A 72,089-nucleotide genomic window follows, 5' to 3' on the forward strand; every position below is an offset into this window, starting at 1 on the left:
ATCGCAAGTTACGAAGTTCACAAACAGGCCAGCCCTTTCTGCTAAAATTGTGGACTCAAGCACAATTTTGGCCAACAGGTCCCCTCTCATACTCTCGTTGCTTCCGAAAACACCAATAACCTGAGTCCAGCTGCCAACCAGTGGCACAAACATCACTACGAGGCCATGATTGCATGGCAATGTTTTTTCTTTTTCGGGTGTGTACGGGCCCAGGTCCACAAAACCTTCAATCTTCGCTCCTGTGGTCACTGACAAATGTTCAGCTAGCTTCATTTCATCCACGACTATTCCACCATGTCGGTGGAACACATCCAGGTGGGCAACCTTCTTTTCCAACACACTCAGCATTTTCTCATTGAACCCGTAGCCGTTTCTGTACTGAGCAATGTATTTACGCAGGGTTGTTTCACTTGGGAGTACCAAAATGTTCTGCCTCCGCATATATTGATACAGCTTTGGGCTTCTCATTTTGAGCAAGATGCATTCGAGGATCCATTCTTTGTCGTACTTGATGCCCCGCGGACTCTTCCTTCTTTATGCCTCGAAGCACTGCCTGACAGCGAGCTGCTGCTTTGGTGACAAAAAGCTTAACTTTTCAGCAAGTACATCTTCAGCTGTTGCAACACATTCGCTTTTGATTTTCTTGAGGTCCAAGGCGAGCTTGTCTACCTTCGATAAAAGCCGCTTGTTTTTACGGGTACATGCTTGCAGCTTCTTCAAAACACTGCCGTGCCACCGCGAGCTAGCATTATTGCAACTTTGGTTTTGACCTTGACGCCTTTCGAGACGCCACTGCCGCCTAACAAGGGCTTTTCTTAGATACTTGCACACGACGCAAGCCGTTCCTTCTTTTGTTGTCTTGGCTAGGCAGTTAGTACTATAAGCTGCTCTTGCCTCGCGCCTAATTTGGCCTTGCAATCTCATTGTTAAGCTGGTAGTTAGGCAGCTTTCATTCCGTGACGCTGCGCCTTTGCAGAGATGCATATCATGCGCTTCCAGCAGAGTGGTTATAGCATCTTGAATAGTTGGCACTGACGCGCCAGCCACCTGCTTACCGAGCACGAACGTCTTCGAGTTCATAGCACCGGCACTGTTTGCAGTGAAGAACACGGCCTTTTCCACATTCACCTCACCTGAGAGCGAGTCGAGGGAACATGAAGTAAAACTTACTCCGTCTGCGTCGTGAAGTTCATGTAGCATCCAGCGCTTCCCAGGCACTATTATTTTCATCACCGCAGCGACAGTCGCGGCCACACAGACTTCGTTGTCAACCGTCGCACCCGTAGGTTCGTCAACCTCTGTCGTCTCTGCAAGCTGCCCTCGTGCCTTTTTTCGTGGTGGGACTTCGTCATCGCCCTTCCTTTTTCTTTCGTTCCTCTTGGGAGTAGGCTGCTTGCTCAGGTGAGCTGGCAGATTTGGCAAAATTGTGGGGACTGCGTCCGGAGTAAGCATAGGCGTACCGCGTGGGATGCGAACTTCCTCCCCATTTATACGGTGCACATAGTCCCGAACAATGAAGCGCTGCTCAAAATGCCACTCACATACCGCGCAGTCTGTGGTTAGCGGCTTGTCGGCTCTATGTAGGTTTCTCTCCCACGTGCACCTCCGTTCCGGGTCTGCAGGCGCCTTGAATAACGATAGCTTCTTCGCACTGTTAGTTCGGGCGTATCCTGTGCTACACCCTGGGGCGTAGCAATGGTTGAGACGTTGCTTTGCACTCATTGATGCAAGTGGCCGCATTCACAAGAGAACGCTTGCGACGCACAACCGCACAGAGCAAAAAGCCACCACCAAAACACACCGCTGGAATGCAATGGTCATGCGTCAACTGCGTGCCCAGACCTGTCGCCTTCAAGGATGGATGGATGTTATGAGCGTCCCCTTTGGAACGGGGCGGTGGGTTGCGCCACCAAGCTCTTGCTACTATGCTGCCTAATATCCTACCTAGGTTAACCAATGAAAAAGGAAAAGAAAAAAAAACACTATGAACTACCACGTCCAAATTTGCTGATCCCCTATTGCGAACTGTGTTTTTGTACGTCTCCGTCTTTTGTCGTTTCCCTACTTTTCTTCCACCAATCCTCCAATCGCCTCTTACTAATGTCTATTGCGGACCTGTTTGCTTTACCACTGCTCCCGCTGAACCCAAGGGCTTCAAGGAGGCCAGTGGTGCCTAAATCGACCGCTGGGTAGATGTCTTCACATTCTAATAAAGTATGCTCCGTCGTTTCCCTAGCTTTACCGCAACAAGCACATGCTTCTTCTTCCTTCTTATATCTCGCTTTATAGGTGCGTGTTCTAAGGCATCGCGATCTCGCTTCGAAAAGTAATGAGCTTCCCTTTGAGTTATCATAAATGGTTTCTTTCCTGATTTCGTTTTTTCCTCTTAAGTAGTTACTCATGGCAGGTTTTTTTTTCCATTGCCGCCACCCATGAGATTATTTCAGCCTCTCTGACTTTCCGCTTGACCTTCTTTGTTGCTGTGTTGCCCACCCCACAGGCCGCATACTTGCTGGTAAGCTTCCTAGTTCTTTTCCTCCACTGTGAATCAATGCTTTGCCTGTACAGGTACCTGAACACTCTCCCAGCCCATTTACTTTCTTCCATATTTCTCAGCCGTTCTTCATACTCAATTTTGCTGCGAGTTTCCCTCACTTCAAAACTAGTCCAGCCCATATCACCCTGCACAGCTTCATTTGTGGTCTTCCCGTGAGCGCCCAATGCGAGGCGACCCACTGACCTTTGGTTTCCGTCGAGCCCTGATTGTACCCCTGATTTAAAGCAAACAACCGCATTTCCAAAAGTAAGTCCTGGAACCATTACCCCTTTCCACATACCTCTGAGGACCTCGTACCTATTGTATCCCCATAGCGCTCAGTGCTTCATTATCGCTGCATTTCTCTTCCCCTTGACTGTTATGGTTTTTTCCTGTGTTTCCATATATCCATTGCCTTCGTTTATCCATATACCAAGGTATTTATATTCTGTTACCCGAGGTATTTCTTGGCCCTGTATCTCCACTGTCTGTTCACTGTTTTCATTGAATACCATAACACCTGATTTTCTAACACTAAATTTCAAACCTAAATTGTTGCCTTCCTGTCCACAGATATTAGCCAGACGTTGCAAATCACTTTGCTTGTTAGCGAGCAATACAATGTCGTCCGCATAAAATAAACCTGGGAGTTGCTGCTCTATTACTGCACCTGCCTGTTTGTATGAGAGATTAAACCCGATATTACTTCCTTCTAGCGCCCTCTTCATCCTCACCATGTACATCATAAACAGCAGCGGGGATAAAGGGCACCCCTGCCTCAGTCCCTTGTTGATTTGAACTTTCTCCGCGCTTCTCATCCCTTCCCATTCAACGCAAACGGTATTTTCTAGGTAAATCTCTCTCAAAAGCTGTAGAAAATTGTTACCTAAGCCTTCCCCTTCCAGAATATCCCACAAAATGTTGCGGTCTACGTTGTCGTATGCTCCTGTAATGTCCAAAAAGGCCACATACAACGGTCTGCTTTCTGCTTTTGATATTTCGATACACTGAGTAAGAACAAACAAGTTATCATCCAAACGCCTACCTATTCTAAAGCCATTCTGAAGCTCTCCCAAAATGTCATTATTCTCTGCCCATGCTTGAAGCTTTAATTTGATAGCCTGCATTGCTAGCCTGTATATTACCGATGTAATGGTCAACGGTCTATACGAGTGAATTCTGTCTTTCTCCCCCTTACCTTTATAAATTAAATTCATTCTACTTTGTCACCAACTGTCTGGTATTCGTCTATCTCTTAAAGTTTTTTCCACTGTTTTCACCAGAGCTGCCTTACTTTTTGGTCCAGTTTTGGTCAACCTAACGGGAACCTCGTCTAGCCCTGTCGCTGTGCGCTTAGGAATTTTCTCTTCCGCTTTCTTCCAGTTTAAATTTGTCAGCACCAGCTCCTTTTCCACTTGGGTCTGTTTCATGCTCTTTTTTTCATCAAGTACAACCTCGTCATTGCCTTGGAAGGATTCGGCTGTTGCGTTTCGGATGTAATTTATTGCCGCTTCTCCTTCCAGACTGTTTTCATCTTCGTCTAGGATATGTTGCTGTATTGTTGCTGACTTCCTGCCTAATAATTTTATGTGATTCCAAAATATTCTGGGTGCGGCCTTCTTTTTCTCACGTATTTCTGACAACCAACGTTCACTTTCCCCTTTTAATTTTGCTTGCACCAGTATTTGAACCATAGACTTTTTCTCCCGGTATATTTCCCATTTACTGGTTATTTAATCCTGTGGCAACTGCGCCTTCTTTGCCTGCCTGTGCTCTCGAGATGCTTTCTGTCGTTCGACGATCGCTTCTCGTATCTCCTTGTTCCACCAGCTTTTCGGTTTCTTTTTTCCTTTCCATCGAACATGTTTCTCTTTCCGTATTTCTGTCGTTATTACTCTTAGAATCTCACCATATTCCCACTCCTTACTTGGCCACTTGCCAAGTTCTTCTTCAACTCTGGTGACTATATTTGCTATTTGTTCCGCGTTCAAATATGGACTGGCCATTGTGCTTTCCTTGCTCTCTTTCCCAACTACATATCCCATTTTCAAAATGATGCGTTTATGGTCACTCCCTGTGCTGCTAAACCCTTCCTCATCGATGACCATTTCTCTCAACTTATCATGAATTCCTTCTGTCATCAGACAGTAATCAATGGTCGATTGCCGGTTTCCCACTTCCCACGTGATCTGTCCTTCACACTTAGGCCCTGTATTCACGATTACGAGGTTATGTTGCTCGCAAAGGTCTAGCATTGACTTCCCGTTATTGTCGGTATAGCCATCTAAATCCTGTATGTGGGCATTCATGTCACCTAATAGGACAATCTCAGCATCATTCCCGAAACCCTTAATATCAGCGCTTATGCATTCCACTAACTCTTTATTCTTCTCTGTGCAATTTTTTCCGGTCCACAAATACGTAACTCCCAGCCAAGTTTCTTTCCCACTCATTGTACCTGATAACCGAAGATGCTCTTGACATTGTGAATTTACTCTTTTCCATTTGGCTCCCTGATGGACGAGCATTCCGACTCCCCCTCCCTTTCTTTCCGACTTAGTTCTGTTGCACCCTTCCCATACATAATTCTCAATAACTGGCGGCTCTTCTGAGTCTCTAAGGTGCGTTTCTGTAACCGCATACACCCCTATTTGTTCTCTATGTAACTGCTCCTCAATCTCTGCCCACTTTTCCTTTCTTCTGCCGCCCTGCATGTTTATGTAGCCTATTGCATGGCGAGCTCTTGTTCTTGCTTTCCTCCTTTTTCTGTTATCGACGGCAATGCTCTTCTGATGTTCCCCTAGGGGACCTTCTTCATTACTACCTACTCTGACCTCCTGAGCGCCCGCGGGCCCCCTAAAAAAGCAACAGCGCGACCCCCAAGTCGCCAGCCCACTTCTCGTGCTAATTGAAGTGGATCCCATCTCGTTTAAAACCACCACAATTTCTCACTTCCCTGTTTACTTCGACAACCTCGAAGCCCTTCTCTCGGCTCATTTTCCATATTTCCTCATTGGCAGCCATTACGGCTCTTTGTACGTGACTGTCACGCACAGGCACCTCCGGCACCGTGCACACCACGATCTGCACTTGAGGGGATAGCTCGCGCAAATCGTCCACCCCCTTCGCCAAGCGCTGGGCTAGTCCTGGCCCTTTCCTGTTTAGGACGTCATTTAGCCCACCTGCTACTACGACAAGGTTGCGTACGTGGGCATTTTCCGTGAGCTTTTCTTTTGCTCGCTCCATGACCGCACTCAGTGTCCGCCCTGGAAATGTGCCCACCGCCACTCTTTTGTCGCCTTTCACCCTCTCCACAATTGCTTTTGAGCACCCAGCCATGTTTGAGTCGCCAGCAATAATCACCCTTCCACTCTCTCCTACCTCTCCCTGCATCCTTTTCCGCGTGATTCTGACTCGACAAAGGGCATTGTCCCCTGGGCTCCTGCTTTTTCCGCGTGGCCTCAAGGTAGGTGCCACTCTTTCCAGCTTCCTGTGGCTGCAGCGTCGCCTCACTCGGGGCGTATTGCGCTGCTTCACTATAGCTACGCCGATTCACCGGCGGCGAGCTGGCGACCGCTTGCTGGGGCTCCCTGCCTCCTACTTCGCCTGTAGGGTCTACCCTACTTTCTGAGTCTTTGCCACCGCTTTGGTGTCCTGACCCGACATTCTCCGCTGCCCGCGCCTCAAGTGCGTCGAGCCGCTTTTTCAGTTCGGCGCTCCTTCCTTTCTCTTCGTCAAGCTCGGCAACAGTCCTTACTAACTGCGCGGCCTGGGCCGCCTCCATCTTGACGAAATTTTCAACTTTAGCCTGCAGTGCTACCCGCTTCTCCTGCTCCTCCCTCAGGTTTGCCTTAAGCTCTTCGAACTTAGCCGCCCAATTCCCTTCCAGTTTTTGGACGGCTTCCCTGACGCCCTCGCACGACCTGCACGTGAAACTTGTGGGGGTTCCACTCTGCGTGCGGCTAGGGCTGAAGGCGAGCTCCGGATCTAGCCCCACGCAGTCGCTTCGTGGTACTCCCAACCCGTAGCGCGGGAATCGCGGCTACGCCGGGTTCGGACAAATAAGGCAACCAGCGGTGTCAACGGTAACAACGTTTATTGCTACTAGCAATATCGAACACTCGCAGAGGGATGTCCTCTCTGTAATAGTAATAAATAGGCTGGCCTCGTTGCCCGGGATAGTCAGGCAACGTGGTCACTCACGGGTCGCAGCACGTACTCCACTCCGGCAGGTTAGGGGTCCGGCCTCAGAGAGAGCGAGTCTCTCCCGGTCGCGCTGTTTTGTACCTTTTTACCTGGGCGAGGGGAATGTCCTCCTCGCCCGTAAGCTACCCGCCCGCGAGTGGGGGTGGAAGGGCGCGCGCGCGTCGCGAGAGCGATGGAGAATCGGGAGAGGGCACAGTGCGCCTCTCCCCGGTCTATGCCGGCGCTCGACGCGACGGCGCGGGGGAAGATGGGCGCGTGTGCTCCCCACAAACTAGACCCCTCCGCGTCTGCTAAGTTCTGGAATTCAGTCTCGTCGAGGAAGCACCATCGCAGGCACTCGCCGCACTGCACTTGCTCGGCCTTCACGTTCTTCGATTTCATCGCTAGGCCTACGTCCCTAGGCCCAACGAGCAAGTTCGCCAAATCCCTCACGCAAAGCCGACCTCGACCGCTATCCCAAACAAAAAGAATTATCATTTCAAAATTTGCGCCCCTACTCAAGAGTGGTCGACGGCAGCGCCACCGCTTCGGGTGCCACTGCGGGTGACACGCGCCGCAAGGCGCAGCATCCTCCGCTCGTTGCACTGAATTGCTTCTAGTTCACTGTACCCGAGCTAGCTGAAAGAATTAAACAAGCCTATCAACTAGGTCCCTCCTACCACCTAGGCCTAACGGGGGAGCCGCCAGACCTAGACAAAGCCGGTACGTTTACTCACGCGTTTACTACTCCTACCAAGATTTCAAAATTTGCGCCCCTACTCAAGAGTGGTCGACGGCAGCGCCACCGCTTCGGGTGCCACTGCGGGTGACACGCGCCGCAAGGCGCAGCATCCTCCGCTCGTTGCACTGAATTGCTTCTAGTTCACTGTACCCATGTATGTAACGGGTGTCGTAAGCCACCTGACATTGGCGAAAGTGACCGGGGTAGTAAGCCATTCTCCATGCCAGAAGCCAAGGCACTTTTCCCGGTTTACTAGGCTTCCAGTTACCTCGCCGAGACCCTTCACTATAGCAAGAGCTGCAGCTGCACTCTCTTTATCTATACAACAAACTGCGACGTCATCCGCATACGCCGGAATTTTAATTTCCAATGCATTTAATCTGAACCCGTGAATACTGCTGTTTCCAATGATCGCTAGGCACATTGTTTCTATATATATATATATATATATATATATATATATATATATATATATATACTGAACAAAAGGGAACTCAGGGGGCAGCCTTAGCGTACAGAACGCTTAAGGTTAACGGGGGCCCCCACTGACTTGTTGACAATTAAGCACATAGTGCTGTTCAGGTATGCCAAAGCTACTCCATCTCTAATGATGGATCTGACATTAATGTGGTCTAGAATGGCAAGCAAAATACCATTAGGTACACAATCAAATGCTTTCTCAAGATCGAGCTGTAGAATTGCTACCCCTGCTTGCATAATGCTGCAGCACTCCATCATGCACTGCATCTTATGCATATTAGTCACAATCGAACGCCCCATAATGCCACATGTTTGCTGAGGACCAACCAATTCCTTAATTACTTTCTGTAGCTGCCTTGTTAGCACTTTCATCAAGATATTATAATCACAATTAATTAGTGATATAGACCTGTATATGAGGAAACCAATTTTAACTTTTCTGTCTCATCGGTTTTTGGTATTAATACAGTATGTGCTTCCCCGAATGACCTGGGCAGGACGTCTAGTATGTAATGCAGGTATTGCATTGTTTAAGGGTAAATATAATGACGTTGCACTGAGTCTTTGCAGTATTTGTGTGGGCTTCGAATTGGGAGCGATGCAGTCGAACGAATTTGTTCAGACGAGTTAAAGATGGAGGTTTGGGAATGATGCACCTCTTTATACGACAGGTCATAAACCGGTTTTTATTTTTCCGCGACTTAAGCGGTCCTTTCTTGCGCACGGTGTGCCAAGTGAGGTTAAGAAGCGCGTTACCTGGCTATGTAGTCTGTACAGAGAATATGAGCAGTACTGTTTGTGGATCTCTCAAAGAAGTTATTTTAGGTGTACGGTTCCAGTCCATAAGATTTTCAAATGAGTACCTTTTTTCAGTGCAACGTAAGACTCTGTACAAAGATGTATGCGTTGTAGGTCTCCCTGTGCCAATGTACAGGGCCATATACAGTGGAGGCCAAGGGCAAGACGTGCTTAAGCGGGTGAAAAGAATGCAAGTAACGCCAGGGATCAAGTTCTTTTTTGAGCTTCACATGGGTACGGTGACTGTCAAAACCTTTTTAGATCGTGGTTTTTTTCTTACCCTGGGGGGTCACATTGCTTGATCTTCAAGAAACCAGAAACTATAGATCATGTATTTCTAGATTGTTGGGTGGGTGTCTTCTTTTGGGATGTACTTAAGACGACTATCAAAAAAGACTTTCTTTTAGATCCACAGGGTATTAGTATTTATCTATAGAAAACAATGATGGACTACCATTTGACCTTATTATGCTAATTGGCCTTTACTGTCCATGGCGCGCCCATATGGCGGGGTATTACTGCAATCCGGAAGCTCGGCCTGCATGAATGCTTTCTCGAGAATGCATGTCGAGATTTGTAGAAATTCAGAAAGCACAAGATTGTGTACCTGCATGGCTGTCAAGGGTGGAACCCTTCACTGCACTCAAAGCATTCTAAGATAATCGGCACTGTAAGGCTGACACTTGGTGCTGAAAACTTACTAATTTATCTTGTTTCTCAAATGTCATTTGTTGTTTGATATAGTAGTACAAAATACGCAACAGAAAAAATAAAAAAAGCTTTGGTCTAGGGGTATGATTCTCCATGTTCCCATGGGTGGGCAGCGCCACCCGGACGAGAGGAAGTACGCAACACGTGCGCAGACTAACAACTGGTTTATTGTTTCAAGCAACGGACTATAATATGCACAAAATGTAAACACATGTAAAGTGATGTTTACAACGGTGTTAGCCTATCTTGCCATTCAAGAAATCAGTTTCTTTATTGTGCAGAGTGATAGAAGTCTGGCTGACGCATGCGCCTGAGTTCACATGCATGAAGTAGGCTTCTACAATCTCGCGGTTAATTTGATGCATATTTTTATACAATATTTCCGTTTGTTCAAACATGGGTTTCATGAGCAAACTGGTTTATTGATTGATTGACTGATTGATTGATTGACTGAGCAAATTATTCTCGCATTGCGGGCGAGTGATCCCGAGTTCAAATCCCTGACGATCCCATGTGTGTTATCTTCTTTTTTATATCACAAACCTTGATGCCTGTAATGAACAGCGTTCCGCGCTTAACTGAAACGCGAATGATCTTTTCATGCGTTAAAAAAAAAGCAGAATTATAGCTTTCGTCTGCCTAACTTGCACAGTCGTAATCAAAAGTTGGGGAACCAAAGATTTTTTTCTTTTTTTTTTTGCAGCCTGGGCATTCCAACTGAAATCAATAGCTAGAGCGCGCGTATGCGTGCATGTTTGAACAATACAATGTAACAAACCAATTCCAGGCCGCGGAGATGTGCTTGAATATATTTTAATTTTTTGCTGGTGTCGTGGTCCCCAAATTTTTCATCACGACTGTACATAATAACACGTGCTCACAGAAACCTTCTGCAACTAAATAGACAACAAGAACACCAACACAGTTACACATGATTTTTCACACATAATATGCGTACATATGCATTGAATGCATACAAGCATCTGAGGTTTAGTACAAATTATTCGCCAGAGGCAGTTTACACAGTAGTGGTATTTCAAGTCCATATATTGAAATTAAACTGTCCGCTAAATCCGGCTAGTTACAAGGCAGTTTGCCATACGTGGTCCACTTGCGAAAGGCGCTCCACCTGTTCGGAGAGCACAGCTAAACAGCGATATCCCCGAGGCCGCCAGTTCGATAGAGGCGAAAACGCGCCCTTGCATTTAGGTTTAAGTGCACGCGATGGTCACAACTAACTGGAGTCCCGCTACTACGGCGTGCCTTATCATGGTGGCGGTGCTCGTGGTGAAATCGTGGTGCTCGCACCTTAATCCCAGAAATCTTTATTTTTTGCACGAGGAGTGCTAGGTAAAAGTTATGCATAAGACAAGCTTTTTCGATTTAACGCACGAAAATTCCGTACGTGATTGAGCACATCAGAAAACATGTAGGTCTGCGTTGTACTAGTTTTTTTTTCTTTATTGCCTGTTTGCAGCACAAACCAAGAACACATTCAAATGCTAAAACATGCCAACCACACTTTGGCTAACATTATATATTAAAATCGCTTCAGCTTGATCAGTTCATCAAGAATAGCCACCCACTCGGGAGGCTCACTCTGGGCACGATATATTTCCCGAATATACGCGACACTTTCGATGAAGTGTATTCTCGCCGGACGGGTATCGACATCCGAGTGTCTCACTGCCATTCTCGTTTTCCACAGACTGTCGTACGGAACTCCTCCTTCGTTATCGGTTGGCAAATATCGAATACCAAGAGGTGTAATCGGTAGTTCTTTTTTAAGTGCACGTTGTAAGACATCCCAATGAAATATTGGATCCCAGCAATCGATGAAAACGTGTTCAATGGTCTCTGGCTTTTTACAAAGTAAGCAGGTTACTGTCCATGGCACATATATTCCTTTTTCGTCTAACCATGTGTTTACGGGTAGCGTGTTTGTGTGCAGCTTAAAGACAAACGTTTTTTCAAATCGCCGCAGTAGCACTATTCGCGTTGAAAACGTAGAAAAAAATAAAAGGGCCCGTCCGGGATTTGAACCCGGGACCTCTCGCACCCAAAGCGAGAATCATACCCCTAGACCAACGGGCCGCCACGGCAGGGCAGCTTTAATAACTGCATTTAAAACATAAAAAGTTTTCAACATAAGTTCGCTTTATAGCATCGTTTTTTATTCATTTTGACTTTGTATTGCATCTTTTGTTTTATTTTTTACAACTGTTATTATATATCTAAAACACCACGACATATTATGCTTTACACACGACATTTGCGAGAGTAAGACATGGTAAGACTACGCTCTGCAGTGGAAACCGACATGATCAAGTAGCGTACGCATTCTGTCAAAATCGTGCAATGTGAGAATCCCGCAACAGAAGAAATAGATCATATCCTTGAGTTTCTTCAATCGGTGGAACAGTCGTGACCTGGCCCATACGTAGTGCGAGGTATGTGCCACGATAGCTTCCTGAGAAATTCCCTTGTCCAGAGCGGACTGCTTTCGCACTACGTGTAGGATCGAGAACGCGGTTCATCGTGGTGTGTTTGCGTTTCTTTGGCATCTTGTTTTCATATAGCTATAAATCTCGCGCAACTGAGTCGTTGTGTTTGCTTGTCGTGCAATTTCTGCAACTAAAGCTGTGCTCATGTTTCTCTAAACCGCTATGAATTATGTGCACTAGTGCGGATTGTAGCGCGCTATCCAATTAGTTGCGTGCACAATTTCCCGCTGTGCGTGTCATTTTCTTGTCACACGATCTCATCACAATATTATGTGAGCATCGGTCGTTGTAGCTGACTCTTGACACCAGCAGAGGAACTGCGCGGGCGGATCGATCGTGACGGCAGCGTGACCGGTCTGTAACATGCACGCAACTATATAGATGTCTTCAGCGCTTCCGGTTGTTTTTACCACGGTTTTTACGATGCATTGTCGTGATTAATGTTGCCATTGTTGCCATCGTACGCAAGCAGAAGACACCGTACCGTGCCTTGTGGGCATACGTGCATTTATATATCCGTGGACTCGGTTTGTCAACCTGAACGACAAAAACGTGAAGAGCCAAGTAAAATAGAAATAAAAAGGGGGGGGAGGGAGGGGAGAGACGAAGAGCACTGTGGTTGAAGGAGGTAATTAAGTCCCCGTTAGTTTTCGCTTCTTTAGTGTGGGTACCCACATGGTGGGTGTAGATTATAACCAATTACTAATTCTGTCATGTCATCCTGTTTCAACCACAAGCTTATTTTTATGTTCTAGTTTAATTTGCTCTGTGCACATTTGACTTTTTCATTGTAGTACGTACAGAGTGCACCATAAATATTGTTGCACGGTTTATGCCTAATGTTTTAGTTGAGAATAAAAGTATGTCAGGAAATATATTGTAGGACGTTTTACCCGATATATGAATGCAACACGAAATCTTTTTTTGAATGTCTACACTCTTGGCCTTGTGACCTTTACACATTCTGGGTATGCTTCAGTCGTGGCCCCCTAAAGTATCCTCAGGAGAACTTTTCTCCATGCTCACTCCAGCTATGCTTCCAGGCCCACCATGCTGGTGTGCTGAAAGGTGCGGGCCTCCATTTAAAAAATAGCCTGCAGTCCATTGAGTTCATGATAGCTTGCCAGCCACTCTTCAGCTGGAATGAAGTAGGGTGAGAGAGCACACCACCACTGCTGTGGAGTTGACTGGCTCTTCGATTGTTGGATAGGGATGAGGGCAGCGAATGAGGCTCTGGAATATTGTTAAAGTATGTATGAGTGCTGATCTCTGTGCCTTTTGTCATAAAAACAAGATGAATGGGACCAGTGGTCATTACCCCAGCTTAAACAATTACAGACACCACATGGGAGTTCAGAAAAGCTGTCCAGCTGGCTGCATCAGCAAGCTCTGATGTTGGAACAAGCCTACGGGAGTTCCGAAGATTGTGACATGAAAATTTTCTAATCGGTGAAGACATTTGCCAAGCGTTGCCGATTCATGGCTTGTGCCAACAGCAGCCAGGATTTTTCCCATCTTCCCTTTCTCTGCACCTCCATCAGTTCGTGTCTTTGAAACTTGTCGTGGAACACTTTGAGGTCCCTTTGCGCCACTCTTCTCATTGTTGTGTCCAACACATACAGCTCCAAGGCCAGCCTTCTGATGGTTCTCCGTGGCTGGCATCCGATTCTCTTCCTTACAATATCTTTAAGGTGAGAAGTGACCACAGAGACAGGGCAGCTTATGCCCTTAACAGTGCCACGTTTGAAAGCCTATTGGACAATCTTGCCGTGAATTTTTTAGAACTTTGATGACCTCAGAAGTTGAGTGTCCGGCTTCACTCAATGATGCTGTTTGATGTGGTCCAGGGCATGCCATCTTCAGAAAAATTAAACAAACCAGTATTAAGCATGGTTGAAATTCTGCAGAAAGACTGAAACAATGTTTGACAAAATGATGTGGAGAAATGTTAAAAAGTCAGAGGGGCAATTATCTATCAAAGTATGTCACAGGTATTATGGTGCAACCTGTAAATGAGCAAAAAAGTAAAACTGAGCTGTGCAGCATGACTGCAGCTTTTCTTTTAAATGTGTTGCTGTACATTAAGCAGTGGGTAAAAGTAAATTTTCTGAATTATTCCTAGGACAGACCAGAACTACATACGCACAAACAATCACCATTGACGCTTAAGAAAATAAATGTGTAAAGGTTCCTTTGGCAAGGTATGCATGCGACATACATAATTGATTTGCTGGGTATTGTTTCTCTTGATTGTTGTCAAACACAAGAATTGCTGGTAAATGAAGAAATTGTCACCCACCCAAGCAGGCATGTACCCAGGATATTTTTTCGCGGGGGGCCCAACCAAAGGTAACTTCCTATGCAAATGAGGGGGTAGCTTTACGAGTACAAATGTGAATAATGCCCACCATTCGCCATAAAGACGCATAAATCCGCAAAATAGAATTGAAATAAGGTGTACCTCACAGGTACACCTGTGAGATATGCCACTTCTTTACTTGGCAAACAAGGTAGCATGTCAAATAGACTTGCGCATGGCAGAAGGGCAGGAAGAACCGCTGCCAAAAACAAGTAAACAAGCAAAAGTAAAAAATGAAAATTTCCAGTAGCGTTTCTTGAATTAGCCCCGGAAGAATTATAGAGAAATATATATGTTTGCGGAACAATCAGAGTTCTTTTGGATCCCTCGTTTACTGCTCTACCAATTTAAGTGCCAAAACCAACCCATGTTGCTATTTGGGAAGTTGCGTAACGATGCATGGTCACCAGTACCGTGCAACCGCGTCGTATGCAGGACGCTGCAGTTCTAGACGTGCTGTGCCCACCGCGGAAGGTTGGAAAAACACTCACACTAGCACAGCAGAGAAGTGGCTACGTCACTGATAACTGTAGAAGCGTGATTCAAGACGCACGGAATTAGTCTCCACTTCTGGCGGCCTTTTCTCTACTTCCTTTTTCAATAAGGAGATGTTGGTCCATAAATATTTTCACAAACAGTTAAATTTGTTAATTTTCAGTTTTCCTTCCTGTTTAGCTGTTGCCTTGGCTCTTAGTAGATCACTTAATTTCTCAACTCTTTGAGACACTTCTTTCCAGTTGCCAATTTTGCACGAAAGGTGCTGTACAATTAGGGAAAAGCCAGATGAGGTAACGGGTGACCATCATATTTATAGTTTTACCAGTTATTGCAGGGTCTGATGACGGACACAGTTTGGCATTATCTTATTTTACACATTATCTAACCCATATCGTGGGTATATACTTCCGAGGATCTGCCATCGCCGCGACGAAATAATGAAGCAAAAGAAAAAGTTTAACTCAACTGGCGTTTTCTCCAGCCGCAACTCGTTCCTCGAGCATACAGACCAGCTGACTACGAACCGAATCCCTTTCCTGGTCCCTGGATCAGTCTAAACAAAGAAGGTTGAATCAACAAAGCAACAGCGATGCGTTTGATCCTTGAATAGATGATGACAACTGAACTCATCTCGAGTTAATCGGGCGGGCACCGAAGCAATAAGAAAACTGGCCTTCAAGTCCCAGGCGATGCCGATAACTATCGCCATCCAAAAGGAGTGAAAAAATTGACAACCATACCACTCTGTGAAGATGGAATGGCAGTGAGAGCTGACGGCAGTCAAAGCTCTCAAATGAAAAGCAAAGGGAGCGCTAGATGCCTGCTTCACCTCCGCCGTGGGTGGGCCCGACGGTAGTGCAATGCCAGGGCCGCCCGCGGCGGAGGTGAAGCAGGCGTTGAGCGCTCAGCATGAGTGGGTCCATCCCGAAAATTTTGAAGGGTGCATTACAGGTTCCCGAGTCCACAGGGGTATTTGCCATTGATCTTGGACTCTTTTTGCACTATCACCAGGATTTGCCCACATCATGACTTTTTCTGTTGATGGATTACGAAAAAATTATGTAAGGTTAGCCATATACAGGTCTCGCTGTAAAAGACATCAAAATGTCGACTGCCGAATAGATTGATTTGTCAGTGCTTTAGAAATGTGTGTGAGAATTGGTAGTGTGGGCGGGGGGGGGGGGGCGTATGCTGCTTAATGTTGGCGGGGGGGGGGGGGGGGCCCTGGGTACGTGCCTGCACCCAAGTAGCACAAAGCTACACAGTTGAAGGAAAATTCTGACTAGGATGACAATTATTTCCTTTCATCAAAACTATGGCGGTGGGTATTTAAATGTCTGCCTAGTCATTGCCTCCTCTATTTTTTCAATGCCAGCGAGTGTGAGCCATTGGTGCGGTGCGCCTTAGTCAGTGAATTGCTGCGATATGGTGCTACCCAGACGGTGCACGACTGCTTGCGTCATGGGTGCTGCGTGCCACTGCCTTTGCTGTAGGGAAGCGGTAGACAGTAGTCCCTGCATCTGTCAGGTTATCACGTGTCTGTCAGTCGTCTTCCAACTTCCGTCATGAGGCGCCACCCAGGTGGTACTCTCCATGACCATAAAGCAGGTGCGAATGCTAGCTGACGGGGGAGAATAGGAAAGGTGATAGGAGAGGGTGGTGAACGGTTGGATAAGCCACACCTGGCTGGCATTGAAAAGAATATAGGAAGTGATGACCTAGTGGACGACTTCTTTTGAAGTGCTGACTGGCTGGACCAGCAAAAAGGACACCGGCACCTACAGTCAGTTTCTTTCTCGCTAGTTCAGCTCCACCCAATCAGCAATGGCCAAAATAGACAGTCCACTAGGTGGACACTTACAGAATAGCACTCCCCCACTGATTAGCCATATTCACTGTTGTGTATGTTTCGCAAGTGTCCGTTGTGGTTATAAAATGAAAAACATACAATATGTTGAGACCTGTTTTGGTGCATGTTGGTCTTCTTAGACTAACCCGTGGCTCTCGTAAACAAAATTGCACACTTGTTAAACTAACCGTGGCGTACCTTTGTCCTCAGCTTCAGAAACATCTTGCCACAATCAACCACAGCAGCCCATCTGAATATCGACAACTGGCCTTTCACCCACGCATTTTATTGAGCACCGTGCTCTGTGCACCTGGTGTGTCTCCGACAATGCATCCTTCTTTCCTCAGCCTTCCTACTCTTCAATGAGTTTTGGCGTGAATGCTCCCTCTACCTTGTCTTGTCACTTTTTTCTACCCATGGAAAATGGTATGAAAATGAAATCCCTTTCCGATACATTTTGTTATATGGTCTTGAGAAAGGCCAGGCTCTGGCCGAAACATTGACATAATGAACACTTGTTTTGAGTTTAGTGCCATTAGCATTCATAGGGTGCTTCACATATTTTCTGGTAGGTAACCACATTCCTTGCACGGCAACTTGGGTAACTCGATATGTGCAGCTCCTTTGATGGCAGTGTGGGTCACTTAATATGTGCCACCGGGTGTGGGCCACACTTCGATGAAGTGCGAGGGGGGAGCTTGGCTGCCTCCATGCCTCATACACGACAAACTGCGGCGGCGGCAATACGGTTTGTCGCCACATTGCTTCAATGCTAATCGCATTAACGTTGAAATCCATCATAAGATGGGTTCTACCGGTATTTATGTTGTTTTCCTTTTCATGTTATCATTCCCTTAAATACAGAGCTCAATTATTAGGATACACAACTGTGCAAGGTATTCCAGCTATTGGCTCTCGTACAGTGTATTTCCAACACAGTTTTCGCACATCACTACACATGAATTTTGTTGTGGGTGCATTTCTTTTCCTAATCCTTCACTCTTTCACCTGTTGTTATTGTTTCAGTGCCAGACAGAGAGAGCTGTGTGGGCTTAGTCATTTTGCAGGAACTATTAATTGTTTCACTTCCTGCAATGCTTGGTTTACTTTTTCACTGTTCTTGTGAGAGTTCAGATTGGTATTCTTGTTATTTGTGGTCAGCATTTTAGCACTGCAATCAGATTACGAGGTGGTTCCAAGGAAATGAACAAAATTAGTGCAACAAATGTGCTTGTTTCTTTTCAGAAACGCAAAGTAAGAACTCAAAACAATATCAATCACAATCTTTCAACGTAGCAGTAGAAATCAGACTACAGGCCTGAGAGAAGTGCACAGTTTTTCAACTGTGTATCGCACTTATATATTATCCATAGGAGTATGTAAATTAGGACTGGACATCATTATGAAAATTACCTGATTAGTCAGAACCTTTGCATTGACTAGTCAATTGATTAATCAGATTTACTTATGTAAAAAGTCATCATTGCAGGAAAGAAATAAGTAAACTATGCTACAAATCGACAGCAGTTACCTTTAACCTTCTGACTGCCACTTTCGAGATAGTTCAATCATCCGCCCTCACACAGCCCCTGTTACTCCCTAATATACTCGTTTTGTGTTTTCAGTGGAGCACCTCGTGCAAAAAAGATAACATTGCGTAGCTGTTGTGCCATCTATGGAGAGGTCATCTAAGAACACAAAAACTGTGCAAGTTAAATTACTGAATGCAGGTGGAACAAGTGCTGCAGTGCTCTGTCACTCGTGAAATTTCATGGAGCCATGACGAACTAGTGTGCTGCACTTTGACAGGTGAAGAGTAATGCTTGATGAATTGGGAATCCAAAGAAGCCAATGACAGAGGGCCAGTTGCCATGTAGCATGAAATGAAAGAAAAGAGAGAGAAAGAGACAAGAGAGAGAAAAAAATGCCCAGGGCCGAGTATTGATAGGGCAATCGTGACCATGACCAATGTGGCATGTCTGTCCGTCAGGACTATTACAGACAAAGGAATTAATGAACTGTTCACGAATAGGGAAATAAGAGAAAACCACAACAAAAAATATACCTAGCTTCTATGTAGCTTGAAAAACCTGGTAGGAACTGTGCAACAGTCGGAAAAATAACTTGGCAGTCAGAAGGATATGTGACATCAGCAACACTCTCAGTGAGTAGACATACTTTTTTTTTTACTTTATTACCCATAGCGCCTTAACAGGCATTACAGTGGGGGAGGGTATACACAAAAAAGATAAACTTATACATGCAGTGTCAGTCACACAGCTAATAAAAATAAACACTAATCACAATCAGTCACAAACTACACATGTCATTGGAACAAACTTAAACGCGGTTATGCTAACATAGAAAAGAAAACATCATTAGACATAACAGAGGCAATGTTTGACGGCAATTGGTTCCATTCGTGGATTGTCCTAGGAAAGAAAGAATCGAAATAAATCAGCCTTGCATGCGATTTCCTGCACCTTGAACATATGATCAGCTCTGTCTGAGACATAGTGACGTGCAAGCAAATATTTTGTATTTTCAATCCCGACACGACCATGGTAAACAGCATGAAACAATTTCAATCACAACTTACGTCTACAATTATCTAAATGCTTCCAATTCAGTGTTTCTTTTATACTTTCTGCCCCAATAGTCCTGCGGTAATTGCCTGACACAAACCGGGCAGCCAAATTTTTTCCAATTTACCATTGTCTCGCTTTGCTGGAGGGTCCCAGACTGTGCAGGCATGTTCAAGAAGTGGTCTATTGGTTTTGTGCAATAATTCTTTAGTAGGTATAGGGAAAGTTCTGGCATTCCGACGCAAAAAGCCCAACACGTTCCCAGCTTTGCCTGCAACGTAATCAACCTGTCTCTGCTTCCTTAGCGAAGATGTAAAATAAACACCTAGGTATTTGTTATCTGATACTTGTTTTAAAGGTATGCTGTTCAGATTATAACTGCTCATGTGTGGATACCTTTTTCAGGTAAATGTCATGTACACAGTTCTTTTTTCATTTCACTTCATATGCCACTTTACACACCACTTGTTGATTTTGTCTAGATCTTGTTGAACAGCCACATCATCAACGCATTTTACTCCCCTGTATATCACACAATCATTGGCGAATAAGCACATCTGAGGCTGGATACCATCAGTTATATCATTTATGCATAATAGAAATAACAGTGAACCCAATACAGATCCTTGAGGTACACTGGACGTGACACTTGCGATCGGGGATTGAGCCCCGTTGACAATGACAAACTGATTTTGTGATGCGAGATATGATCTTATCCAATAACCTGCGGATGTATATTATAAGCTCCAAGTTTTTCAATTAAGGAAGCATAAGGTACAGTGTCAAATGGCTTCTGGAAGTCCAAGAAAGAAGTCTACCGAGAGTCGATGATCGAGAGATTCTGCCATGTCGTGTGTAAATTCTGTTAATTGTGTAACACAGGAAAGGCCTTTCCGAAACCTTTGCTAGGCTGGATTAAACAGATAATGTTCATTAAATGCGCTACAGCTGTAGTATACAAAATATGCTCTAAAATCTTGCAAGAAACTCATGTCAAGGACACTGGCCGGTAATTCGCTACTTCACTGCGTGTGCCCGACTTATAGATCAGCACAACGCTCCCAACTTTCCACTCGTCCGGAAGACAGGACTGTTCTAGAGATTTGTCATACATTATCTTTAAATATGGCGAGACTGATATTGCACAGAGCTGGAGAAGTCTGTTTGGCAAGTCGTCAGGGCCACAGGCCTTTGACGCATTTAATTCCAGCAAGAACACCTTAATACATCATGCGGAAAAGTTAATGTTATCCATCTCGCCTATTTTGCTTCGAGGGTCCTGTGTCTTCCCATCAGTTCTGACCACTGGGGTGAAGACAGAGCAGAAGTATTTATTTATTTATTTATTTCTAATACTGTGAGCCCTGCCGGGCTGTTACAGGGTGGGAATACAGAGCACAAAGTTCACGCAAAGAACGCAGTCAAGTTTTCTTCAAAAGAGTCAGCCGTGCTATTGCTCGGAAACACACAAGAATTCAAGTTATTCCACTCAACAATTGTCTTGACAATGAAAGAGTGCTTAAAGACATCAACTCTTGGCACATAAGGCATTATAGTGTAATTGTGGTTAGTTTGTGGTGAAACTCTTCCAGGAGGCTTCAAATGCAAACTGGAATTCAGGTTCAGCTTATTGTGATAGAGTTGATATAAAAACTTAAGGCGCGCGATTTTCCTGTGCACAGCCAACGTAGTGAGACTAGCCCTGGCGAGCATGGAGGTTACCGAGTGCGTTTTGTCATAATCAGAAAAAATAAACCTAACCACCATTCATTGAATGTGCTCTAATTTATCTGTTATGTATTGTTGATGAGGGTCCCAAATTATATAAGCATACTCTAAATTTGGTCTAACAATGGTAGTGCATGCCTTAAGTTTAATATCTGGTGCAGCATCTCTCAGTTTACGCTGCAACAAACCAAGCTTGCGCTGGGCTGATCCACATATGCTTTCGACGTGTTCATTCCAGTTGAGGTTACTAGTGATTGTTATGCCAAGATATTTCAGCTTTGTGGAACACTTAATTACATTATTATTTACACCGTACAAAAACATCAATGGAGTTTTCTTATTCGTAACTGTCATGCAAACAGATTTATCAAAATTGATTTGCATATGCCATTTTTCACACCAGTTATAAATTCAACATAAAGCATCATTTAGCCGTTCTTGATCAGAAACACTCTTAATGCGGCAAAACAAGAGGCAGTCATCGGCAAACAACCGCACTTCAATCATAGAATGTACATCAGTTGCGATATCATTAATATACAGTAGGAACAAAATTGGACCCAAGACCGAGCCCTGTGGTACACCTGATGGTACAGGAAGGAAAGAGGAGCACTTGCCATCTATTTCAACAAACTGTTGTCTCTTGTGTAAGTAAGCCTGAATCCATTTAATAATTTTTGAATTTACATTATACCCGTAAAGCTTTTCAAGTAGCTTGCTATGGCTAACCCTATCGAATGCCCTTGATAAATCCAGAGCGATAACATCAACTTGTTTGCGACAATTAAGGGCTTCTGCAAAGCTGTGTATTGTTTCGGCCTTGGCAGTGTCGTCTTGTACCATGTTACCGCCAACGACCAACAATGGAACAGCTACCTTGTCCTTACCATTTCTTTTAACATGCTTCTAACATGCTTTGGGATTTCGTTTTAATCTTAAGTACATAAAGCCGGAATAACAATCCTTTGCATTATGAGTAGCAACTTTCACTTCACGTGTTATGTCCTGTAATTTTCTTCTATTCTCTTCTGTAGGTATTCTTGAAAATTGCCATAGCATCTCTGCCTTTTCTGTGTTAGTCTGTACAACAGTTTTGTAAACCAGGGTTTACCAAGCAAAGCAAGCTCAGGTAGCAGTTTAATATTCTCTTCCAGTCTCATCGTAGAACGCCCTAGCCTTAGCAAGACATTGGCCCTTTGTTCAACAATTATGCGCTGGCTGTAGAGACAATTTTTTTCTAGTCCAGCTCATATTGTAGCACGCAGAACTGGCTTTTGACCTAAGAAAATTATAAAAGCTGTCTTTGAAATTTCTAGTTCAGTCGGTCATTCCCTTTTTTGCCACTGAGCTAGCGAAGTGGGGACGTCGGTGCTGAAACTTGAGTGAGTTTGCTCACATCACATGAACCAATTATTTGAAGTACAAGAATTAAGCGTGATTAAAGCATTAATATATTAATCAGACAGTTACTTGACCAGTTGCCGCCTATCATGGTGTAAATCAGTGGGAAGAAGCATGGATCTGGTATTATGCATGCTTTTGTGACAAAGGACTCTTGCTGCTTGTTTTCTAGACTGTCAGGTCAAATCCCGATTCAGGCAAACTTATCGGGCAGACCAACTCGAGCCTTTGTACTTACTTTCTTCCCATTCAAGATTTGGGATCAGCCCATTTCGTCCTGACAGAAAAATCCCCACATGGAGAAGTTTGCAAGTGAAAATAAAGCAGTCACGAAGCCACAGGGACAAAAAAAAGCACAAAAAGATTGGAGCAAGACTTACAAATAATAGCTTCAGTTTTCCCAGCATACGTTGTTCTCTGCTGAGTTTCTTTTTCATTGGTCATCATTTCTATGTGTAGCTATCCAAATTTTATTAACACAACTTGTGGCATGACATTCATAGTAATTGCAGATATTCCATGTTGATTGTAGCTGAATTTTTAAAATCTTATGTGTTTTCTGGCGTGTGGATTCCACGCAACATCAGCATACTCAAGTGCAGCCTTGCAATGACCAGAAGCTGCAGTGTTCTGCCGATGGCACAAGTTCGATTGCCAGCTTCAGCTGCTCCATTCTGGTAGGTGTGGAATGTAAAAATGCGCATGTATTGAGCACTGGGCGCTTATTCTCAGGTGGTCAGAATAGACATGAAACGCAAAAATGCTCGCATTATGCATCTCATAATCTATACTATAATCTGTAGTAAAAGCAGCAGAAGAATTCTATATTTACCTCTACAGTACCTAGAGCAGCCATGCTGCCTTCATTCGATGTAGTGATTAACAGGACACAGAGACCCCTTCTATAACTAGCAGTCAAGTTAGAAGGGCCTTGCAAGACGTGACCTGGGGATAAACAACAGGAGAAGATGGAATAACAGTAAATTTATTCAAAGATGGAGGAGATAACATGCTTGAAAAGTTTGCGGCTTTTTATATGCAATGCCTCACAACTTCAGTTGTACAAGAGCTGGAAGAATGCCAACAATATATTTATCCCTAAGAAGGGAGACGTTAAAGAAATGAGGAATATAAGCCCATTAGCTTACTTTTAGTATAATATAAAATATTCACCAATTTCCAGTAGAGCCAGGGAAATACTTGACTTCAATAAACCAATAGGACAGGCTGGATTCGGCAAGAGATATTCTACAATGGATCACATCCATGTCATCAGTAAGGTAATCAAGAAATCTGCAGAGTGCAATCAACCTCTCTATATGGCTTTCATAGATTATGAAAAGGCATTTGTTTCAGTAGAGACACCAGCAGTCATAGAGACATTGTGTAATCGAGAAGTACAGGAGGCATACATGAAAAAAATAACCTCCCAAGTAATCCTTACAGATAGTTAAACAGTGAAGCTGAAACGTGCAGCCCCAGTGTTCATCACCGGGTTAATCGCGACGGTTCATTAAACGAGGGCTTGGTAGGCTGCTGGATCCTCGGTACGCAGTTGGTGCTTGCGCTCGGCTGCACGAGCCTGTTATTGTGCCCAGGCTGCAGCATTGGCATGGCGTCAACGAGCTCGTTCTTGGTTCTGCTCGCGGCATTGCTGATCAAAAGCTACTGTTCCTCAGGAGTATGTAGGATGCGTGGCCTCCCGATTCGGAGCCAGAGAGAAGGAGCTGCACGTGTGCTTGGCTGCGATGGAGAGCAACGACCATACTACTGGTCCAGCCAAACGCACACATCTCTCTCTCTTTTTTGCACATGCGCATGGGGTTGTGCCCGAGGAGTTTTCAGCGTACAGGCGACAGACAGGTGGACAGGCAGACGAATTGGCTAGCCATATACAGCTGCGCTGTAAATGTCTTAGGAAATATCTAGTCAAATCTTGTTACTATGAACCCCACATTAACGAATTTCTCAAATTCACAAATATTTAAAAAAGTCCCTCCAGATTGCTTATAATTTCAGTGTAAAAATATTTCAGAACTACAAATTTCAGTACAGCGCATATTTCAGAATGACGTGCATAGTTTATTTTCCCCTTCATAACCAAGGAACATCAGTATCACGAATTTGGCTAAAAGTAACTGCGCCGCAACTCTCGCGTCAAACAGAAACCATGAGGGCAAGGTTTGGCGATGTTCACGCAAGTTCCAACGATGAATGCAGCTAGCGAAGGCGCCAAGAAGAAGCGAAAATAGTTTTTGCTGCAGGACAAATTGGACGTATTGCAGGAAATTGATGCAGAGAAAAAAGCGAATCTATGTGTGCAGACAGCGTCGCACTGCCCCATCGACCGATGTGACCATTTTGAAAGACTGAGATAAGATTGTCAAGCTTCACTAGGTGTCGCAACTCTCTCCTATGAGGAAATGGCTGCGACTGGGAAACTTTCAAAAATGTGGACCAAGCTGTTCTTATGTGGTTTAAAGATGCCAGACTGCAAAACGTTCCTATGTCTGGCCTAATGCTCCAACAAAAAGCCAGCGAATTTGCCAATGCAATTCAAATAACTGTGTTCGATGCCAGTGTAGATTGGCTTTTTCGCTTTACACCAAAGGAATGCAATAACTTGGCAGGTAGTGTCGGGCAAGGAAAAGGCTGCTGACAGAGAAGGCGCGGATTCCTGGTGCAATGATCGTTTTCTAGAGGTGGCTGAATCGTACTCTGAAGAGGATATTTTCAATGTGGATGAGACCGCATGTTTTTTTATCAGCTCCTTCCAGACCGGACGATGCACTTCAAAGGGTGGCAGTGCAAAGGAGGGAAGAAGTCTCATCTTCGCATGGCTGTCCCGCTCTGCTGCAATGCAACAGGCATGAAGAAAACTAAACTGCTCGTCATCGGCAAGTACGCGAAGCCTCGTTGCATGAAAAACGTCATGTTGTTATCGTACAACTACCGCGCCAACAAACGAGCCTGGATGACCAGACAACTGTTTTCCGAGTGGCTTACGAATTCTACGACCAAATGAGGAGGGATGACCAAAGAATTCTACTGGTTGTCGACAACTGCTCTGCTCACATTGTGAATGTTCGCTTGACGCACATTTACTTGGAGTTTCTGCCGCCAAACAACACATCCTTGCTGCAACACCTACACCAAGGCATTATAAAGAGTGTGAAATCAGAATTTCGTAAGCATCTTGTGCAGCGGTTGATTATCACCCTCCGTCTAAACCAACCGACTGCAATCAATATTCGTCAGGCAGCGGAAATGCTCACAGGAGCTTGGTGGACCTTGAAGGTGTCTGCCATTAGCAACTGATGGCGAAAAGCAGGGCTTGTCAAAGCGCCTGTGCAGCTTGAAGATGACCTGGAGGCGACCGACAGCAACACAGGGGACCTGTGGATGGAGGTTGTGGAGCTGCTGCCCGCCGTCTCTTCCTTTGATGACTATGTGGAGAGCGACAGCATAGCACTAACGGCGGTGGTCCTGACAACCGAAGGGATTGTTAACTGCTTTCATGATGTCTCCTGTGATGATGGCGACCCGAGGGAAGACGACTGTGGGTCGTCTTCCTTCGGAACACAGAAGGCGAGATCGTGTCAAACATTGATGTGTGAGTACACATGAACAAAGTCCACACTTTCATTGCTTGGTGCAATGACATACCTGATGAGGTATTGCGCAAGGAGGAAGACATAGATGCATTTCTAACCAGTCTTGCATGCTGCATGTGCCAAAGAAAATCACTGATTTCTTAGAAAAAAGCAGCTTTGAAATGATTGAAACATATTTATTTGAGAGTATGCTTGTCTGCACATGCATCTACTGCCAAGGTACATCATTTTGATTACTAGGCTTGTCTACTGGCATATAACCGCAAGTTTTTCATTACAACGATATTTCAAAATAACGAAAGATTTTCGGTTGTCCCGTGTGATTCTTTATATCGAGATTTGACTGTACAAGGATTCCACAAGAAAAGTAGGTTACCTACCATACAGACTCATGTAAGGGCCGCACTTATTTTTCATAATTTTGATGAAGTGCCGAATGGGACCAAATCTTTTAAATGGTGTCAGCGCAGCCGGCAACTACTGAACATTCCAGATCCCCAAGTATACCATTGCATCAGAGGTCAACACGCAGCTCTTGCCATCCAGTAGGAGTGCGTGGAAGTGTGCAGCGGGTGGAAATTCACCAACGCACGTGCACTGCAACACGTCACCAAACACGATTGCTTCTGATGGATTTTTTTTCTTCTAAATATTGGGCTGCCAACTTAGGGGTACGTCCCTTACAAGTCCAAACGGTATTAATAAAAGGATCAGGTAGGGAGAGACAATCTCTCCAATGCTATTCACTGCGTGCTTAGAAGTATTCAAGCTATTAGTCTCTTAAGGCTTAGGAGTGAGGATCATCACTGAATATCTTGGCAACCTTCAGTTTGGAGGGGACATTAGAGTGTTTTAGCTTGTCCGGCGATCTGGTAAATGTAGGCAGATTGGGCATTTTACCAGGCAGGCGGGGGGCATAAATGTGAGCGACTTGACAGGTGCTGTCACCTCGTGGGGCAGAGGCGAATCGGCACACAATTATGCCTCTGTGAAAATTTAGACCAACAACAAAAAAGAATACACTTGGTTACTGCGTATTAGCTCTGTGTTTGTCTAGTTGAGCTCTGCGCCACCAGGTGGCTGCACCAGTTTGGCCCCTTAGGTTTACGCCTACGCCCCTCCGGTAAAACGCCCAGTCCGCCTGCGTTAGCCAGAGTACCAGACAAGCTAAAACTCTCTATTGTCGTGTTCAGCAACACTGGGGAGGAATGAACAAATGACTGAGGACCTTAATCGAGAAATTGTAAGAGTTGGGTTGAAGATTGAAATGCAGAAGGCAAAGATAATGTACAATAGCCTGGCAAGAAAACCAGAATTCAGGACTGCTAGTCGGCCTCTAGAGTATGTACAGGAATATGTTTATCTAGGTCAATTGCTCACAGGGCGCCGTGATCACGACAAGGAAATTTACAGAAGAATAGAAATGGGTTGGAGTGCATATGGTAGGCATTACCAAATCCTGACTGGGCGCTTACCACTGTCGTTGAATAGAAATGTGCACAGTCATTGCATTTGACTGGTGCTAACATATGGGGCAGAAACTTGGAAGTTAACAAAGAAGCTGGAGAACAAGCTATGGACAGTGCAAAGAGTGATGAAGTGAAAAATGTTACATGTAACATTAAGAGACAGGAAGACGGCAGTGTGGATCAGAGAACAAACGGGGACAGCCGGTATTCTGGTTGACATTAAAAGAAAAAAATGGAGCTGGGCAGGCCATGTCATCCATACGGTAGATAACCGGTGGACCATTAGGGTTGCAGAATGGGTGCCAAGAGAAGGAAAGCACAGTCGAGGATGGCAGAAAACTCAATGGGGTGATGAAATTAAGAGATTTGCGGGCACAAGTTGAAATCAGCTAGCGCAAGACAGGAGACAGCAGGGAGAGGCCTTCGTCCTGCAGTGGATGTGAGACATAGGCTGAAGATGATGCTGAATCTATACTCGTGGGCAACTTTCTGTGGCAATGAAGGGAAAGCGCATGTTTCCCTACATGAAGTAGTCCGGCAGCATCTAACAACACTTTTTGTTTCTGGAACAGATACTGAATCAGTGTGGCTCCCAGTGTGACAGTTTCACATTCGCTTGAACACAGAAGAGAAAAGCAGAAAAGTAAGTCAAAGTTTACACTGCGTCGTGCATTTCATCTTATTTTACTGTTTTAAATATAGGACTGTTACGTTTTCTCTTCCCCAACTTAAGCTAGTGTGGATAAAAATGTGGGACTGTTTCCAGGAACACTCTTACTTGTGTGCGCTTTGCCTGTAGCTCTCCCTTTATTGCCATAGGAAGTTGTGCCCTAGTATATGTGAACAAAATTTATTGCATTTTAGTGAAGAAAGCTGTTTTACCAACTGGTGGAACCACAAGTTTGATTTCAGGTTTTAAAGTTTTAGGGAAAAATGGCTGAAGATCAGTAAAATTTAAAGAAGTTAGCACAGGAGTTTACAGCTTTGTAACTCTGCACCAGAGTCCTATATCAGAATAATCTCAAATACACCTGTTAGATAACCTAAAATAGAAAAATATCATGTGCTAGCTCTCAACTTACACAAAATTGTTACATTTTCTATGTGAATTTTAGCACACTTCCATTCACAAATTAGAGTTGTTTCGAAATAAGGTACGTCAGTCTTAGTTTCTTTGGATGTTTTAATGGATGCTGTTTACAGATTTAGGATATGGTTTTTATTGCCAGATTAGTGTTGTAAGCTTGATGTCCCTTTTCTTGTATTTTTCAACTTACAGTGACAGTTTACGATTAAAAAGAAATTCAGTCGCAGAAATAGAAATCTGCCCCTGCAGATGGTATATTTTAAGTTTTTTAAATGCGTAAGCATTTCTGTGCTTACCCTACGAGAAAACGGTTCGTCCGTCCATCCCATAAGACGGGCGCTTTCAAGGTAACAACCCACAGCAGCAAGCGAATTCACCTTCGTTCTGCCTCTCGCTTCAACCCCAACGAAGCGACGAGAATGCAGTGGTCACGGAGCTGTCAGCACATGCCGCATTCAGCCACGTTCACAGATCGCTTTCAGGATGTGGGCCTGCGTGTCTCTAAAGCTAAGTAAGCAGTGAGAACACAGCGCGTAAAGCTGTCAGCAGTCGGCACTCTTTGCTGGCATTGCAGATCGCTTTCAAGGTACGGCCCACGTGGCGGTGCCCCGTCTGAGTACGTTTTATCATGGTTCACAATGGTTCAACACAGATGGATAAGACACTGAAGAGCTATAACAGCTCATAATGATCGGAATTTAATCAGCGCAACTGGCACTGCCCCCTGCAGTACTTTGCTTGTGTCATCAATGCTCTTTGTGGCACCGTTCGTACCACATCGTGTTGCCGCAGTGGTGTCATTTGTACTCACCGGGTCAAGTTTCAGTACATTCATAATGACACTGGGCTGTGTGGAGACGAGCAAGTAGCACAATGCTTACACATTGTTAGGCAACTCCCAGAGGTGTTTCTGCATGAATTTTTTTTTAATGCTACGAGCCTCATTAAATTGGCTTAGTGAATACATACCAAAATAATTCTGTGACGTAGTAGTTCTGCGGAAACCCGCAAGGTGGAGAGCAGTAATGAATAAAGGGGGATGTCTCATTTTCCCTTTATTCAAAATAATTCTGTGTTCAGATGTATTTAAATAGGAGCTTCCAAGGTAAAGCATCTTTTCAATCTGTGTGCTCTCACTACAGCATGCCTCATAGCCACAGGCCAGCGAAATAAGCTGATACTTACACTCGTTCACCAATATTCTCACAGGCTGTGCACTCACTTGCACTCCTGCTTGTGCCAACTCGGCAACACATTCATACTCATTTCCATTCACTCTTGCCAGCACCCACTCATGCTTGTACTTACATCAACTCCCACTTGCCAGAATTCACATACACACTTGCTGACATTCCACACCATGAGAGCATTTGTCAGAGAATAATGAATTGGAAGAATTTTGCTTGCAGCATATAATTGTTAGATCACTGTTTTTAATGGTAAGTTTTGTAAGATGAGGTGAATTAATCAGCTGAAGGTTTTTCAGGTACTGCCACTGTGGCAGAAGCGATAACCAGATAACGCCTGCAACTCACATTCATACTCACGTCTACTCAACATCATTGTCACTAAGTTTTACTCATGCTCACATTAACCGGCACTCATTCCCAGTCATACTCGTGTCCACTCAGAACCTTTGTCGATCATTAACGCTCAATCTCTCACCTGTGATACTAGTGTGAAGCGAGTACGAGTCATTGCACTCGCGAGTGTGCTGTGCTGTGGTCAACGTCCTATGCTCATAGCCAAGTTGTGGGCTATGCTACATATGACACCATCAATTATGGCTGTAGTCTAATACCCGCTGTAGATGGCTAAATAAGCACCTATGGATAGTTCGACAAAGTCGGTGAAAGAGACAGCCTACAGGGGCCAGCGTCAAAGTAAAAAATGCAGGCTTATTTTTGCTGTGCAACCAGGATGGCAAGCCTGCCCGAAAAAAAAAAAGGCTTTGTAAAAGTTACTTTGTGCAGAAGAAAGTGTAACCAAGCTTTTCCTGTGTTTTTTCTTAGTTACTTTTGCAATAATGGTAAGCCACATTGAATTTTCCTTCAGTTTGCACATACTTAACTCTAAAGTGTAGAATTAATATTTTTTTTTCTTGACACGACATGGGTTCCAAATGCCTTCTATCATACTTGGAGTGTCGTCTCTCTTAGCCCTTGTCCTTTATAGTGTACACAATATGAATTATGAATAACCAGTTGGCCCAAGCCTCCACGCTTGTTACATAACTCAGACAGAATTGTTTTCCGACCTGCCATTGTAGACTGTCTTCAATGCTGGTCAGAATAGGAGCACACCCTTTGATTATACTTTGCTTGGCTTCTAATGTTGTTTCCATCGGCTTGTGCTGATGCAGGGCCACCGACAAGGCCGGGGGGGCAGCATGGCCGCGGGGGAGGAACGTCGAGCGCGGCTACGCCGGTGGCTCAACCAAAGCCTGCGGGTGGAGATGAGTGATGGCCGCACCCTGGTAGGCAGCTTCCTCTGCACTGACCGTGACCAGAACATCATCCTTGGATCCTGCTCGGAGTACTTGCAGCCAGGTGAGAAGGGAGTGGCTCGGTTCATTGAAGCCAACATACAATGAGGCCAGGGAAACCATGGAGGAATTTGACCATTTCTTTTTCATTGAAATGAAGAAAACTGAAATGAAAGTTGGAAGAGAGACAGTTTGTCACAATGGGAAACTAAACCTACATCTCCTGCATTACATGTGCGATTCTCTACGTAGTGAGCTACCGTGGCAGCCATCCTACCCTCTTCTTTGTTGTGTATTTGTGTGTAGATACTAGATACAGCCCTGGGAGTGTTAGCCAGCACCACTCAGTCATGGCGGCAGAGGCAAATCATCCTTTCAAGTGCAGGTATCACGTATGCAAAGAAAAGGCACAATAAACCCTCATAGGTTACCTTATGGCATCAAGGCTGCCAAATTCAAGACAATGAAATGAACAAAAATAAGCAGGGTAGATGCACATAGCACCGTCCCTGTCCGCTGTACCAAATTCTGCCAAATAGGATCACCAGGTACACTGCACAAATCTTTGGGCTAAGCGTCTAGACTGGTTATGTACAAACCTTGCACATAGGTGGCATATCATGGTGCGTGCAGTGTATTTCCACATTTCGGTCGACTACTCGCCCTTTTCTTCAACACTAAGGTCCTCTTCCTGAGTTAAAGCCGAGTACCTGTTCTGTAGCTTGATCTGGAATTCCTCTATTTTCCCTCTTACCGCTAACTCATTGATCGGCTTCTTATGTACCAGTTTGTTCCGTTCCCTTCTCAGGTCTAGGCTAATTCGAGTTCTTACCATCCTGTGGTCACTGCTGCGCACCTTGCCGAGCACGTCCACATCTTGTATGATGCCAGGGTTAGCGCAGAGTGTGAAGTCTATTTCATTTCTAGCCTCGCCGTTCGGGCTCCTCCACTTGCGGAAGAAGGTATTCATTATCCTCATATTATTCTGTTCCGCAAACTCGACTAATAACTCTCCCCTTCTATTCCTAGTGCCTATGCCATATTCCCCCACTGCTTTGTCTCCAGCCTGCTTCTTGCCTACCTTGGCATTAAAGTCGCCCATTAGTATAGTGTATTTGGTTTTCACTCTACCCATCGCCGATTCCACGTCTTCATAGAAGCTTTCGACTTCCTGGTCATCATGACTGGATGTAGGGGCGTAGACCTGTACAATCTTCATTTTGTACCTCTTATTAAGTTTCACAACAAGACCTGCCACCCTCTCGTTAATGCTATAGAATTCCTGTATGTTACCAGCTATATTCTTATTAATCAGGAATCCGACTCCTAGTTCTCTTCTCTCCGCTAAGCCCTGGTAGCACAGGACGTGCCCGCTTTTTAGCACTGTATATGCTTCTTTTGGCCTCCTAACTTCACTGAGCCCTATTATATCCCATTTACTGCCCTCTAATTCCTGCAATAGCACTGCTAGACTCGCTTCACTAGATAACGTTCTAGCGTTAAACGTTGCCAGGTTCATATTCCAATGGCGGCCTGTCCGGAGCCAGTGATTCTTAGCACCCTCTGCTGCGTCGCAGGTCTGACCGCCGCCGTGGTCAGTTGCTGCGCAGCTGCTGGGGACTGAGGGCCGGGGTTTGATTGTTGTGTTCATATAGGAGGTTGTGGCCAAGTACTGCACCAGGGTGGCCAATCCTGCTCTGGTGAGGGAGTGCGTTACCGGTTCTGGTCACCGGGATCAGGCCACACTCCAGGCCTGTTTGTGCAATTTTATCAACACGCGGATTTTTTTTTTTTTTAGTCCGGTGGAAAATTGCCGGCACCGGGATTCGAACCACGGACCTCTTGCACGTGAGGCGGGTGTTCTACCTCTACGCCACCGCTGCATGTTTCATTTAGAGTAAATGAGAAGCACACGCTCTTTGGCAAAGTCATATTAGTAACATTGATTTTGTAAAATTACAATGGTGGGACCATTGCTTGCTGCAACGACAAAACACACTGACATCTGAGCAATGACAGATAGAGCTATGATTCTATTGCAGTGAAGTTGACAAATGTATATATGCTAGCTTTTTCTGAGCTTGTTGAGCATAAGTGCACGCTGAAAGAGTGCAAAAAAAGAAACACTCAACTTCTTTCAATCTACAAAATATTTTCATGCTTATACTGCGTATTCTTTATGCACGTTGTCTCACTGATAAACGATTTTACTCAGCTTTTGTAGCACACTCATTGCCACATGACTGTAGCTGCATGGATCATGTGCAAAGCTGTATCCAATATTTGCTTATACAAGAACTTGCTGCACACACATACTAGACACACGTACAGCCTCACCCCTATAAAGTATATGAAATGTACTGGCCCGACCTGTCTAACTTTCCTTCCCTCTTTTTTTTTACCTGCACTAGTCACATTACTTGACGTTGACAAAAAAATATTTGGCTGTGAAAAGAATGGCAGTGTTTACACTAGATTTTCTATCCTTTCATGTGAAATTCTGTTTTAGGCAGATGGAAGCTAATCTGATCGATCACTCAAAAGCAGCCCTCACACAATGGCATAAGTCTTTTTATGAAAAAACCACAAGGGTGTTTGCATGAAGTGTGAATGGCAGCCACATTTGTGTTGGGTGTTACAAGCTGCAACAGTTGTGTTTTTTAGGTACATGGGTTGTGTAGACATGGCAAACATGAAGCAAAACATTTACTTGGATAACAAGGTCAAATAACATTAGGAATTAGACAAGGTCAATATACAGCCAGAGAATATTGACACGTGTACTTGCCTATCTTTATCGGGTGACCATGTTCACCGCCTAAAAAATGTTATCGCACAGCGCAGGACGTGCCTGCATGTATAGGAAGTTTCTAGAATGTTATCAATGGTTCCATCTGATGTCTGTCACGAAACCTTGTGTAATCTGATTGCATATATGCGCGACACGAATAGTGTAGAACTTTATGGAAGGCATGCGGGTCATAGCGATTACTCTGGAACATTCCACGACTGATGTATAAAAGCCGACGTGCTTGACCCACTGATGAGATTTTCGACGATCGCCGAGTGTGTTCGCCGCTATCGTTGTTCTTTGAGTGTAGCCTGTTCTTGAGGGCACAAGATCGCCCAATAAAACGCTAGTTTCCTTAATCGCAGTTTGGCTGCCTTCTTAACCATCACTACCACGTGATATCTGGTGGAAGTGCTGGTTCGTTCATGTACCGCACGCCCCTGACAAGTCATGATCCAAGCCCAGACCGCAAATACAAAACCTACGTTGTTCCGGTTCATCGAGCAAGTCACCGACTGCAACAGCTACCCCTGGTACTGCTTAAAGTCGGTACAACTTAAAGTCGCTGCGGTCGCGAGGAATCCCTGGCAGTCGCATTCTCAAACTGGTGTCGAACCGTCTTCTTCTTTCTACCCTCGTGATACTTCGTGCGCATGGCGCATGCGAGCTGAGTCCAACCGGTTACTCGTGCCACGAAGATCGCTGCCTGTTGTTGCTGAACAACACTGCTGTTTGGCATGCAGTGTCCAATACGAAGGGCATGCAACTTGAATGTGACCAAGTTTTCGCGGCATCACCAACGTATACCAACGCAAAATTTTTTTCTCTCGCTTTATGGTCACCCTAGAAAAATCACATTAAAATTTTTTTCGAAATAAGTACCTAAGAAGAATTGGAATCTGCAATAAAAATAGCGACCCTGGGCAGCTGCATGTGGCAAAAGAAATCGACCCTCAAAAGGTTAATAAAAATTTATATTTTGCAGTGGCTTATATCATTTTGGCAGTGATTCTTTAATAAACAAACATGTTCAGTAACGTACAAATTTTTAGTATATTTTGTAATATTTTTAGTATTTATTGGTTTTGAGTGTAGTATCTTAATTTGAGAGGTTGCATGCTGCACAAATAAAGATGAGCAAACCTTTGGCACCATATAGGGATAGAGATCGTGTAGTTCTCTACACTGACTCAAATGAATCAGGATAAAGAACAAAGTGCATATATGTTAACATGTTGTGTTGATGCAACAGGAGAAGCAGAAGGATGCCCACACACAAATTTATTTATTTACTCATTCATCTGTTCATTCATTCTTTCATTCATTTATGCAACCCTACAGGCCCCAAAGGAGCATTGAGAAGGAAAGGGGGGGCAATTGCAAAATAATTAACAATGAATTCCCCCCCCCCCTAAAAAAGAACAAACAACATGTAAAAGTACAGGATGTGCAAAATCATTCACACGAGCAAAGAAACAAATTATACATCGAAAAAAAAAGAAGGAAAGTATATGCAAGTGCAGAACAAATGAAGTGGAAGTAAGCATTGCTGTACAAAATAAAAATTACACATGAAGTTGCAATTGTTTGCGAAATTTAACAGGACCATTTATTGATGCTTTATCATTTGGTAGAATATTTCATAGTGCTATGGCGCGTGGCATTGTTGATTTGTTGACAGACTGTGTGCGACCAAAAATGCACCTGAACCTGAGATTACTATGGAGTTGACCAGATGTACACGAAGGTATTTCAAGCGAGAGATGAGTGGATCACAAGTTGTAAATGTACCGTATTTACTCGCACAATGATCGCGCTCGCGTAATGATCGCACCCCTAAATTTTGTCGTCAAAATTCGATTTTTTTTATGTCCCGTGTAATGATCGCACCTCGAACTTGCCGCAGGGATATGTCGTGTGCTAAGTCTAGCTAATAATGATCGCGCTTACCATCTGTCGAATGCTACACGAACGACTCAAGACACGCCAAGCGGCCTGCACGCACCAAACATTCTTAAGTAGATGCCTGATTTCATTACTTTCATCACTTTCCGCACTTCCATGACAAAAAGAGGTACAACCAAGCTTGCCTTTATTATGGGTTGCTTTATAATGGTTGATGTCAACAAAAACAATAACATTTCGATTCTTTTCATCTGCAGTCGAGAGCACGCAACAAATCGCGCGCGGCAATGATAGTAGCCACGTTTACTCTGATACGTTAAAAGTGCACCCTATTCATACGCCAACGCTTCTAACACAGCTAAGATATTCGCCCACCCTTAGCGGAAACGTGTCGTATTAGGATAGTAGTGAAGACAGATGCCGCAGTTTCTGCAGCACGTCGGCCATGCATTTCTATGTCACTGGCAGCTAAGTGCGCCCACCTGTTTCTGTCGCCTCAAAGTGGACATGGCTACGTTATTGCCGCAAACTCGCCGATATTAACAATATTATTCATCACTGATACGGAAGAAACTGTTTCAATGCTCGTAATGTACTCGCGAGAAGAAAAAAAAATCGTGTTCGGCTTGCTCCGCCGGCCGCCATTTTTGTTTTGGTGTCCTGCTCCCGCAATCCCGCAGCAAATGCGGGACGAAAAAAAAATTTTTCTTTTTCGCGGGAAATTTAACCTGCGTAATGATCGCACCCCTGAATTTGCGTCAATTTTTCTGACAAAAAAGTGCGATCATTATGCGAGTAAATACGGTATTTGTTAGAAAAAGAACAGAATAGCAATATTAGCAGGGAAGAAGTTTGGCCGTGTTGGTGGGATACATTCAGACTGGGATACATAGTGCAAAAAATGACACAGGGACAAGCAGAACACAAGACGAGCGCTCGTCCTGTGTTCTGCTTGTCCCTGTGTCATTTTTTGCGCTATGTATCCCAGTCAGAATAGCAATAGAATGCCGGGAATCCAAGTTAGTAAACATAACATGGTATTTAATTTGACTAATGGTAGATTGGCAGTTGTAATAGCTTGTTATAAAACGGGCAGCATGATTTTGGATGGACTTTAACTTATCTACTGAATACAGTTGATGAGGAGACAAGATGATTCAAGTTGACAAGACAAGTTCAAGACAAGAAGCATATTCAAGTTGTGGACAAACAAAGCTTTGGCAGGCCAGTTGTCGATTGGCAGGTGTAGATTGACCCAGAGGCCGATGTAGAAATCCTAGAGTTTTACGGTATTACCTTTAGCACATATCTTCTCAACATGAGTGGACCAAGAAATATTGGAGCAGTGATGAATGACAAGATATTTGTAATAGATTCCCTGGGAATTACAGCGGCAGAAATAATGTAAGCAAACTTAAAGACGGGCTTTTTTAGGCTTGTAGCGCAGCTCAGAACGAGCAAAAAAGGAAGGTGGAAGGGGTAATGAATAGGAACGGAGAACAGGACGAGCGCTAACTTCCAACTGATGGTTTATTTTGGGACTCATAAGGCTATACTTATACACTCAGCAAACCATGTGACATGAAGAGACAACAACACAAAACTAAGCAATAAAAGCAAAAGGAACCATGTGAAAAAACATTCAGGCAGCCTGTGGCAGCAGTCCGAGATACGCCAATTCATTGTGTGATAACGATAATGAAGGTGAGCTTACACATGCCAAGGCCTACGATAGCTTTTGCTTCAATGATTTCTCTTGTGAGCTGATTATGACTATGACCTAGAATGACGCATTCCTCTAAGACAGGTTCGCAACCACACATTTTGCAGTGCTGCGCAAGAAACCCCCCAGCTGTAATACAATTCTTAGCATTGTAACAATGTTCACGCAGCCTGTCATTCAGACATTGGCCAGTCTGACCGACATAACATTTTCTGCACTTGAGTAGAAAACAATAAACAACACAATGTGTGCAATTAACAAACTTCTCTTTATTATTATTATCACAGCTAGGAGGAGGCGCCTCCTTATTCTTGCAAATGCTCATAAGCTTGTTAGGGGCGGAAAACACGAATATTCACTTGTTTGGCGATTTGCTTCAGATTATGCGTGACGGTGTGGATATACGGGATAATGCTTGTCTTACCCCGAGTAGTTGTAGGATTATCTTCGTGCCGCTTGTCTTTTCTAAACTATCTTAGAATCCGTTCAGCTACTGACACTTGTGAGGACACGGGATAACTAGCCTGTGAAAGCCATTCGCACTAAGAAGCAAAGCTAGACAAAATGGTGTGATGGCACAATTTTTGCAAAGCATTATTTAGGCAAAGGTTAGCAATGCCTCTCATGACCAACTTAGAATTAGCAGAATGAAACAGAAGTGGTTTGTTGGCACGAGGTTCATAGTACCAACGCGTGTGAATATCGGAACAAGCTATGCACAGATCCAAAAGGCGGATCGCGTCATTCTGTGGAAGCTCGTGGGTAACGTCAAGGGGGGCAAGGCTTTCTTTTAGCGTTCACCCTGTTCTCCGTTCCTATTCATTACCCCTTCTACCTTCCTTTTTTGCTCGTTCTGAGCTGCTCTACAAGCCTAAAAAAGTCATGACATACCGACTCGCCCAAAGTGCCATGCTTTTAAAGAAGGACCTTTTACGGCTGAACCCGCTGTGGTGGCTTAGCGGCTTTGGGGTTGCGCTGCTAAGCATCAGGTCGCAGGATCGAATCCCAGCCGTGGTGGCCATATTTCGATGAGGGTAAAATGCAAAAATACCTATGTGCCGTGCATTGGGGGCATGTTAAATAAAGATCACCAGGTGGTCAAAATTAATGTAGAGTACCTCACTACGGCATGCCTTATGATCAAATCGTTGCTTTGGCATGTAAAACCACAAGATTAGGGTGGTTGCTTGGGCAAGTTGGTAATCCATGATAAAAACAATTTGGAGCGCAAAGGACAAGGACTGTGAGAGAACGACATACACTGCGCTGACTTCCAACAATATTCTATTGTGTTGCCACATCGTGTATATAGTATACAAGAGGGGGCATGCACAGAACGTGAAAGGCAGTCACAGGGGCTGTTCTGACAGCAAGTAACTCCACTAAGAACATGATCACTTGAAAAAAGAAATGAACTATACTATTTCTACACCCAAAGTTATAAGTTTTGCAGTGCTACCGTATGTGCATAATGTCTCACATAGGCTAAAGAAGGTTGGGCAGCGTACAGGAATCACAGTCATTTTGTCAGCCCCGGAAAAGCTGGCAAGGCTCTGTAAATGTGTCATCATCATCAGCCTGGTTACGCCCACTGCAGGGAAAAGGCCTCTCCCATACTTCTCTGCAAACTTCTTAATCTCATCCGCCCACCTAACTTTCTGCCTCCCGCTGCTACGCTTCCCTTCCCTTGGAATCCAGTCCGTAACCCTTAATGACCATCGGTTATCTTCCCTCCTCATTACGTGACCTGCCCATGCCCACTTCTTTTTCTTGATTTCAACTAAGATGTCATTAACTCACGTTTGTTCCCTCACCAAATCTGCTCTTATCCCTTAATGTTACACCCATCATTCTTCTTTCCATAGCTTGTTGCGTCGTCCTCAGTTTAAGCAGAACCCTTTTCGTAAGCCTCCAGATTTCTGCCCTGTACGTGAGCACTGGTAAGACACAGCTGTTATACACTTTTCTCTTGAGCGATAATGGCAACCTGCTGTTCATGATCTGAGAATGCCTGCCAAATGCACCCCAGCCCATTCTTATTCTGATTATTCCAGTCTCATGATCCGGATCTGCGGTCACTACCTGTCCTAAATAGATGCATTGCCTTACCACTTCAAGTGCCTCGCTACCTATCGTAAACTGCTGTTCTCTTCTGATACTGTTAAACATTACTTTAGTTTTCTGCAGATTAGTTTTTAGACCCACCCTTCTGCTTTGCCTCTCCAGGTCAGTGAGCATGCATTGCAATTGGTCCCCTGACTTACTAAGCAAGGCAATATCGTCACCGAATCACAAGTTACTAAGGTTTTCTCCATTACCTCTTATCCCCAATTCTTCCCAATCCAGGTCTCTGAATACCTCCTGTAAACACGCTGTGAATAGCATTTGAGAGATCGTATCTTCCTGCCTGACGCTCTTCTTTATTGGGATTTTGTTGCTTTCTTTATGGAAAACTACAGTGGCTGTGGAGCCATACAGCTCGTCTACACCCTAATTCCTTAATGCCTGCATGACTGCTGAGGTTTCGACTGAATCAAATGCTTTCTCGTAATCAATGAAAGCTATATATAAGAGTTGATTATATTGTGCACATTTCTCTATCACCTGATTGATAGTGTGAATATGGTCTATTGTTGAGTAGCCTTTACGAAATCCTACCTGGTCCTTTGGTTGACAAAAGTCTAAGGTGTTCCTGATTCTATTTGTGATTACCTTAGTAAATACTTTGTAGGCAACAGACAGTAAGCTGATCGGTCTATAATTTTTCAAGTCTTTGGCGTCCCCTTTTGTATGGATTAGGATTATGTTAGCATTCTTCCAAGATTCCGATACGCACGAGGTCATGAGGCATTGCGTATACAGGGTGGCCAGTTTTTCTAGAACAATCCGCCCACCATCCTTCAACAAATCTGCTGTTACCTGATCCTCCCCAGCTACCTTTGCATAGCTCCCAAGGCTTTCATTACTTCTTCCAGCGTTACTTGTGGGATTTCAAATTCCTGTCAACTATTCTCTCTTTCATTATCGTCGTGGGTGCCACTGGTACTGTATAGATCTCTATAGAACTCCTCAGCCACTTGAAATATCTCATCCATATTAGTAATGATATTGCCGGCTTTGTCTATTAACGCATACATCTGATTATTGCCTTTTCCTAGTTTCTTCTTCACTGCCTTTAGGCTTCATCCGTTCCTGAGAGCATGTTCAATTCTATACATATACTTCCTTATGTCAGCTGTCTTACTCTTGTTGATTATCTTCGAAAGTTCTGCCAGTTCTGTTCTAGCTGTAGGGTTAAAGGCTTTCATACATTGGCGTTTCTTGATCAGATCTTTCATCTCCTGCGATAGCTTACTGGTGTCCTGTCTAACGGAGTTACCACCAACTTCTGTTGCACACTCCTTAAATGATGCCCACAAGATTGTTGTTCATTGCTTCAACACCAAGGTCCTCTTCCTGAGTTAAAGCCGAATACCTGTTCTGTAGCTTGATACGGAATTCCTCTATTTTCCCTCTTACTGCTAACTCATTGATCCGCTTCTTATGTACCAGTTTCTTCCGTTCCCTCCTCAAGTCTAGGCTAATTCGAGCTCTTACCATGCTATGGTCACTGCAGCGCACCTTGTCGAGCACGTCCACATCTTGTATGATGCCAGGGTTAGCGCAGAGTATAAAGTCTGTTTCATTACTAGTCTCACTGTTCTGGCTCCTCCACGTCCACCTTTGGCTATCCCGCTTGCGGAAGAAGGTATTCATTATCCGCATATTATTCTGTTCTGCAAACTACTAATAACTCTCCCCCGCTATGCCTAGAACTTATGCCATATTCCCCCACTGACTTGTCTCCAGCCTGCTTCTTGCCTATCCTGGCATTGAAGTCGCCCATCAGTATAGTGTATGTTGTATTTTGTTTTGACCTTTATGTGTAACGTGTAAAGGTACCTAAATCACGTCAGAGTTGTTTCTCTGTCGGGCACACAAAACATTTTGTGACATGTGCAATGAATGTGGTTTACCAGATTCGCCTGTTTTGCAGCAGTAAATATGTTAGACAGACAGGCAGGTGCCTAAACAATCATTTAAGAGAGCACTATAACAACGTCCATGACACTGTTCAAGGCCACTTGGGCATCCATTGCTGGGACTGCGGCTGTGTGCCCCTCTTTGAAGATACAGAAGTTTTAGTGAGACACAGCTCACGCGGGAAATTATAGAAGCTTATTTCATCAGAAAACTGGGTAGTGTGTGTGTTAGTGCCCCCTCTATCGTGCTGACCCCTAGGGAAGTCATGTATCTCAACAATAGAAGTAGTAATGTTCATTTTCTTTTCTTTCAAGTGACCATGTTCTTAGTACAGTGACTTGCTGTTAGAACACCCCTTGTGACTGCATAACTACGAGTCAGCCTAGTTGGAACAAATTCATCTTAAAACTTTTTGTGCGCAAACAAACAGGGACGAAGAATAGGGGCAACACAAGGACGAGCGCTTGGGTTGCCCCTATTCTTCGTCCCTGTTTGTTTGCACACAAAAAGTTTTAGGATGAATCTTGTGACTGCCTTTCATTTTCTGCATATGCCCCCTCTTGTATATATACACATGATGTGGCAATGCAATAAAATATTGTTGGAAGTCAGCGCAGTGTATGTCATCTCCGCAGTCCTTGTCCTTCGCACTGTACATCGCTTTTGCCCGGAATTCAGTCATTACTTTACAGCTGAAAGAAATTATGCAGCACTTAGATGTGTTTCATGTAATTTGCCAATCATTACAGCACTCTTGTACCAGGTAAAGGTCTTTTTGCAAAGCTAAATTATTGTCTAGCCTGTTCTTTAAATAGTTTTGTAAATTAAACAATATCCCTGGAGAGTCATATACTGGAAGATATGTTACTGGAAAATCTATAAATCAGAAAAGGAGAAGATCGAGTGCACAGCCTTGGGGTACGCCCAATTTTACGTATAATAGAGAGGATTTGAAATTATTTACAGCAGTAAACTGCTGCTCATCAAGCAGAAAATTATGAAGCTAAGTTAAAGTTAAAGAGTCAAGTCTAAAGGTGGTTTAGCTATTAGGTGGGAGTAAGCTACTCTGTCAAAAGCTTTTGCATAGTGAAGAAAGATGCAGTTAATGTGCTTGTTATTCATGCTAGAGTGTAATTCAGACATGAATTCTAGTAGTTGAGTGTCACAAGACGACCCTTTGCTGAAACCATGTTAGTTATCAAAATAGAAGTTATTTGCCTATAGTTCACATAGAGGGAAATAAAGTAACATTGGGAGTATTCCTCGATATCTCAAAAGCTTTCGACAGAATTAACGAGGGAAGACTATTAAAAAATAAAATTGTTACCGTACACGGAATCGTTTTAGGCTTAATTAGAAGTTACATAACCGATGTAAAGCAATGAGTATCAATTCTAAATAGAAAATTATCTCCAGTAAAAGTTATTAAGCAAGGTGTGCCTTGAGGTAGCATATTAGGGCCACTTCTATTTATCATTCGTATAAATTACATCGTGCATATTGATAATTTGATTAACTGTGTTATTTACGTAGATGATATGAGTTTATTCTTTTCAGGAACTAAGAAAGAGGAACTTATAAATTCGGCTTGGCACAATTCGGCTCGATGACACGAAAATATAACTTTTCTCTACTGCTAAAACAGTTGGGTGTTGTCTTTCATTAACCGATGCTGTAGGACCACCACGCCGGTTACTTACAACATAAATTTGGTAAAGCTTTAGGTATGTTGCGCAGATTCCAGAGATTACTACCAATACCGCTTAAACTTATGATTCATAACATACTATTTGTGTCTCACCTTCGATAGTATCACCTCATTTGGTCAAATAGTACTAAGAGATCGTTAGGTAACTTAGTTTCACTCCAAAAGAATGCCTTACGTGGTATTTCATGCCTGCCTGAATTTTTACATATTGCAAGTACAGATGGCCCCACTTATATAGGTTGTAATATAGCAATATATAACAATATATCGGTTGTAATTGTGAGAAGCTGCTGCACCGTCAACTTTTATATGTTTTCTTTGGTGATATAACCCACTTACTACAATGCCTCCATGCCCCTTTATCGGTTATAATGATGAAGTCTGGCTGCTAGGTGTCCGTTCTGCGGCAAATTCAAGCCACTGCACCCTCGCTTGCCACCCCAACGGCCACCGCACGCTCATACAATAGAACCTGTTTTCAGCCTTCTCTGCATTGCCAGCCTCGCACACCTCTTTCCCATCACCCTTCCACCCTTCCGAACTCAAATAGGCTGCACCCATAGCTCTGTGCTCTGCCACCCTCTGAAACATGAATGGACCGTGCCAACTGCGCTGCTTCCAGATTACTTGCTGGTCCCTCATTCTGTGCAGTTCTGCCAATGGATTAAGTCGCTCATGCTCGTCTTTGTTGGTTGCATTGAAGCAGTTCCTGGCCACATGGTTTCTACACCTTATTAGACTCGCCGCCGAAACAGAAGATGGCGGAGCCACCCACTGATCATCGATCGGCAATGCACCATGTTGCCAGTGAAAAGGAAGCGCACTGTTATAGATTTGGAAATTTAGTGCAGTATCCTGAGACCTACAAGGATGATAAAAAGTGTGTGACTTGGGGAAGAAGTACGGTCTATTGCAACCGACAGTGTTGACAATCATGTGCTCGGCAAAGAAGTTCAACAAAGAAAATGATAGCGTTATCAAGATATTTCGTTACGTTGATGATTACCTGATTTTTTGCAATAGGGAAGAATTAGATTCCATTACTACCTCAGTAAGTGAGCAATTTAAACTTTATGGGGGAGCATTAAAGTTTACCAAGGCATTTCCTCAGCGACGCGTACCGTATTTACACGATTGTAAGTCGACTCGAATGTAAGTCGATCCCCCCATATCGCGTGACCGAAAAAAAAAATAAGAGTGCATACCCGAGGGCGCATTCGATAACGAAAATTTATTAGTAGCTGACATGGTCACTGGACTACTCGTCTTCACTAGTGCTGCCATCGTCATCGTTGCTGCGGTCCCACAGCGCGTCGTGGTCCAGCGAAATTTCAAATTTGGCAAACATCTTGCAGAACAGCAGCCCACGCCAAATGCACCTAACCACACGCAGCCTTCAGGGAGGCTCTTTTGACAGGTCCGGTTGGCGTAATTTCGCAGTCTTCTGCCGCCAGCCACTCGTTGTACTCACGGCGGAGCAGAACCTTAAAATTAAGACGAAGGTCCGGGCTTGTTTCTTGACCACGTCGCACTTCACTGGCAGGGACCGATCACGCATTTCAGCGACGTACGCCGCGAGCTTAGCATACAGCTCCGGAAAGCGTCCAGACTTCGGCACGTGGGAAATTTCTCACTTGCCGTCACAGGTGAAAATTTCGCTTCGCTGCAGTCGCCACTCTCGCACCACCCGTTTAGAAACATCGAAATTGCGGCCCGCTGCGCAGTGATTTGTTTCTTCAGCGTAAATGATGGCAGCCCTCTTGAACGCTGCTGTGAACGAGTCCCGAACGATTAGTGGGCCTGGAGCACTCATGACTACTGGGGAAGCATAGAAGTAGCACGTAGCCGGCAGTCAAGTGGAACGCGTCTAGCCTTTAAACAGAAAAGAGAAACCTGCAAGCGCTGTCTGCTCATCCATGAACTACCGATGCTCCCCGCAAGCATCGCCGTTCTGAGCGTGCCGCCGCAAATGGGAACAGTGGCGCTTCCATCAACTATCGACACCCCCTCACCCATCATTGTTGCATGCACTGTAAAACTCTAAAAAATGTTGAAAAACCCTTCCGAAAAGCGAACAAACACGCGGGATAGTGAAAAGATACGGGTAGGGCCATAGAGGAAACATAAAATTGTAACTACATTGTAGCTCCCGTTGGCATCGTTTTTATTGGCGGCGCCATGTTTTGGTTTCGATTGTAAGTCGACCCCCCAACTTCAGACTTTCAAATTTAAAAAAAGGGGTCGACTTACAATCGTGTAAATACGGTAATTCAATTTCTTGACATTTCCTTGATCTTCGAACAAAATCATGTTTGTTGGCAGTACTCCCTAAGATCTTCGAAGCCATTGCTGAACTTTCAATCCAAGCATTCTAAATTAGTAAAAAACGGAATTGCCATGTCGTGCCTTAAGTCTTCCCTCACAAGGTCTTGCATGCACAAAATGAGCACCAGTTTTAATACGCAGGTCCGGCGCCTATTAGAAGCAGGTTATCTTAGTGTAGCGGTGGCTACTGTGCCTGAGTGCCTAAAGAAATCGGTTTCGAGAGGGACAGACGTGATTACAGAAAGCAGTAGTAGCAAAAAAAGAGTAGTGGCTATTCCATAGATTCATTCAGTGTCGCACAGGCTTAAAAATGTTGCTAGTAGATATGATGTTAATGTTGCTTTCACTGCTCCCAATAAGCTAGGTAAGATATGCGCTGCCGTACAGAATAAGAAGGAGCGGGTAAAAGGCAAAAAACGAACAGATATTTGTCCTGTGAAGCACAATAAGAACAACAGTTTTACTGAATGTCGTATGGGTGTGGTTTATAAAATTCCCCTTAGCTGTGGCCAGTTATACATAGGGCAAACGGGATGGTGTATCAATCAGAGGCTAATGAAGCATAAAAGGTTGTTAACCGGTCGATCGCCTTCTATTCTTCTACAAACACAACTTACGTAGTGGCTTACTGTTCTGTACTGTGATTTAGGATGTATCTTAGCAAAGCTAGTGTTCTACAAATACTCAAATGACAAGTTGGTATGATGAGCTTTGCTATTCACACTGGTAAACAATCCTGCACTATGGTTTGAGGAAGCTCTTTCACAAGAAATATCTGGTGCACAAGCTAGGAGCCAATGCGTGGACTGCTAACACGAAGTGAACACATGTGCATTATCCTTACAGTGCATTGTGCAGCTAATGGGAGTTAACATAGAGAAATTGATAAATATTAAAACTGGGTAGAGGTACATATTTACTAATATAATAATTACTATAACAAAGGATTGTAGGAGCACATTGCAAATTGTTAGCTTCTAACGGATGGCTGCTCTGGTTCACGAACACAAGACGCACTGAGTCGATGAGTCTGTAAAAGGAATAACTGAGTCTGTAAAAGGAATAACTAGTTAAATGAAGCAGTGGCACTAGTTCACCACTGTAAATGCTGTATTTGGCAGCACCCTCTAAAAAACCAGCCTGCAAAATCTTACGCAGAAGGGTTGAAACAAGTCACAAAACACAAAGTACAAGAAGTGAGGTTCACACCACAACAACTGGACTATCAACTGAGCTTTATTAGAAACGGCGTAGTCCCAGCAAGGCCAACAGAGCATGCACAACAACAGCATCACAAATCGTAAAGCATGCAAAGTCAAGTTATTGCATTTATCGTAACCGATCTAAACAGGCAAATTCTATTTCAAGTAAGCGCACCGAAGTTTTACTAATGCAGCCGCCACCTAATAAACTGATGTATGCTTCCAGGATTTCTTGCTCTTCTTTGCCCTTTCCCCTATGAAGAATCGTTACATTGCTGAACAAAGGGTAACAACCACACTCATTGCAATGGCGAGGCAAGTTTGCACCGTTATCGGACCCTAGGGAGGAGTGGTGCTCACGCAGGCGGTCATTAATACATCGACAGGACAGGATGACCCTCTCACATGCAAAAGAGTTTACATAGGCCAAACCGGTCTATGTTGCATGCTGTGCAACAGAGTCGTCGATACGAAATGTAACTGCAATGCAACATCTCACATCTCGTTACACCTGCTCCATGTCGGAGGTCAGCTAGGAGTTAGTATGGCTGCAGCGGTGAAGGTCGATGCCACGGCACTGCAATGCAGCCTGTGTGGGAGTCGTCACTTAGAACAGCCAGCCACGAGTGAGACTGTGAGCCAGCAAACAGATGCCTAGCAATTCCAAAGGGTGCGAGAACTTGCGTGTACAGCTTTGCTGTCTTTGACGGATTAGTTGTCAGACTGACATCGGTAAAACTTTTGTCAATTGCAAGATCAAGAGGAAGCTTTAGCTCGGGCGCAAATCTGATGTGGCCTATTCAAATACATGTAAAATGCAAAAACGCTTTTCTGAGGTAACCCCTAGACTGATCTTAATGAAATTCGTTGCATTTAAGTGAGCAAGTTAAATTCTAGTGACTGTTGAAAGCAGAATTTCGATTTAAGGTTTGAATTCTGTTGGAAGAGTTTTCAAAAATTTGACAGTTAAAAAAAATGGAAGCATGAAGTTTACAAATTAAAGGGCCCCTGAAACGGTTCGGACAAAATTTGTAGACGCGTAGGGTATAGCTTAAGTACAACTTTTGCACCACAATTTAAGTGAAGCGTTACACATTAATGGAGCTACAAGTGATTACAAGTTACCCTCCTCCCTGGCCATGCTTTTCCTCCTCAACTCGTTTGCCGAGCGATCGGGGCTAGGCTCCGCCTTCACTGGTTCTGCGTCACGATGCGGCGTCACATCGTCCACTTGCGGTTGTTTTGGAGCCCGCCCCCGCTCGCGCGAAACCTCTCCGCTAGCCGCTTGGCTGTCAACCCCAAGCGAGAGCTATCGAAGCAGCATGTGTTGCAAGCATTCTGTCGTAGCGCCGAACGTGTCTGGTATTCCAGTAATCACACACTAGCAGAACGTTTCAATGGAACGGTGAAGGCATAAACTCAAGCTGATGAAGGAACTTTAGCATAGACGTACGTGAGCTGTCTGATCGGCCTCCACAATCCAGCCACTCGTTGGTGCAGAGCTTAACCAGCCAAAGAAAGAGCCAATATTGTTCTAACCAAGTGTAAAATATTTTAAACGTTTACAAAAACAATGTGTTAGTGATTACACTCCCGTGAAAAATTTACACTAGCGGCAAAGAAGAATACATTTTGTTACTGCTACTGTGTGTGGTTGAGCTCTATGCCACCAGGTATCTGCACCGTGCAGACCATTCACATTTGCAAGGGGACACGGCCAGGCCCTGTCCCCTTGCGCTTGCCTTTACCCTAATACCAGACTCGCGAAACGCTTTTGCGTTAGCAATCTTCCATTGTAATGTGATGGCCGCAATCGCGCAAATCCTGGTGCCCATCGGATAGTGGCTGTCCAATGTGCTGCAGCCAGTCTGCTTGTCTACTAGCTTGCAGAAGGACACGATGTCACAGCTTTACATATTGCCAGTCGCTACGTTTGCAGTCCACAACGCAACAAAGTCGAATCATAGCGCTCGCGAAAAGATCGACCGACACTGACTGCGGAGCTCTCGTCAAAGACGGAGCATGTTGTAACACAAGTAGACGACACTTGCTGTGTGCCGGAAGTGATAAAGTGTACTGAAAAATTGTTCTTGTGCATTCTCTTTATGTTACTTTATTTTTATAAAAGCAAATTAACTAACATTCCAACTATTACAACCATCATTTGTTTACCATAAAATTGGAAAAATTATCGATCACGCGCCCTGGTCAGCCAATGGGATAGTTCGCCCCACTGACGCCATATGGGCGATTTCCGTCATACGGGTAGGGGCGGCTTAAAATTCCGCTGACCAGTGTGCTGTGATTGGCAGCGATGTGCATTTTTAAAACCTTATAATAAATTACACGCTCTACGCGGAGCACTTAGATGTGTCAATTATTGATCAGAAGGACCTACTCTGTCGACTCAGCACGTTTGTAGAAAATCGTCAAAATCGTTTCAGCGTCCCTTTAATAGCTCACCATCAAGAACAGATATCGTGGTTCTGTAAACGGCATCCATTTAGATCACTCAAAGCAGACTAATTTGATGTGTATATTTACATCTTACGTTAATTTATTACATTGTGTACAAGGGTTCAGCAAAAGCTGTATTCCTAAATGTTTTGACATTCATCTGTTATACCCCTGCCACACGGGCACAGAAAATGACATTAACTGGCTAATGCCTTAAACTTTAATGTCATTCGCGGGTGCCACACGAACATGCCTAATGGCATTAACGCTTAATGCCATTCGCGACGCAGTGCGTTCTCGTAACTCACTTTGCCGTCAAATGCGTACTCTTGATCCCCATGTCTGCACATTCTGACAAGGCTAAACGGATTCTTAGTGAATAACAATTAATATATTCTTCAATTTCTTTAAAAAATTGCGCTTTCTCGTGGCGTAGTGCGTTCTTACAATTATTACAGCTCACTTGGCCGCCGAATGCCTACTCTCGTTTACAATGTCCCTGCGGTCAGCATAGTGACCTTATTCTCACGATAATACGCAAACTTGTAGATAGAAACAACTAATATAATCTTCATTTTTCTAAAAGGAGCTCTTTATTTTCGTAGAGATCAGCAGGTGATCTTGCCGCTACTCTGGGCAAGAGCACTAATCGTGAGCGCGTTAGGCAGCAGAAGCTGTTCTATTGCACGGTGGCGGCTCCTTGCCTTGTTAGCCTCGTACTGAAGCCTTCGAATTTCACGACGATGCTTGACTCGAAGAAGCACATATGCCAGAACAAACTGGAGCACACGGTCAAATTCTTCAGGATCGCTGTTTGAGAGCTTTGAAGCTGTGAGCACTATCTTTTCCAATTTCAATGCTTTGGCTATGCTATGGATTGGCCGTCTAGCTAGCTTGGGCTTCGAACAGTTTACGGCTGGGTGCAACAATGACATTCCTGAAGTAAACTACATGCAATATGCCGATTAATGTTTCTCACGCCATTTATTAAATATCTGCTCCCTCGATAACTGTTTTTTTTGTATTACAATTGGCAAGCAAACTTAACCACTTCACTGCAGCTATTGCCATCACAACGCTTAATGCCATTAAGTATGCACGTGTAGCAGTGATCGAAATATAATGACATTAAAAAACTTAGGGTGTTAAACTTTTAATGGCATTAACCTCGCCCGTGTGGCGCAGGTATTACATATCCACTTTGTCCACTTTAGATGTATTATTAGATGCAATTCACAAAATTGTGGTATCATTTTTCTTTGCCGAGTGACAGAGTTGTAAACTTATTAGTTTCGTTTTCTGAAAGTTTGCAGCTTTTGCCAATTGTCAGTAAAAAATATGATCTAAATAAAAAATTCGAAGCCAACAATCACTAGAAATTTTTTTTCTTTTAAATGCAACAAACCTCGTCAAGTTTGGTGCAGTGGTTGCTGAGAAAAACGAATTCTCCTTTTACATGTATTTAGATAGGAGTACCCGAGGTAAATCTTCCTTTTAAGCCCTTGGTGCTGCATGTTTATTCTTCATTTATGTCCACTCGGCACAGGGTTATGCTACTTGAGGATCATCTAGCAATTCACTCGCTGTTGGATATTGAATACTCCTTTGCACACGCATCACTGGCCTACTTGTGATATGCTCATGAGTACTCCACGTTATTATTCCATGCAGACAGCAGCGGCAGCACTGTGGAACCACGCATCCTTGGTCTGGCAATGGTCCCCGGCCAGCACATCATCTCGGTGCATGTGGATGAACAGTGCAGTGGCTAGATCGTGGATTCATACCGTGGGACATGTCGTATGCTGTACATACCTCGGCACCTGTTTTGTTGTTTGAGTGCTTGGAACGGACATATAAAGTTGCCTCAGTTGTTTATATGCCTGATGTCACTGTTTTGTGAATTGTTATGTAGGCATGCACAAGCTTTAAGGCCTGCTGAAATGAAATGATAAACTGCATAAAAAGCCTAGTTTAAAGGCCAACTGCAAAGAAATTTTGCTTTGCCTAAATTTGTCATAAATGAGTAGTATAAAAGCAATCTTGGCAAAGCCACGGGGCTGGTAATTGCATTGTTGTCTTGTTAGCAGCCTTTAAACAGCGCCAAAGCAGGCAATGCAGGTGCTGCCTTCTTTGTTCCTTCCTAGTGTGCCGTCACTATTGGCGCTTCATCTATTGAAAGAAATGCTGCCTTCTAAAGGGTCTTGTGTCCCTTCTGGCAAACTGTTATGGCCGCATTTAAAAAAAACTTTCAGTATTAGTTATCAAAAATGGCTATTTTTGCAAGCTTTTCTTGACCCTTCAGCTCGTTTTCAAGAATCAAATTTTGCATGGATGCTCTTCTGTAGCTGCACTGTCTTAATTAATTATGCATTTTACATTGTCTAAAATGTTCTTACAGTTGAAAACTTTGTCAAAGTCGAAAGAGTTTTGTTGTTCCACAAGGCAAATTTCAACAGCCAGCTGGAGTTTTTTTTTTCACGTCGTAAACAAGTGGCATGATGGCCACCATTTCATTTATTGTACTCTTCGGGCCTTACGGCATTATAGAGGGGAGCGGGCAAGCTATGCAATACAAATGAATACATAAAACAGGTGCAAACGAAAGTGCATAATTAGGAATAATGTAGTGTAAACAATGGTATGGCCGTTTGAAACAGGAAAACAACAGAATAAATGCAGTTCAACAAAAGTGTTCAATCATGAGCCATGATCACCAACCATGAGAATCTTCAATTTTGCATGCTGCCGAACTTCATCGTTCAAGCTCTTTAACATTGCTTTTACCAACATTAGCAGCATAATACACAAGCGTGATCAGATTAGCAACCTCATCGAAGACACCAATGCCGACATTATTATGCTAACTGAAAACGGGTTTGAATCCAGATATTGCATACCACGAGGTTTTCCTCACTTATGAAAACTTCATCTTGCATCGCCATGACAGGAGTGGTAGGAGAGGAGGAGGGTACCTCATTGCTGTAAGAAGCACATTGTCATCTTTACTTATCTTCCATGACAATGACCCAATCACCTCAAACTTTCATTTGTCTGTGTACGCAGCAGATCGTTGAAAGTGGTCTTTGGTATCTGCTATCAGTCCTCCTATAGACAACTGTCCTTTTGTGATAACCTTTCCAACAGCCTAACCAGAATTAAAATGCAGTTTCCCAATGCACCAATCTACCTCTTCGGTGATTTTAATTACCCTGGCATCAACTGGACCTTGCTCTCAGTCCTGAACAGTTCACTGTCTAACAAGGCACAACAATTCCTCGACCTAGCACAACTTCAATCTGCTGCAAGTGGTAACACACCTTAGTGGAGGTGAAAATATCCTGGACGTTTTATTAACATTCACTCCTCGTTTTATTAACATTCAATCCTCATGACATTACCAGAATCGACAAGTTACTAGGTATTAGTGACCATAATATCCTGCACATCTGTATTTCACTACCAATCAAAGAGCGATCACTTATGAATCAACTAATTGTGACAACAAGAGAAGAAATTTTGATGCTATAAACCTTGAGCTTGCAATTTTTCTTGACAGTTTTGAACACTGGTATCTGACTCGAATCATAAATACTAACTGGTAGTTCAAGAATGTGCTTCTCAACTTAAAAAATAAATACATTCCAACAATAATTGTTAAATCTTATTTCCAACAACCCATCGTTTTCCAAAATCTCTACTGAACAGGAAAAAATGTCTATATAGAAAGGCATCATGCAATAAATCTACAAACGTGGAAAAAGTACTGGCTGAGTGTTACAACCTATTTTTTTTGTTATTATATGGTATTTAGGAGATGTCGCCTTTAATTGGCGCCGGCTACTCCTTTTCACATAGGGATTAAAAAAAAACTCATAACAAAAATAGTGAAATCATAACACAAATTCTTGTAACATAAGTCACTAATGTCACACCCTAAATGAAAGTCAACTCCAAATCATAAAAACACAAAGTCCAGTCACGTAAGTAGGCTAATGCGACACTAAAATTGAAAGTCAATTCCGAAACACAGCAACACAAAGTCCAGTCACATATGTGCACTAAAGTAAACACAAAGTCCGGTCACTTAGCTAGTCTAAAATAAGGGCACATAAGAAATCACGGATTAAATTCTTATGAAGTTACAAAAAGCCAGGCATTGGATTGGCCAAAGTCGGTTAAAAGAAAAACATAGAATGCATTATCACATTTAACCCTTTCAGCCCTGATTTTTTCATTTTCTTCGCAGATTTTTTTCAATGAATTTTTTTTATTGTTTAGGACATAAATAACATCACCCCAAAATTTCAGCTTCATAACGCCTGTACTTACGGAGTTACAAACATGGTGTCAAAACCGTACATCAGGGCTCAATGGTTGCAAAGTGAAATATGTGACAGCTTTATTCAAAAGGACATAGGGCAATTCAAAATCGTCAGAGTGATCAAAGAGATGTTATACACGCATATGGAAAGCCCTGAAGCAATTTCGCGACTTTGTTAGGCACAAGTGAACCTTGCATTTCTCGCACATTATGCGGGTTCTTCCTGCGCAGCCTTCCATCTTGCACCTTCTTTCCCTCGTGTCATCGTGAAGTGGCAAATGTCCCAGCTGATCAAACCTTACATCCTGGACAGGTCTGTTTTCTGCCATTCTTGGGTGCTTTGAAGCCTGCAATGGTGAGAGTGAAGGCCTTCCCCTCTTGGGTGTCACAGGTTTCGGCCCAGCAGCTGACAGTGCCTCAATGACTCTTAGAGTGAAGTCAAGGAGATCAAGCTGCTTAAGGATGCTCTGTTTGTCGGCGTCACGCCTGTATTCAAGCCATGCGTTGACCACTGCGAGGTTCATAAAATGAAATGTCATTCTCAAGGTCCACTTTCGCGAGCGAATGGTAGTTCGATAAAGAGAAATCAGGAAGTCTACTTTATCGACCCCACCCATGCTGCGGTTGTATGCGTTAATGACAGCTGGTCGCTTCACGTCTACAAAACGCTTTTCCGCCTTGTTCCAACGACGAACGCTGTCTTCCTCCTCAATAGCAATAAAATTGGATGCAAGGGTCACAATCCTATTGTCCATCCACCTTGTTATCGCTATATTTCCATCAGCGCTCACAACGCACTCTGAAGAACCGCGGCCACTTTTTTTCAGTTCTTTTTCAGTCCTCAAAGGGCACTTTTCACACCTGTTCGATCTTACAGTGCCGGCAGCAAATATTTTTTTACGCAACATTTCACGGAGCAGTGGCAGGGACGTGAAATAGTTGTCGAAAAAAAGTTTGTGTCCCACACCAGATGGAATTCTGTCAGATAAATGCAAAACTATTGCGCCTGTAACACCATAGCGCTGTTTGACGTCGTCTTCGATCTTTGTTGTGGACCCCTGATAGGGTAGAAAGTCATATACAAGGCCAGATTCGCCACAGAGCATAAATATTTTGATGCCCCATGGGTGCGGCTTTCCTTTGACATACTGTTTTATATCAAGGCGTCCTTTGAAGGGCACCATCTGCTCATCTATGCAAAGGCGTTCCTCTGCTACGAGTGATTTACACTTGCTTTGGAAAACATCAAGCAGTGGCCTCACTTTCCAGAGACGGTCGGTAGAGTCAGGGTGATTCACATCTACAATGTGCAGGTTATTGCGCAGCTTTTCGAAACGGTTGCGCGACATTCCTGCAGACGCCACGAGATCGCACTTCATGTTCGGCTTCCAATAAAGTCTGAGTCTCGGGAAGTGGAGAACACCCATTGTGAGATGTAGTGCGACTAGCCTTATCTCTGCCTCGCTTGTGTTGACAGAGGTGCCTTCGTGAAAAACCGAGTACTGGTTCGTTTTTTCAGCCAGCTCCAGAAATACACTATTGGGCACATAGGCTTTGAAATACTCATAGGGTGACAACAACTCTCCGAGTTCCGATCCTTCGTGGACATCACCTGTGTATGTTGAGTCTGGTGCCTTGAACGATTTTCGTCTCCAGCCGCCAGATGTGTCCAGTGCACTCTCGTCATCGGAGCTTTCACTGTCGCTCTCCATTCGAGGTCCATCAGAAGCACAATGCTGCACACCCTCGTCATCCGAGTCATCAAATTCGCCGTCTACATCGGACAAGTTGCCGTTGTCGAGCTCCTCGAACAGCGCGTCCGTTGTTGCCTGTAGCCGTGTGGAACGGGCTCGGTGGCACGAATAAAACGAAGTCACAGGTATACCTGCACCTGCAAACAAAAAGAAACAGGCTAATTGACATACCGCGTCAGCGTTCATTCAGATATCGCGCCTCTAAAACAGGCGCCACAATCGACTCGCGCACCGCCACTTGCAACCGTTGAGCCCTGACGGTGTCAAAATCGTACATGACAAAAGCATGCCACTGCGAAAAAGCTGCACGTGCAAATAAAATTACTCAGACGCCTTCTCATTAATGTGCTACTAAGGCACAACATACAAAAAACTGGGCACATAATCCAAAGAAATTACGTAGCTACAGTTGCAGAAAGTCGGAACTCACCCGGCTCCGTGCTCGCCATGATGTTGACGCTGCTTCTTCTTTGTCGTGAATTCAGCGTTCGAGAAAACGCGACGATACTGATGTCGATGGCAGTAGGTGGGCCCGGACTTCACTTCGAGCAAAAAGTTGCAAGTTCTTGTTTTGTTTTCTTTGCGTGGTGGTACCATTTTTCGTGTGGTGTCAATTGACACCGCCAGGGCCGAAAGGGTTAAACACTCTACTCAATACTTTCTGAGAATGTTGCTTGCTTCTAGAAATCTTTGAAGGGCCAGTAACGCTCGTCTTTGCAATGAGTATGTTGGCCAAGGACCCAAGATTTTCCCGAGGTTGAAGGGCCTGTGAGGTTGAAACTGACCGCGAAAAATTCAAGCACTCACTGAACTCGCTTAAACCATGTTAACCAATGTTAACTATTAATATCACGCTCACTGTTCTGTGTTATTTTTATTCTAACGTTTTCTTGCATTGTTATATGTTTGTTACAAACTTATATTGTTCCTTTTTATTGTAATCATATGCAGCTTTATGTAGCTAATATGTTTCTCTGACTTTTAGGCTGTGCACTTGGCTGCTGTTATCATCTGTTATTGTTGTTAATAGATTGTATGTACTTGATTGTATGCCCCCCTTACTCAATCCCCATGTAGGGGCCTTGTAAGGTATTTTACAAAGAAATAAATAAATAAAAATAAATATCTAATGCCACTAAATCAAGTGCTAAGCCTTGTTTCTGTGTGTTGTGTCACGGACATTCTCAGCAGAAGGTGCTGTACATCTTCATCAGCATGGCCACAAGTGCATCCCACCCTGTTCTTGAAATTTTATGTAGAAAGTGTTTGGTGTTTGCAATACCGAGCTGCAGATGGTGAATGAGTGTTTCAAAGGCTCTGATTATATTTAATGTGGATGGGATTTTAAACTGAAGTGATGGGTCAATATGAAATGAATCTGAAAATGTCAAGTTCTGATCAAACCATGTCACTTTACAACCTCGGACTGATATCTGTCTTAGTGTGCGCCGCAATTGGCCTTGCGTTAGAGGGAGACCATGTGTGGTGTTATTGACAAGTGCTTGTCCAGCTGCCTTATCTCCTGCAACATTCCCAGGGATATTGCAGTGGCCAGGTATCCATTGGAACATTAATGTGGGATTTCCTTCACTTGCTTTTGTCAGTTTCTTAAGTATCTCGTTAACTAATGCCATGTTTTGTAAATTGCTGATGTCACTATGAAGTGAAAACAAAGCTGCCTGTGAGTCACAAAGGATGACCCATTGTTCCCTTATGTTCATTGAATTTATGCAGTGTAACAAAGACAATATTGCAAGAAGCTCTGTTGTTGTTAACGACGTCATGTGAGATAGCTTAAACATTTGTATTTGGTTCCATTCCACCCGCCGTGGTTGCTCAGTGGCTATGGTGTTGGGCTGCTGAGCACGAGGTCGCGGGATCGAATCCCGGCCACGGCGGCCGCATTTCGATGGGGGCGAAATGCGAAAACACCCATGTGCTTAGATTTAGGTGCACGTTAAAGAACCCCAGGTGGTCAAAATTTCTGGAGTCCTCCACTACGGCATGCCTCATAATCAGCAAGTGGTTTTGGCACGTAAAACCCCAAATATTATTATTATATATTATTGGTTCCATTCTGGAATGGTAAAGAATTTCTTTGGCAAGAACCATCTGTATACACTTGAATATAGCCAGGGTATCAAAAGTATATTTGGTGTAACGCCAGATGTTGTGCTGCTAGCATAAAGATATCTCGTTTGCAAATAATTCCCTCAACCGAAAGTTCAATTTTTGGAGCTACGAGTCGCCATGGAGTCCAAAACATATCTGAGAACCAAAATTTGTGATGTGGTAGTAGATGACTGTTTTAGGCTTGTAGCGCAGCTCGGAAGAGCAAAAAAGGAAGGAGGTAGGGGTAATCAAAGGAAACGGAAAACAGAGTGAGCGCTAACTTCCAACTGACAGTTTATTTCGTGACACAAGACTACTTATACACTCGGCAAACCATATGACATCAGGAGATAACAAAGAAATGAAGCAGCAAAACCGATAGTAACCAAGTGGTAACATATTCAGACAGCCTGTGGCTGCAGTCGGAGATACGCCAATTCATTGTTTGATAATGATAATGAAGGTGAGCTTACACATGCATGGCCCAGACCAATGATAGCCTTTGCTTCGATGATTTCTCTTGTGAGCTGATTACGACTGCGACCAAGAATGACGCACTCCTCTAAGACAGGTTCGCAGCCACACGTTTTGCAGTGCTGCGCAAGAAACCCCCCAGCTGTGATACAATTCTTGGCATTGTAACTATGTTCGCGCAGCCTGTCATTCAGGCAGCGCGTAGTAGAGCTTTGTGCACCTTAATCGCCGAATTGATGTTCGCCCTGTCTCTCTCAGTTAGTGCACTTGGTAGTGGGTGTCTTTTGTGCTGCACTGAAACGCAAAAGTAATGTCGACAGGTTTCAACCGTCCTCATAATAGAATATGGAGGGTGACATGCCTCTGCAATTACTCAGGAACTTGAGGTTGCTCAAGGAATGCCTAAGCATACTCTTAGGCTTCTAGATATTAATCGTTAGAGTCTCTCTTCAGATGAACGGGAGATTCCATGCAGAACAGGTGAAGAATATGCTATCTTTTGCTTTATAAGTGGATTATGTACTCTTAGTAAGGATGAAACCGACCCTCCCCATGTCGTGCCTGCTACGCAGCGAAGAACATTTATTAACGAGTTTATTTGTTCTTCCAGGGTCTTAATATGAGAATTCCAAGAAAGTTGCCTGTCTAGTATAACCCCCAGAAATTTGTGTTGTTTCATTATGTCTAAAGGTTGTCCCTCAAGGCATAGCTGAAAGTCCTTTCGGTGTGCTCTGGTGCAAGGCAACACAGCCGTCTTACTGTAAGACAGTCGCATTCCTCTTTAAGAATTTGTCCACAATGTTTAGGCCTTCCTGCAAAGTCGATTGAACAAGGCTGGTACTTGAACCAGAGGCTTGAATACAAACATCATCTGCACATATAGAGTAGTGTAGTGCAGGTGGAAATCCCCACGGTAAATCCACCCTTAAAGAGAAACAGACTTAAGACACTGCCTTGTGGGACTCCTTGAGTAATGTTATGAGAGGAACTTTTTGTTTTGCTTGTTTGAATGAATATTGACCTGCCATTCGAGAAGTTGGATATCCACTGTAGTGCCCTTCCAGAGACTCCCAGTTCTAGCAGGCCACATAGTATATGAGCATGGCTGACTGTGTCAAAGGCTCGTTTAATGTCTAAAAAAAACAGCTAATGTGACATCATCGCCGCCTTCGAAATCCTGTCGTGTGATCCAGAAGTGCTCATTTTCTCCATCACCTTGCATAAACAGCTTGTCAAACTTACTGGATGGAAAGGTTCAAGAGAAAGAGGTGTTTTTCCAGGCTTCTATATAGGTATCACATGTGCCGTTTTCCAAGAGTCTGGGACACTCATTTTTCCACAAGTCATTGAGTAATTCCAAAAGCGCCAATCGACCATTAGCTCCCATATTTTGCAACATACCATATCTAATGAAGTCTGTACCTGCAGCAGTCTTTGTCTTACAAGACGCAAGCGCACATTTCAGCTCCATCATAGAGAATTCGTAGTCGAATTCTACATTCTGCGAATGAATACACGCAAGAACTTTTTGTTTTGTCATTTCAACCAAACATTGAAGCTCAGCACTAGTAATAGATACGCTTGTTCTAGTTATAACTTTGCAGAATTCTTCAGCAGTCACTAATTCTGAAGTATCCTTGGCTATTGCAAGAGCATGAAATGGTTGTGTTTGAACAGCAGGGTCGCTTAATGCACGAATAGTCATCCATACTCGTGGAACTGGTGTCAAAGTTTACTCCATCTTCTTTCCCTAATTTTTGTAGTTGTCTCCGCATGAGTGAGTGGATTTGCTGCGAATTTCTATATGCTTCTATTTTTCCACTCTGGTGACAAGCTCTTTCTGCTCTTCGTCTTACAGTTCTCAAATGTTCACATTCTCCATCAACTGATGTATACTCGTAAGGAAGGGGCACTTGTTTCGTACACATTTTCATTGTTTCTTGTATTGCTGATGTGAGTTTTTCTACGTCAGCTTCACAATCCACTCGACTGGACAAGTGCTGATGAAAGAGCTGCCAGTTTGTTAACTCTCCTTATCTCCATTTCGCACTACTTTTTAAATGTGGATGTGATATAAGAATTGGGAAGTGATCGCTTCCATATGTTTCTGCATCTGTTGTCCACCCAGTGTCAGTAACAAGATCATTAGAGCAGTGTTATGTCTGTGCAACTGGCGTAGCGATAATCCCTCATAAATGTAACAGGTCCATCATTCAATACTGACAAATTGCATCTTTCTGCGGCACATTGAAGGAATTCCCATGGGCATCACAATGATTACTCCCCCGTGTTACGTTGTGTGCGTTAAAGTCCCCACATGTGGTAATGTTTGATCCTGTGTTGCTAAAAATATTTACCAAATTATCAATCGTAATACGTCTCAATCCTTGTAGGTATAGTTTTGTGAGATATACAACATAGGTAAACATAGTTTTGTGAGATATACTTTGCAGCCTACATATTCAGGAAAATCTGAACTTCTTGATTGAGTGAGGTGAGAGGGCAAATTTTTTCGAATGCAGAGCATTGTTGTACTGCTTCCAGCTGGACGAGAGGATTCATATATTATGTAATTGGCAAGACGGAAGTCATCGCATACTCCAGCCGCTTGTGCGCACAGCACAAGGAAGCTGTAATGTGCAACGAACTTGCAAAAAGCAGCAGATTTTGATGGAAGGCTATTAGCATTCCACGGAAATATTGCGACACTTTTGCAAGCACTACTCAGGATCGCCATCCGTGAACAGCTGGCTCATTAATGGCTGCATAGACAGCAGTGCCTTTACCTCCAGAAGCTTGTTCGCCTGAGGTAGAGCTGTGACAATTGCTCGAACTGCAGCGAACAGCATGGGTAGGATCATCTGCCCAACACTGAGTGGTGCGGTGTTATCCTGGAAAGCCGATGTTCCAGTTGCTGTCTGCGGTGATCGTTGAGGGGTGTTCTGAGAAGATCGCTGAGGTTGACCTAGGTTAGGCCGCTAATGTTGTGATGTGTGGCCTCCAGTGGCCATGCCAGAATGATGACTCCACTGTCTCTGAGACCCTTGCACAGCTTGCTGCTTTAACGCCGATGAATACAATAGTTCTTTTAATTTTTGTTCAGTTGCTGTAAACTGGCCATTATTCGCTCGGCTCACTGCATCAAGATTCGGAAGGGGCTCCTTGTGTTGTGGTTGCTTCCCATGAATTAATTAATGTTTGCGTAGTATGGATGCTGCCTCGTTCTGTGGACATCCTGAGAAAGAAGCCACGTGATTACCCGCACAATTGCACATTTAGGCTGTCTCACAGACTTGCATTCAGCATGCTCATGGTTCTCGGGGCAAATTCTACATCAATGTGTCCCACGACACTATTTTGCCAGATGTCCAAACCTCTGACAGCTGGTTCTGGGCTTCCTGCCTGCTTTCGTCTTCTTTGCGTGGGCGAGAGAGTCGGCTCCCCTCGCACGGCTTCATTCGGCTTCATATTCGTGAGCCAAGTTGCTGGAAGGAATTTTCAGCTTTTTCATGCAGCGTAAGGCGACAGTGTTATCGCCTTTGGACTTATACAGAACCTCACGCCAACGGTGGAAATGCGCTTGGAGTGTCCACATAGTTGCTATCGTAATATAACGCATACCTTTCTTTTAAACTATTTTAGATTGACTGCAAAATATAAAAATTGGAAACTTATCTAGGTTAAGCCCAGTGGATGCGAAGCATCCACTGGGCTTAATCTTAGCGTATCCTTAGCGTTTGGAGGCATCTTGACCGCATACACGCCCGGCGCAAAGACGCTGGCGCGGCTGCGGGCACAGAGACTGACGCGACGGTGGGCGCGCACCGCTTCATCCCTGGCGTGACGTCACATATCACGTGATCACGACGGCGCGAACCGAAGCGTGGAGGCCTCCGCCGGGCGACGTCCGACGGCGCGATATGAGGCCCCATCTGCAGCCGGTGTGACGTCATCACGTGACGTCACATCATGTGATCTCACTTCAGGGTCAATGGTGGCCACCGCCGGGAGGCGACCGACGGCGCGATATAAGGCCCCATCTGCAGCCGGTGTGACGTCATCACGTGACTTCATGTCACGTGACCTACTTGAAGGTCAATGGTGGCCACCGCCGGGAGGCGACCGATAGCGCGATATGCGGCCCCATCTGCAGCCTGTGTGACGTCATGTCACGTGACCCCACTTCAGGGTCCATGGTGGCCACCGCCGGGCGTCGCGCGAAGGCCCGAAACCTACGTTAATATGCTTCGCATAAAAAGCTGATTCCAGGTGCTGAAATTCATCTCCTGTTCTTCAATGCAGTGCATGCTGTGGGATTCATATTCGTGAGCCAAGTTGCTGGAAGGAATTTTCAGCTTTTTCATCAAGGAAGTAGGTTTCCACTCGCAAGTTCACCCTGTCTTCTATGTCGTCATTGATATTTGTGCCTGGATGTATGTGGGTTTGTTGTGTTCATATGGGAGGTTGTGGCCAAGTACTGCACCAGGGTGGCCAATCCTGCTCTGGTGAGGGAGTGTGTTACCGGTTCTGGTCACCGGGATCAGGCCACACTCCAGGCCTGTTTGTGCAATTTTATCAACACGCGGATTCTTTTTTTTTAATCCCGTGGAAAATTGCCGGCACCGGGATTCGAACCACGGACCTCTTGCACGCGAGGCGGGTGTTCTACCTCTACGCCATCGCTGCACCCATAGGTCTACGCACCCACAGGTCTACGCCCCTACATCCAGTCATGATGACCAGGAAGTCGAAAGCTTCTATGAAGACGTGGAATCGGCGATGGGTAGAGTGAAAACTAAATACACTATACTAATGGGCGACTTTAATGCCAAGGTAGGTAAGAAGCAGGCTGGAGACAAGGCAGTGGGGGAATGTGGCATAGGCATTAGGAATAGCAGGGGAGAGTTATTAGTAGAGTTTGCGGAACAGAATAATATGAGAATAATGAATACCTTCTTCAGCAAGCGGGATAGCCGAAAGTGGACGTGCAGGAGCCCTAACGGCGAGACTAGAAATGAAATAGACTTCATTCATACTCTGCGCTAACCCTGGCATCATACAAGATGTGGACGTGCTCGGCAAGGTGCGCTGCAGTGACCACAGGATGGTAAGAACCCGAATTAGCCTAGATCTGAGGAGGGAACGGAAGAAACTGGTACATAAGAAGCCGATTAATGAGTTAGCGGTAAGAGGGAAAATAGAAGAATTCCAGATCAAGCTACAGAACAGGTATTCGGCTTTAACTCGAGAAGAGGACCTTAGTGTTGAAGCAATGAACGACAGTCTTGTGGGCATCATTTAGGAATGTGCAATGGAAGTCGGTGGTAACTCCGTTAGGCAGGATACCAGAAAACTATCGCAGGAGACGAAAGATCTGATCAAGAAACGCCAATGTATGAAAGCATCTAACCCTACAGCTAGAACAGAACTGGCAGAACTTTCGAAGTTAATCAACAAGAGTAAGACAGCTGACATAAGGAAGTATAATATGGATAGAATTGAGAATGCTCTCAGGAACGGAGGAAGCCTAAAAGCAGTGAAGAAAAAACTAGGAATTGGCAAGAATCAGATGTATGCGTTAAGAGACAAAGCCGGCAATATCATTACTAATATGGATGAGATATTTCAAGTGGCTGAGGAGTTCTATAGAGATTTATACAGTACCAGTGGCACCCACGACGATAATGGAAGAGAGAATAGTCTAGAGTTATTCGAAATCCCAAAGGTAACGCCGGAAGAAGTAAAGAAAGCCTTGGGAGATATGCAAAGGGGGAAGGTAGCTGGGGAGGATCAGGTAACAGCAGATTTGTTGATGGATGGTGGACAGATTGTTCTAGAGGAACTGGCCACCCTGTATACGCAATGCCTCATGACCTCGAGCGTACCGGAATCTTGGAAGAACGCTAACATAATCCTAATCCATAAGAAAGGGGACGCCAAAGACTTGAAAAATTATAGACCGATCAGCTTACTGTCCGTTGCCTACAAACTATTTACTAAGGTAATCGCAAATAGAATCAGGAACACTTTAGACTTCTCTCAACCAAAGGACCAGGCAGGATTCCGTAAAGGCTACTCAACAATAGACCATATTCACACTATCAATCAAGTGATAGAGAAATGTGCAGAATATAACCAACCCTTATATATAGCTTTCATTGATTACGAGAAAGCGTTTGATTCAGTCGAAACCTCAGCAGTCATCGAGGCATTACGGAATCAGGGTGTAGATGAGCCATATGTAAAAATACTGAAAGATATCTATAGCGGCTCCACAGCCACCATAGTCCTCCATAAAGCAAGCAACAAAATCCCAATAAAGAAAGGCGTCAGGCAGGGAGATACGATATCTCCAATGCTATTCACAGCGTGTTTACAGGAGGTATTCAGAGACCTGGATTGGGAAGAAATGGGGATGAAAGTTAATGGAGAATACCTTAGTAACTTGCGATTCGCTGATGATATTGCCTTGCTTAGTAACTCAGGGGACCAATTGCAATGCATGCTCACTGACCTGGAGAGACAATGCAGAAGAGTGGGTCTAAAAATTATTCTGCAGAAAACTAAAGTAATGCTTAACAGTCTCGGAAGAGAACAGCAATTTACAATAGGCAGCGATGCACTGGAAGTCGTAAGGTAATACATCTACTTAGGGCAGATAGTGACGGCGGATCCGGATCATGAGACGGAAATAATCAGAAGAATAAGAATGTGCTGGGGTGCGTTTGGCAGGCATTCTCAGGTCATGAACAGCAGGTTGCCATTATCCCTCAAGAGAAAAGTATATAATAGCTGTGTCTTACCAGTACTCACCTACGGCGCAGATACCTGGAGGCGTACGAAAAGGGTTCTACTCAAATTGAGGACGACACAACGAACTATGGAAAGAAGAATGATAGGTGTAACGTTAAGGGATAAGAAAAGAGCAGGTTGGGTGAGGGAACAAACGCGAGTGAATGACATCTTAGTTGAAATCAAGAAAAAGAAATGGGCATGGGCAGGACATGTAATGAGGAGGGAAGATAACCGATGGTCATTAAGGGTTACGGAATGGATTCCAAGGGAAGGGAAGCGTAGCAGAGGGCGGCAGAAAGTTAGGTGGGCGGATGAGATTAAGAAGTTTGCAGGGACGACATGGCCACAATTAGTACATGACCGGGGTTGTTGGAGATGTATGGGAGAGGCCTCTGCCCTGCAGTGGGCGTTACCAGGCTGATGATGATGATGTAGGTGGGTTTGTGCCAATAATTGTGGATTCACCATCATCATCATATGCCTTTTGTTCTCAATGTTTGAACAGAATAAGTGTTCCTAAGGCTTAAGGTTAATTATACCTTTAAGATTAGCAAAAGCATGCAAACATTTCTCTGGCGAGACCTAATACTGAGGCTCCGAAAGACAAGATTACAGACACATATAAAATCAGGCCCGTACTTGTGGAGTGGAGCCTCATGATAATCCTTTTTTTATAACAGAAAACCGTTGACGGGAAAATGTCTATTAAGGCAAAAACCTTCAGAGGGCTCATGGGTTGGAAAATCGAATGTCCGGCGTTATGGTGCCTTAATTCGTAGTGAGTCGAACTCTTGACCTTTGGTGGGAGTTGAACCCACGACCTTAGGTGTTAATTAGGGTGAATAAGGCCATCACTTTCTTTATAAGAAAGCATGAAGCCGAAGCGAAGAAGTGTCAGCATGACCTGTGGTGTTGATTAAGGCAAAGTGAATTAAGGCACTTGGACCCACGAGGTTTGGTGGGAGTCGAACCCACCTGGAGATATGTGTGAACCAGCTATATCTCCAAGTTGGATTCCATTTAACATTGGGAAGGTCGAGAGTTGAACCCACGGCCTTGGGTGGGAGTCGAACCCACAACCTTTGGTGTTAAAGCAAAGTTAATTAAGGCACTTGAACCAGGCCTTTGGTTGGAGTCGAATGCACAACCTCTGGTGTTAAGGCAAAGTTAATTGAGACAGAGTTAATTAAGGCACTTGAACTCACAACCTTTGGTGGAAGTAAACAATAGGAAGTAACAACACATTAGAATGAAAATGTCAAGTACTGAATGCCTCATGATTGGGCAGGCTTCCGCCTTCGTCCTCTTTAGCGTATACTAAAGTAACTGACAACTTTTTTTTTCAATCTCGCCACAGAAAACATAGTGAGCAGGAGGTCACAGGTTCGATACCAGCCGCGGTGGCCGCATTCTAATTATTGTTGAATGCAAAAGCACTTGCCTACCGTAAATTCAATGCACACGTTGAAGAACCCCAGGAGGAGAGAACTAATCCGAAATCCCTCACTATGGCATGCTTTATTAACCATTTTTGCGGAGAAGTTTGCTCTACAGGAACAACATTACGCTTCCAGCGGCACGCCGCACGTTCCCTCAGCAGATGCACACGAATACGAAACCATTACTGCTTCTGCCCTGTAACTGTGCAATCAGCTGTCGAAAATGCAAGTCGGGGTTCGCTATCGCACTGTGCTCAATTCATGCTGCAAAACGTGGAATGATAGAGAGAAGGCGTCTGCGGTTGTTAGCTGCAAAAAAAAAAAAATGACTCAAACAAGGAATGGAATCAATCTGTGGCCGCTGCTACATAAGGATTGTCTCTGTTGCCAGCCCTTCGCAATGCACGGCTTTCCTCGAGGATAAAAAAAAGAGATAACTCATCTGCCAAGACTGTACTGCGAACCTCAAAAGGACATGGTCCAGAAACATCGGCACTCAAGAATTAGTACTGTTTATTACAGAAGGAAGTAGTGCCATTTCTGGCATAGTAAGCTTCTCGCACATCATCTGCACACATCGATCTCGATTCGCATGCGAACTTATGCCCACTATATCACCAACGTACCAATAATAAGTGTGAGTAGGCGCACATTTGAATCAATGCGCCCGACCATGACTGACGGCGACTACGCCGACAGCACATGAACGTTCGAAGCTGAACGTTTCGTAACTGTCTAGTGAGTAAGCGAGGGACTAGCCATAATACGTCTCTGCTACAAGCTAACACTATGTACAGAACATTTATATTTCTAACCTTGTGCGCAACAAGAACAAAGTTGTCACAACTGAGCACACCCATGAGCGATTATGATGGTAATGAACAATCAGATAGTGGTCACATTGAGGAACCTTACTGAGTGAGAATCAAAATGTTTGCCAAAAAAGAAGGTAAAGTAAAATGCACTGACCCTGCTCTAGTTCATAAGCGGAAAGTATTAACAGCTTGGAATGCATTTCTAGCCCTGCTTTTAGTAAAAACACCGTATACGCTGCTCGCACCGTTTGGGCAAGGCGTAATGAGCTCTGAAAGAACTTACACATCCTCTAAAGCTGCGGCCAAACCTTTGTGTTGTCAACCACGTCACCGTCTACGATATCCTTCGAAACGAAGGTTTGCTACGCAACACAGGCGTCACGCGCTTGCATTGTAAACGCGGACGCAGTTGAGGCAAGCAACGGACACGTCACCATGGGATCGCTGAGCAAAGGTCAATAGACGAGGCAACCTAAAGTTTGCCCGCGCGGCACCAGCGCCGCATGCTCCCCTAGCGGACCGATGGAAGTTTCGAGGGTCGTCGCTGCGCTAGCACGCGCCCGTGTTCTGTACGGCGGGAGCGCTCGTGCGCGTGGTTTTTGCGATGCCGAGTGCGACCTTATCAGCCATGAAAGGTGGCACGCAATATTGATGTGTTGTTGATTGCCTCAGCAGCCTCGAAAACACGAAAGGTCGTACGCCGCCCGTGAAGTTTTACAGATTTCCGGGGAAGTGGTACGAGGACAGACGACAAGCATGGATAACTGCAGTGCGCCGAGTCAAGTAAGTTTCATACTTTCGCATTCGCGCGTAATATCTTGAAAGCGGAATAATCATATGCCTGTTTTTAGTGCACGGCCGTTTGTTTAGTCGTGTCGCGTTGTTGAATTGTGGTGGCATCCGCCGTTTGTTAGCGGTAAATGCATGCGTATTGCGCCGCTAAGCTCTACGACGCGTGCTCGATTCCCAGTCACGGCGGCCGCATTTCGATAGGGGCAAAATGCAAGAACGCCCTTGTTACCCTGTGCTTTGATTTTTGTGCACGTTGAAGAACCCCCAGAGGTTAAAATTATTCCTGACACTCCCCATTATACCGGGCCTCATAATGATTTCGTGGTTTTGGCATGGTTTTGGCACTTAGAACCCCCGAATTTATTTGATTGCACTGTGCCTTCCCTCGCGATCGGCATGGACGAGCTCTAGAGAATTATTTCCCTTTTCCAAATGCTGCAACTTAAATTACTCGTTGTGCAGGTAACGAAAGGGGCCGCGCGCTACTTTTGTGTGGTAGCAGACCGTCTTTAATGCAAGCCGCCGTCGTCGCGTGCGTCGGGAGGCGGCAGATCGGAAAGCAGCCGCTCGAGACGTGCGCGTTATGTTTTTTGTTTGCCCAGGCTTTCTAAGTATCTAAGTGTGCAAGTATCATAACTTGTAGTGGTGCCACTCTTGTACAATAATATATGCACACAATCACAGGAACGTTACCTTTGCAAACATATTATTGGGAATAATTTAATCCCCACAACAAATAGGCACACATACTGTTTCATTTATATGCGATGCAGATGGAAGCGGCGCTAAACAGACCAATGGCAATCACAACAGTCTTCTCAGCAGTCAGCGCCACCGGGACATGTGCTTTCGTACTGCAGTGACACAGCTCTTGAGCAGCAGCAAGACACGTGTGAAACAGACTCCAGAACATGCCTTTGTGAAGTGACGAACCGTCAAGAAGCAGCCCAATGGATCTGCAGTCATCGAGTAGTATGACAACAGAAGTTCCTGCTGCCAGTGTGACTTATGTTGTAATTGAAATAAAAGTGGCTAAATTTCTGAACATGGTGCGTACCTCTAACTCGACGTCGTATACGATCTTGTCGGACACCTGTGACATGCACTTGGCTTTCAATCTCACATCACCGTCCACAATTTGTTCAACGCCGTACACGTTCGGACGCAGACGCTCCCCTATCGTGAGGTTGCCGTCAGGAAAAAAGCTGTCGGCGTCGGCAACCTTCTTGAAACCGCACGGCAATCTTTGCATCGTTGTTGCGCAAGCAGGCGATCTGCCGCCGCCGAAAGTGGAGCGCCGTGAGAACGAGCAGCGAAGAAAAGCGCGGACGGCACAATGTAAACAAAGCGGAGACTGCGCCACGACGCGACCGCGCTGCTTGACGTTTCCGCATAGGGGCGCTGTCAGGAGGCGCAGTAGCGCCGCCTGGCCATGGTTTTCTCGTCTATAATCACATCGTTGCTTTGGCACATAAAACCCTAAAATTAGGTTTCCTTTTCGCAAAATAAACACAACGAGGAGGCAACTAGTCCAGACCTCTGTAGTTGAAAATTCAATGGATGGATGGATTGATGGACGGATGGCTGAATACTGTGAACGTCCCCTTTGAAATGGGGTGTTTGATTGCACCACCAGGCTCTTGTTCTTATTTTGCCTAATCTACCTATAGTGAGGAAACCCACAGGCACCAAGAATTCCCAGCACCAAACTTTTTGAAGCATTACTCGGAATTCTGTCTTTGTATGCCTCTGGATGGATAGATGGATGTTATGAGCGTCCCCTTTGGAACGGAGCGGTGGGTTGTGCCACCAAGCTCTTGCTATTATACGGCCGAATGTCCTACCTATGTTAAACAATGAAAAAAAAACACTATGAACTACCACGCCCAAATTTTCTGATCCCTTATTGCGAACTGTGCTTTTGTACGTCTCCGTCTTTTGTCGTTTTCCTACTTTTCTTCCACCAATTCTCCAATCACCTCTTACTAATGCCTATTGCAGACATGTTTATTTTTCCACTGCTCTCGCTGAACCCAAGGGCTTCAAGGAGGCCAGTGGTGCCTAAATCGACCGCTGGGTAGACGTCTTCACATTCTAATAAAACATGCTCCGTAGTTTCCCTAGCTTTACCACAGCAAGCACATGCTTCTTCTTCCTTCTTATATCTCGCTTTATAGGTGCGTGTTTTAAGGCATCCTGATCTCGCTTCGAAAAGTAATGAGCTTCCCTTTGAGTTATCATAAATGGTTTCTTTCCTGATTTCGTTTTTTCCTCTTAAGTAGTTACTCATGGCAGGTTTCTTTTCCATTACCGCCACCCATGAGATTAATTCAGCGTCTCTGACTTTCCGCTTGACCTTTGTTGTTGTGTTGTCCACCCTACAGGCCGCATACTTGCTGGTAAGCTTCCTAGTTCTTTTCCTCCACTGTGAATCAATGTTTTTCCTGTACAGATACCTGAACACTCTCCCAGCCCATTTACTTTCTTCCATATTCCTCAGCCGTTCTTCATACTCAATTTTACTGCGAGCTTTCCTCACTTCAAAACTATTCCAGCCCATATCACCTTGCACAGCTTCATTTGTAGTCTTCCCGTGAGCGCCCAATGCGAGGCGACCCACTGACCTTTAGTTCCTGCCGAGTCCTGATTGTACCCCTGATTTAAAGCAAACAACCGCATTTCCAAAAGTATGTCCTGGAACCATTACACCTTTCCACATACCTCGGAGGACCTCGTACCTATTGTATCCCCATAGCGCTCTGTGCTTCATTATGGCTTCGTTTCTTTTCTCCTTTACTCTTATGGTATTTTCCTGTTTTTCCATATATCTATTGCCTTCGTTTTGAAACAGCTTCAAAAGAAGTGATGCACCGACTGAGGTTGGCACTGCAAGAAGCAGCTAGTGGCAAACCTGTGCGGTGCCAGCATCGCTTCTATATCTGCATGTCCGACAGAGAAAGCCACTCCGACCATGACGTTGATGCTCACTGTGCAGGCTACGCACAACCAACAAATGCAGAAGTGTCCAAAAAAATGTGCGATCTCGTACAAGGTGTGACATCTGCAAGAACCGTTGAAAGCTGTCTGAGGTTTTTTTGTCCGAGAAGTTCTGTTCTCGAACAAGCAGACCCTGACCACATGCAGAGATTTTTTACCCTACGACGAAAGACAAAAACTCATATCCAGAAGGCACTTCACAAGGAGAGGTTTAGTTCAGTTGATCAAGAGAATGTGGCAGAGTATGTGGCACAACTGAAAGAGCAAAATAATAAAGCACCAGGAACAAATTCTTTCTTTCGACCCTATCACATCAAGTCGGTGGAAAATGATTCAGAAGGCCAAATGGAACCACAGGCAGAATTACATGATTGTGATGCTTTGGAAGCTGTGCACAGCAATGCAAGCAGACACTGCTGCTTCGCGTTCAAACTGAGTTCATGAAGGAGTTAATACTGAAGTATAGTGACCATGTGGCATGTCTTGATGCTACTTACGAAACAACGGATTATGCCCTTCCACTCTTCCTGATAGTGTTGAAAACAGCAAGTTCCTATGCTATTGCAGGTGCTTTCATTGTACGATTTGAAACAGCTCACTGCATCGAAGAGGCACTAAACATCTTTAAAGGGCCACTCACCAGGTCTGGCCATTTTGAGCTGACAAGCGCAGAGCATACATTGTGCGATAACAATCGTGTCTGCGAGCAAAGTATCACGCCACTACGCGCCGCGAAAAGATCTGACATGTCAATCCGAACGCCGTTTCCTTCTTCACTCGCGGCCGCCACGCTCCAAGCCGGATGGCGACGTAATCGTGTCCGCAGTGTGACGTCGCTCGTGGTGACACGTGACTTCCGAGCGAGAATTATTCAAGACATCTGTTATCTCTGCGATCTGTTGCTTGAATTGACGAATTGAAGTTTAGAGAAATAGTAAAACACAAACGGAATGTCTACGTGTTTTTTGTTTTACTTCGCACCGTGCGGTGTGCGAACGAGACAACAGCTCGCGGGCAACGTCGTCAGCGGAAGTGCGAAGCGCCGAAAAAAAATTGAGAAGAAAAAAATGAAGAGCGGGGCCTGTGACGTATGCGTCATGCGATCCTCGAGGTCCGGTATGGGAGAACGCAGGGAAGGCATTTCGCTTGCGTAGGCTAGACGGGGCGAGAGGAGAGAGCGACTTGTTTGGCAGTGGAGGCAGCCTGCTGAAATCATGGGTTTGCGGCACTGAAGTATGTCTATCTCGGCTATTAATGAGCCGATTTGAAAAATTTGGTGGCAGAACGCTCCCTAGAGAACACGTAACAACTTCCAGCATATAACCAAAACTTTCTATGGGGTCTGGTGAGGGGCCCTTTAAGGCGTGGAACCCAAGTCTGAGTCCTATGCTTTGGATGGTGGAATATAGCACGGCAGAGATC

The 72,089-nt window shown here is 44.4% G+C and overlaps 2 protein-coding genes and 1 non-coding gene across 6 annotated transcripts; 1 reads left to right on the forward strand and 2 right to left on the reverse strand.

Moving 5' to 3' along the window:
* Positions 1 to 11,474: 11,474 nt before the first annotated feature.
* Positions 11,475 to 11,546, reverse strand: TRNAP-UGG (transfer RNA proline (anticodon UGG)). Its single transcript has one exon. It is a non-coding gene; the product is annotated as a tRNA-Pro (tRNA).
* A 183-nt stretch (positions 11,547 to 11,729) lies between these two features.
* Sbat (LSMD1 domain-containing protein Sbat) lies at positions 11,730 to 51,052 on the forward strand. 4 transcript variants are annotated; one of them, XM_070533432.1, is made up of 5 exons: positions 11,730 to 11,902; positions 13,579 to 13,647; positions 28,032 to 28,102; positions 30,909 to 31,095; positions 50,837 to 51,052. In XM_070533432.1, the coding sequence occupies exons 4-5, from the start codon at positions 30,936 to 30,938 to the stop codon at positions 50,935 to 50,937; spliced, it is 261 nt and encodes an 86-aa protein (XP_070389533.1). In that variant the 5' UTR covers positions 11,730 to 11,902; positions 13,579 to 13,647; positions 28,032 to 28,102; positions 30,909 to 30,935; the 3' UTR covers positions 50,938 to 51,052. The 4 variants fall into 4 exon arrangements, with proteins under 4 accessions (XP_070389533.1, XP_070389534.1, XP_070389532.1 ...); XM_070533433.1 differs by lacking the exon at positions 28,032 to 28,102; XM_070533431.1 differs by lacking the exon at positions 13,579 to 13,647.
* Positions 51,053 to 53,542: 2,490 nt separating this feature from the next.
* Positions 53,543 to 55,894, reverse strand: LOC139055864 (piggyBac transposable element-derived protein 3-like). The gene is made up of 2 exons (XM_070533429.1): positions 55,674 to 55,894; positions 53,543 to 55,380 (listed from the first exon to the last, which is right to left on the reverse strand). The coding sequence occupies exons 1-2, from the start codon at positions 55,690 to 55,692 to the stop codon at positions 53,621 to 53,623; spliced, it is 1,779 nt and encodes a 592-aa protein (XP_070389530.1). The 5' UTR covers positions 55,693 to 55,894; the 3' UTR covers positions 53,543 to 53,620.
* Between the last annotated feature and the right edge of the window lie 16,195 nt (positions 55,895 to 72,089).

This window comes from Dermacentor albipictus, chromosome 2, assembly GCF_038994185.2.
Source record: "Dermacentor albipictus isolate Rhodes 1998 colony chromosome 2, USDA_Dalb.pri_finalv2, whole genome shotgun sequence".
NCBI classification, from domain to species: Eukaryota; Metazoa; Arthropoda; class Arachnida; order Ixodida; family Ixodidae; genus Dermacentor; species Dermacentor albipictus.

Coding starts and splice junctions, on each gene's coding strand:
- Sbat (XM_070533432.1), top strand. CDS start 30,936: ATGGCCGCGGGGGAGGAACGTCGAGCGCGGCTACGCCGGTGGCTCAAC. Junction 31,096..50,836: donor CTCGGAGTACTTGCAGCCAG/GTGAGAAGGGAG, acceptor TATTCCATGCAG/ACAGCAGCGGCAGCACTGTG.